We start from the raw sequence: 72089 nt of genomic DNA on the forward strand, positions 1-72089 counted from the left end.
TCATGCGCAGACCACAGAGCGATCACGAACAGTGACCAAGCTGAAATGGCGGTAGGTTGGGACCTTTTGTATATGCTGTCATTCTATTTTACCCAGAGGTAACACACTTGCCTTTCAGCAGTCTGGCCTGCATTGCATTTCCGACCCAACACTAAACTTTCGGATTAATGCTTCGCAAGCACGGTAAGATGTTATATTCCAAAGTGTCCCATCAATCAGATACCAGGTGTCGTGTCTGCTATAATTAGTTGGTGGGCGTTAGATATTCCATGGTGTCTTCCACATTGAGGTGTGAAATTGTGGCTGCACCTTGAACATACCGAGTATTTTAGATTCCAGCCCAAGTCACCTTTAGTCGAACGACAAGCCCGGCCAGCTGGTTCGTGAAAGACTTAGACAAAAAAATACTTCCCCTAGGCCGACCCAAAAGAAGGTCAGAATAATTGGGGACATGAAATAACTATTTGAGATCACCCGATTATCCTACACCCCTCTTTTTATTCTCCTTGTTATATGATATCACAAGTCACATTGCTACTAAAATAGATAATGGATAAAGACGAGTAAATTATGAAGAGATAACATAATGGCAAAATCCATGGGAGCACAAGCACTCGAGGTTCTACGTGAAAACTAGAATGGCACTCGGTAGAAAGCATACCTCTGCCAAGCTGAACAATTTACATTTTGTCTCCCACTGATAGGCCAGATCTGGATCCGACATGAACCAAAATTTAATCTGCTTGTTCTTGCAATTACCCAAGTCGTCCACCAAATTTGGTCATAAGTCCACATCCACAACTTTTTAAAATATCATGCTATATATATTGTTACATCTGAAGCTCCCGTTAATACAGGAATCTCAGCGCCGAGTTAGACTGAGGACATAGACCGAACCATCTTTTATTAGTTATTGTACTGTTCATTAAATTAATTCTAACTTTACTGTTCGTCAAGGAGCTTTAATTGGGCTGAAATAATGGTGGCTCACGCACACGAAACCAGATTGGTGACATAGCCCAGGAGCATTAGGTTAGGACCTAGAAGAAATTAGTAGAAAGCTGATTTTTTGCACAAAGCTTCAGAATACCATGTGGATGCCCACAATATAAAGTCCCACGAGTCCCACCTTGTGGCATTTTCAAAATTCAAGATGGCCGCCGGTTGGATGGAAAATACATAAATATGGATAACTTCTGCCTAGAACCTCATAAAAGTGTACTTTTCGTGGCTAAATATATGTTTTAGCACACTAGGATTTTAATAGCATATATTTCAATGACCTCAGATAATGATATGTAGATATAATCCAAGATGGCTGACAAAATTGCCACTGCTGTAGTGCAAAAAAAAACATCAAAATCATGATAAGTTTCATTTGCTATTATTTTATTTAATGCAAAATGTTTCACATTGTGACCACAAGGCCTGCAAGAGGTAAACAACACATGGGGATTTGACATTTAATTACAATACGACACAAAAGCAGACCAACTCTTTGATCCCAGTCATCCCAACCTGATTCTAGTGTTTTGGACAGTACCGTGTTAACTGAATGTCACTTTTCTTATTCCTGACTTAAACACTGTTATCACCCTCTAAATCAATGTCCCGAGAGTTTTTGCAATTATGGCCATTACAAACAGTACACAAGAGGGTACACTCCAGACCAGACTTGTAGCAAGTGCATCGTTTTCCACACCCCGCCTTGCATCCACAAGATATCATTTTCAGCACTTTCTCAGGGGCAACAGGCCTATCAGTCTCGATTGGAACAAGTAGTGATTTTAATGTTTTTTTGCATTACGGCGGTGGCCATTTTGTCGGCCATCTTGGATTATCTCTGCACATCATTATCTGAGGTCACTGAAAGATATTCTATTAAAATCCTAGTGTGCTAAAACATATATTTAGACATAAAAAGTATACTTTTATGAGGTTCTAGGCTGAAGTTATCGCAATTTATGCATTTTCCGTCTAACCGGCGGACATCTTGAATTTTGAAAATGCCACAAGGTGGGACTCGTGGGACTTTGTACTGTGGGTATCCACATGACATTCTGGAGCTCTGTGCAAAAAATCAGCTTTCTACTAATTTCTTCTAGGCTTCCCCTTCATTTTTGGCTAATGCTCCTGGGCTAACAGGTTTCTTATCTTTTAAAGGCTTTATTTGAAAATAAACAGGTAAGAGGGTAACAAGACGCTATAACCAAAAACGGAATGAACCAAGCGAGTCAAATGGCCACAGAGGTTAAAGGAAATATTCAAACTTATGTGCAATGATGGGAAATCAAACAATTCCTAACCCACTAGGTATCACTGATCACTCTTATGAAACAAAACAATTGCAGGTGAGATCCCTTATTGATGCGCAGGGTGGACGCCTGACTCAAAATAGACCCACTTTGGGGACCAGGTGCGAGACGACAGCTCCCAGGAGCCAAAGCGAGCACGCAGAAGATGGTGTTTGGTGTTGAATGCCAGCAATGATCCACCTCCTCAACCAGGCCTCATAGACCCAATTGTCCTTTAACCCTGTGGAGTGTACTATTAAACCATTACACACATCGAATCCAGGAGGCGGTAATTGCGCGGTAAATTAGCATGCGGTTAGAGCCGATAAATTCGTCTTGTAGACATTTCGGCGCATGCGTGAAGCCGATAGAATCGGCTTGTAGACTCCAGAGGGTTAAGCAAGGCCTTCAGGTGTGCCCTCCATCCTCTTCCTCCACACTCCACTAACACACATCCTCTATCTCCTCCACGCTTAAACCCAAGAGACAAAGGCACACTTAGTTCACTATAAAACTCCATAATCAGTTTGCCTTTTCTCCTTCCACATGAGGCTTTTGTGATCTCCTCTCTGAAAAACAAGGCCTCTTCTTCGTCTCCAGGTTTCTCCTCATCCCTTCTTCCACTAGCGTGGTCTCTCTCGTTCTCCTCCTCTTGTGCGGAGTTTTATCCTCTCCCTGTCCCACCCACCTGTGGGGGCGGCGCCTATAAAAAGAATTGCAGGATGACACTTCCATCTCAACAGCACATGCCACCATGGCTGACACACACTGGCCAGAAAGATGTGTGCCTCTCTCATGAGAAGTTCTTGCCTACTAGTCCCACCTACCACAAGGTGTTTATGCCCACATATTAAAGTCTACACTTACGACGGTCTAACTATAGACCCCCTTGCCCCTTCATGTAACAATATAGTTTTTGACACTATTACTCAATGGTGAAGAATCGGTTAAAAAATCTAAAAATTATTGTATCCGGATCCGTATTCCATCTTCACTACAATCGAATCGATTTGTCCATGTCACACAACCAACATGGACACTAAGTTTCCGCCGAATCCGTTCACAACTTTTTTGAGATATCATGCTACAGTGCCAACAGAAAGTATTCACACCCCTTGACCTTTTTCACATTTTGTTGTGTTACAGCCTGCATTTTAAATGGATTAAATTGAGATTTTTTTGTCACCGATCTACACATAAAACCCCATAATGACAAAGTGAAAATAGGTTTTTAGAAAATTTTACACAATAATTAAAAATGAAATACAGAAATATCTAATTTACATAAGTATTCAGCCCGCCGAGTCAATACTTTGTAGAAGAGCCTTTGGCAGCGATTAAAGCTTCGAGTCTTCGGGGTAGGGGTATGTCTGTATCAGCTTTGCACATCTGGATTTGGGGAGTTTCTCCCATTCTTCCTTGTAGATTTGCTCAAGCTCTGTCCAGTTGGATGGGGAGCGTCGGTGAATAGCAATCTTCCAGTCTTTTGCATAAAATATCGAGGCTCGTGGAAGAGCTAACATTAATCACAAAAAAAAAAACGGACACACTAAACATACATTAAAGGGAGCAGGAGACATGATGGGGAGAGGGAGAGGGAAGCATACAAGTACAACAGCAGAGACAGGGACATCGGGAGATCTGTGGGAGGGGGAGGGAGAGGTACACGTAAAGCAAATGAACACGATTCCATTGAGCTGCGGATGAAAGCCTTGTATGTGGTGAGGAGCTCAGGTGTGCCAAGGAAGGACTTCGCACGATGGAGGATGCCAGGTCGGCGACTGGCTTTGGAGGCCAGCTTGGAAATGCGATTTTCCCAGGAAAGATCCTGGCAGATAGTGAGACCCAAAAGCTTGAGTGACAGAACTTATTGGAGAGGATTGTTCAGAAAGTAAATGGGAGGGTTGTCCAGTCAGTCTTTCCACAGATTCTCAATGGGATTCAAGTCTGGGCTGGCTGGGCCATCCAAGGACCTCCACGTTCTTGTTCTGAAGCTATTCCAGTGTTGTTTTAGCTGTATTCTTGGGGTCATTGTCATGTTGGAATGTAAATCTTCGCCACAGTCTTAAGGTCTTTTGCACTCTGAAGCCTTCCCCAGATCTACTGTACCTCTCCTCACAATTTTATCTCGGAGTTCTTGGGACAGTTCCTTGGACTCCATGGTAGAGTTTCTGCTCTGGCATGCACTGTCAACTGTGGGACCTTATATAGAAAGGTATGTTTCTTTCTAAATTATGTTCAATTAATTTAATTGGAAACAGGTGGAGTCCAATCAGGTTGTGGAGACATCTCAAAGATGATCAAAGGAAATTGGATGCACCTGAGCTCATCTTGGAATGTCATATCAAAGTGGTTGAATACCTATTGACTCAAGACATTTCAGCTTTTCGTTTTTAATTATTTTGGAAAAAATTCTGAAAAAAAAAAATCCACTGACATTATGGGATAATGTGTAGATTAGTTGACCTTTTGACCTCAAAAACAATAGGCTTCTCCCTTATGATCAACTCTACTGTTTGGTGGAGTTTTGTAAATATCGGTTTGAAATTGTGACCTTTAGGCGATTGACATGCAAACAGACAAACAGACAGAATAACGCTCAGACAAACAAATAGACGGTGGTGGAAACAAAACCTCCATCCACCTTCTGTGGCGGAGGTAACAAAAGTGTCAGATGTTTGACATTTCAATCGAGTATCCTTCAACTGGGACTAAGCAGGATACATTTCATCATAATCATCATCATCATCCACCATGTGTCGGTGATGTTGAAGCCTTTTCCTGAACATGTCGACACTGATGCATTGGATACATTTGCCAATCTTTATTATGCCGCTTGAGAGAGAAGCGGTTTGAAAGGGGAATGTTCCATGGGCGATAAGGAGAGTGTTCCATAGGAAGTATTGTTGTAAGCAGAGGGAATTCAGGTGAGAAGAATAAGTATGGTAACACAAGTGGATGGACACAGAATTTTAATTAGAACAGCGCTCACAAGAGCGCGTAGTCTCGCCTCGCACGTTCATTGAACCACCTTCAGAGGCCATTTTCCCACGCAGAGCAGGGATTGGCCTTTTTTGAAGCAATGTTTTATGGCCGGATGCCCTTCCTGCCGCCAACCCTGTTGGTGGCCTCTTGCGACACAGGGCTTTACCAGTGAGCTGGTACTCAATTTGCCGACCTCGGAAGGATGACAGGCTGAGTCAACCCCTCTGGCGTTAATTCAGCGATCGACCGGGATTCGAACCCAGGATCCTAGGATCCCAAGCCAGCACCCTAACCGCTAAGCCAACACCAGGCTGGAGCACGTTCATTCTGAACAAGAACACCGTCGTTAACTGACCACGCTACTATTGTGACCCATTGCTGTTATGGCCCATATACCTGTGCAGTGTACATGCACCATCAAACACAATCCATAGCTTTATTGATTATTCATTTATTATTAGGATATTTAACGACCACCTTTGCTCACATCAAGGCTAAATTGCGTCAAGGTGAATATGAAAAAAATTCAAACTGTATATTCCCCGTGGCTAGTTCATCATATGTATGACGTTTTAGCATTGATCTGTCAAGTGGTTCTGGAGAGGGTTTCTTTTAATGTTTTTATTTGCAATCCAATATGGCCACCAGACCACGTGACCGATGACATCATGAACTTAATTCTTCACTCAAATCGGGTCATAGGTCAGATCGTTTCAGATTTTTCGGATAAGGGTTTTGTCTCAACCAACTATGGATGGAATATCACTTCACCAATGATGTTATCAGGGGGGTTATGGCATATGAACCACCTTTAGAAGCCATGTTTCCCCGCAGAGCAGGGGTTGGCCTTTTTCGGGCACCGTGGTCCCTTTTTTGAAGCAATGTTTTATGGCCGGATGCCCTTCCTGCCGCCAACCCTGTTGGTCGCCTCTTGCGACACGCAGGGAATTACCAGTGAACTGGTGCTCAATTTGCCGTCCTCGGAAGGTAGACAGGCTGAGTCAACCCCCTGGTGTTAATTCAGCGATCGACCGGAATTCTAACCCGGGATCCTAGGATCCCAATCCGGCACCCTAACCGCTAAGCCAACACCCGGCTCGGGTTTATGGCAAATGCGGAGTTTCTTTTTTTTTCGTTGAGCGGTTTTGGAGAAGATGGCTATTTTTTTTCCTTTCATCCAATATGGATGTCAAACCATGTGCCCTTTGATGTCAGAATTATCAATAAAATACTCTTCATGAAAAGTGCTTCATATGTTTAGAGTTTCACATTGACAGGACAAGCGGTTGCAGAGAAAAAACAATTGCACCCATGTTCGAAGGAAGCGGTTCAGTGTGGCATTTAAAAAATGAAATAGGCAAAGCCAAAAACGAACAAAACCCATTAGAATTACCCTTTATAACCCTTTAGAAATACCCTTTAGAAATACTCTTTAGAAATACTCTTTAGAAATACTCTTCAGAAATACTGTTTAGAAATACTCTTTAGAACCCTTTAGAATTAAACGCGGTGCGTAAGAAATGTTCTTCATTTTTGATGGACGGACGCACATAGCCAAATATTGAAGCGAATTCACCGCTTCAAAATTAAAGCAGAAATATATAGACGTGGACTTACACCCCTTTGGGCATTGTAATGATCTCATTCCAATAGTCTAGGAACCTCTTCGGGGCAAGACCAATAATTGTTACATGCGACAGAGTAATAACTCCAGCTGGAAAATAAACAAATCGATCTGCAAACAAGTCCCATGCATTTAGATTTTTGCAAATTTCAATGACCTCCATAATCTTTCTATTTGAATTGTCAAAGAGTTAATTGTATAAATCCTCAAGCATCAACACTATCTTACTAAGAGAGGTACATCTAGTCTTGGCCCATAAACTTCCCACTGCAGGCAAGATTGCTGCTTTCTTGTGCATCATACGCCTGATATATCTGACATTCCTTTTTCTCCACCACTTTGGTAACAAGTACATGTAGGCCAAGATTTGGGTAAAAGGGAAAGGAGAGGTTAAGAATTGCATAAGGTGGTGGGTAAACTTCATACACAAGGGTGAAGCAAGGTAAGTAAAATAAACACATTGTGTAAGCGCATCCTCCCATTTACCTACGCGTCCCGAATGTGCCTGTTATCCTCCGCACCGCCTCACAATTCTGTGTCCTTGATTATTTAGCTTTTCTATTCACTTTGACATTTGTAATAAAAGCCTGAACCTTGTCCTCTTTTCTGTCCCACAACCATGCTGTTGCTGTATTTCCCTCTTCTCTTTCTGCTGTTCCTTTTGTTCTGTGACATTCTGATATGTTCTGTGTTCTAGCTCCTCCAGGAGTCTCGATACGACACAAAAAAAAAAGAAAAAAAAAAGGGGGAGCATAAACCCAGTAAATACTCGAGGAAATATGTCATTAACGTATTTCCTTAGTCATGCAACATGTGATGGATTTTTCCTGCATCTGAGGTTCCTTCTTTGACAACCCACTTCCCTCACTTCCTCCACTGTACGATACATGTACAGTACGTGTGATGCTCAATATGCACGGAAAAGTTGTCGTCACCGTTTCCTATTTGTACTTTGAACTCAGGTTATTGACTTGTAATTTGTCCTCACGCCATGGCAACTTGAAGAGGAGATTACTTTTTATAGCATCGAGGAAACATGTCAACTTTATCTCTTCCGTGCTGCAATCTCCAGCTTGCACAAATATTGTTCATCAATTTTTATTTATGAAAACACATGTCTTCTGTAATACATTTCATGGTGCCAGAAATTCAAATTTATACTTGAACAGCTTTTGTAACGTTTGCTGGTCTCGCCGGGGCCTTATGTGGAGCATTTATATTCACAAAGCATTGATATTTTCCACTCATCCCAACTCTCTTTTCCTCATATGTGGCTACTTCAACTTTCATCATGCCAGCTGGCTGGGTGTGGGTTCCTCTCTCACCAGCCATGGCACTTCAGCAAAGGACTTCTGCGACTCATTGGGACTGACACAATCTGTCAATTCCCCGACCCGGATATCAGTCAACGGAGCATCTTCTCTTCTAGACTTGGTTATGACTAACTTCCCTGCAAAGACGAGGTCTGCTGCTCTTCTTTTACTCCAATCGGTTCTTCTGATCATGTGCTTGTTAAAGTGGACATCTCTCTGGCCATTCTCAGAGAGCCTCCTCAGCGTCGACGAGTCTGGCATTTCACTCAGGCCGACTGGCACGGTCTTCAAGCAGCCATCAATCATCAGCACTGGTCTCCGATCTATACTGCCTCTGACATCGACTCTTCCGGGGAATTCTTCCAAAGTAAACTGCTCTCTCTCATGCACAGATATATCCCATCTTGTCTTCAGTTGTCATACCCTTCCTTCCGTCCATGGTACACGGAATCTTGTGGTGAGGCTGTTGCCCTGAAACAACTTGCCTTTGCCTCTTGGAAGACTAATCCAACTGAAGGCAATCTCAGCTCCTTCCACCAAGCTCGGAACAAGTGTGTGTCTACCCTCAGGAGTGCCAGGAATCACTATCTCTCCACATTCAAGAATGAACTCTCAAACCTGTCTCCTTCCTCCAAATCCTGGTGGCGTCAGGTCAAATCCGTTTCTGGTGTTTGTTCCCCCTCCATCCCCTCCCTTACCTCAAATGGCCACACAGTTGACACTGCACAAGACAAGGCTGAATGCATCAACTCTGTGTTTGCCTCAAAATCTTGTGTCCCAAACCCATCTCTCTCTGTACACACCTTACCCAGTCGAACCCAACTGCTCCTGTTCTCTGTGTCCTTCTCTCCTGACAATGTGGAGAAGTTGGGTATTAAATCGTTCCTCTTCTCCAATGGCTTGATCTCTGATCAATTTGGTTTCAGAACAGGTCACTCTACTTTGGACATGCTGCTTCTGCTGTCTCAACAATGGATGGAGGTCCTCAATGCCAAACAAGAAATCAGAACTGTCTTTCTTGACATGTCATGGGCCTTCGATACGGTCTGGCACCCCGCTCTGCTCACCAAACTCTCCTCCTATGGTATCCATGAAAATTTCCATGCATGGCTTGTGGACTTCCTCTCTGGTCATAGTCAATGTGTGGCTCCAAATGGATTTCTTTCATCTCCCCTTCCTGTTCTGGCTGGAGTTTCCCAAGGCAGTGTTTTGGGCTCTGTGCTTTTTCTGGTCTTCATCAATGATCTCTCCGACTCTCTGGAAAATCCTCTCTATCTCTTTGCTGATGACCCCACTCTCTGCCACTCCATTCCTCATCCCTCAGATCGGCAGTCTGCAGCCTCCTCACTCTCTGGAGACCTGGACAAAATCACAGACTGGTCAAACAAGTGGAACATGTCTTTCAATCCTGACAAATCTCACACTCTTACTATGTCTCTCCGAAAAGACCGACTTGACAACCCTCCCATCTACTTTCTCAACAATCCTCTTCAAGAAGTTCTGTCACTCACGCTTTTGGGTTTCACTATCTGCCATGATCTTTCCTGGGAAAACCACATTTCCAAGTTGGCCTCCAAAGCCAGTCGCCGACTGGGCATCCTCCATCGTGTGAAGTCCTTCCTTGGCACACCTGAGCTCCTCACCAAATACAAGGCTTTCTTCCACAGTTCAATGGAATACTGCCCTCCCCTCTGGGCTGGTGCTCCTGCCTCACACCTAGCTCGGCTTCACGCTGTTGAAACCAAAGCTTTCAGAATCATTGGAATCTCCCACGATGAAGCTGATTGTGAGGGCCTTTCACTCACTCACCGCAGGCAGGTAGGTGGTCTTTCTGTCTTCCACAGACTCCTATCTGGCCTATCTCCCCCAGCTCTATCTGTGCTCTGGCCCCCAAATATTCCTACAGGTCGCACAAGATCTGCCTACAACCCTCTTCTGGTGAAACTGCCAAATTCAAGACTCTCTGCTCACCTTCACTCTTTCATTCCGCTTTTCTCCCGCTGCTGGAGCAAACTCCCTCACTTTGTTCAATCTCACTCCTCCCTCCAGGTCTTTAAAACAGCTGTTCACCACCATCTCTTATCTTCCCCCATCCAAAACCTTGATCTTTTCTACCCCCGCTAATTCACTCCAGATCCACTTTTTTGAAATACCAACTTCTTTCCTCGAAGTCCTAGCAGTGTCTGTGTTTTTTTTTTTTTTTTTTTACCTTTCCCCCCCCCCCCCCCCCACCCTTCCCATGCTCCTCCCCCCAAGCCCTCTCCCTCCCACAGATATCCCGGCCCGATGTCCCTGTTCTCTGCTGCTGTACTTGTGTGCTTGTCTCCCGCTCCCTTTATTGTATGTTTTGTATGTCCGTTTTTTTCTTTTGTATGATTCATGTTAGCTCTTACACGAGCCTCGATCTTGTATCCAAAAAAAAAAATGCAGTTGCAGGAAAGTACAGAAGGCATTGGCATAGTTTGACTTCTGTATTTGGGGGTGGGGGCGTGGGGGCAAGGGCTTAATATTAATAATGGGTCAGACTTCCAAAATTACCGTTTTTTAGTGTAGTTATACGTTATAGTGTGCGTGAAATCACAAATACAGTTTACGTTTATTATTTTTACTCACATTTAAATACGGGATGTTTTTGTCTTGATTGTAAACTACAGAAAAAAATTAAGGAGGGGGCATTGCCCCCCTGCCCCCCAAACTCCGCCGGTGACAGAAGGGTAACTTATCCTAAAGAGGACTACCGGTACCCTAGATTTTAAATTTTTCTTCTTTTTTTTACAGGATCTACGACTCATGGTGGAGCTGCCACACACACGCACATATGGACATACGGACGAATACACGAGACATGACGCAAGACTGTTAGATGAAACAAACAGCCACTGAGCTTAGGTGAAGTGCCATTACTTCCCGGGGCACTCTGGGTACCAGAAACGCCACAACAATGTCTCCGCTTTTCTCACTGCACTCAGCAGGGAATTTCCTTAGGAGCAATGTCCTCCTCTCCATGGCTGCCAACCTATGAGGATTGTCTGTGTTCTTAAACTTTTAAGTGAAGAATGTCAATGAAGGAAGCGGCCGGTACGTCCAGTCCTTAGTATGACTCCACTGGGGTTTGAACCGCTAGTTGCACCACCGAGTCTGGAAAACCAGGGAAAACGATCTGTGATGCTGAGGCTTGTGATTACACCACCGTGCTAATCAATTTGTAATGCTGAGATGACATGTAGCCTAAAGCTTGACCAAAGCCAACACTTCTTGAGAGCGAACGTCTTATAATAGCACCATTCATGATTCAAGGTTACTTTGAGTTTCTTTTGCATTCAAGGTTAACAAAGGTATGACTGGGGTCGGTGGTGATGAGGGGAGCAATTCTGCGAATTTCCGTAAATCTCAATATTATATTGAAAAATAATTATGCTTCCTATGTTGATCTCGCCTGTCTTCAAGAGCAAAAGCATAACTGTATTGATACCAGTCCACAATTTATTTGTATTTTATATTTTGACATTGATCTAAGGCTGGCTCATAGTCGAACTTGTATGCATATCATATTCCGGGGAAGAAAATGTACATGTCATTGTACTCTGTTACAAATTGCAAGGACATTAGTGAACAATGGCCAAACCCAAGTGTTGTTAAATGCGCTTTGAATCTGAGATCTCAGCATAATAATGGGCTAAGTGTTCAGATCACAGCAGCAATTACAGACCCAAATTTAATACGCTGTAATGAATATGGTTGTCTATGCGTGTATAGTTACTTAAATTAGACTGGGTATTATTTTCAGAATGATAATTCAGTTTAAAATCCATAAAAGCCTTGCTCCAAATTATTCACACTTATGATGTCATGCTCCTTTAATTGTGAACACCTGGCTATGTTATATGTTTAATTCTGCACACTTGACGACGTTATATGGTGGAATCTGCACACATGACTATGCTATATGTGCATGGCTACAATACTGGGTACACTTTTACATGGATAAAATAAAATGCCCTCAATTAAAAAAATTGAACTGAATGAAAAGACACCTATGGTTTTATGTTGTAGCAAATAGTCTTGAGCACCTTCAAAAACCCGCTTTTCACATTATATCATGCACTTAGATTTGCGATGGTTGAGTAAACAAGACAAAAATGGCATGTTTTCGAAATATAATGTTACATTCCCACTATGTCAATTTTTATTTCATTGTCTTCAAATAAAAATATGCATTGATGATTAAAATTGTAATTCAATGGAATGTTTGATGTCTGGTATGTCTCCTGGTGTTGTGTTTTTTACATTTTCTAAAATTCCTTGAAATGTGCAATGCGTGGCAAAATACGTGATTCGTGCATAACGCTTGGTGTCCACCAAATTCACAATAATTGTGGTTTCATTTTCAAATCACGAAGGACTCGTGAAATGAACTAGGTGTGTAGGTTAATAAATACCTCAAGAAGAATGCCCTTGATGCTTATTCAATCGATGAATCAGAATTATTTTTCCGCGATAATCGTGTCGTATTTTTTTTCCGTGTCCACCCCGTTATGCACGAATCACATCCCAGCAAAAGTGAAAAGAAACCCGCATCGCTCAAAACTTGATTATGTGTAACGTGGGTCCCGTTTGTTGTGATAGAAAAGCAGTCACTTCTCGCTGGCAGACGACCACCCGTTTACGGATGATGTCAGAACTTGTTTTCGTGTCCGTGTCCTCCGGTGATGCGTTATGCACGAATCCAGCATGCAAAGTGCACTCTCGTTTTCAATTTGGTCAAAACGAAGCATGTATCAGATCTGATGCTTCAAACTCGGATACTCCACTATATACAGAACAACATAATACAACATACTTACTGTTTCTTGAAACTTTATTTTTCCACTCAGATGTAACACTTAGTGAACCCAGAGTTGTAGCCATGCACATATGGTTGATTCTGCACACACGACTATGTTATATGGTTGATTCTGCCCACATGATTATGTTATATGGTTGATTTTACACACATGACTATGTTATATGGTTGATTCTGCCCACATAACTATGTTATATGGTTGATTTTGCACATATGACTATGTTATATGGTTGATTCTGCACACATAACGATGTTATATGGTTGATTCTGCCCACATGATTATGCTATATGGTTGATTCTGCACACATGACTATGTTATATGGTTGATTCTGATAACATGACGATGTTATATGGTTGATTCTGCAAACATAACTATGTCATATGGTTGATTCTGCACACGTGACTATGTTATATGGTTGATTCTGCCCACATGATTATGCTATATGGTTGATTCTGCACACACGATTATGGTATATGATTGATTCTGCACACATGACGATGTTATATGGTTGATTCTGAACACATGACGATGTTGTATGATTGATTCTGCATACATGACTGTGTTATATGGTTGATGCTGAAAACCTGACTATGTTAGATGGTTGATTTTGCTCACACGACTATGTTATATGGTTGATTTTGCACACATGGCTATGTTAGATGGTTGATGCTGCAAACATGGCTATGTTAGATGGTTGATTTTGCTCACATGACTATGTTATATGGTTGATTCTGCACCAATGACTGTTATGTGGTTGATTTTGCACATATGACTATGTTATATGGTTGATTTTGACACACATGACTTTGTTATATGGTTGATTCTGCATACATGACTATGTTATATGGTTGATTCTGCACACATGACCATGGTATATGGTTGATTCTGCACACACGATTATGGTATATGGTTGATTTTGCACATATGACTATGTTATATGGTTGATTTTGCACACATGACTATGTTATATGGTTGATTTTGCACACATGACTATGTTATATGGTTGATTCTGCATACATGGCTATGTTAAATGGTTGATGCTGAAAACATGACTATGTTAGATGGTTGATTTTGCTCACATGGCGATGTTATATGGTTGATTTTGCTCACATGACTATGTTATATGGTTGATTCTGCACCAATGACTGTTATATGGTTGATTTTTCACACACCACTATGTTATATGGTTGATCTTGCACACACACGACTGTTATATGGTTGATTTTGCATGCACAACTATGGTATATGGTTGAATCTGCCCACATGACTATGGTATATGGTTGATTTTGCACACATGACTATGGTATATGGTTGATTTTGCACACACGACTATGTTATATGGTTGATTTTGCACACACGACTATGTTATATGGTTGATTTTGCACACATGACTATGGTATATGGTTGATTTTGCACACACGACAATGTTATATGGTTGATTTTGCACACACGACTATGTTGTATGGTTGATTTTGCACACATGACTATGGTATATGGTTGATTTTGCACACACGACTATGTTATATGGTTGATTTTGCACCCATGACGATGTTATATGGTTGATTCTGCCCACATGACTATGGTATATGGTTGATTTTGCACACACGACTATGTTATACGGTTGATTTTGCACACACGACTATGTTATATGGTTGATTTTGCACACATGACTATGGTATATGGTTGATTTTGCACACACGACAATGTTATATGGTTGATTTTGCACACACGACTATGTTATATGGTTGATTTTGCACACATGACTATGGTATATGGTTGATTTTGCACACACGACTATGTTATATGGTTGATTTTGCACCCATGACGATGTTATATGGTTGATTCTGCCCACATGACTATGGTATATGGTTGATTTTGCACACACGACTATGTTATATGGTTGATTTTGCACACATGACTATGTTATATGGTTGATTTTGCACACACGACTATGTTATATGGTTGATTTTGCACACACGACTATGTTATATGGTTGATTTTGCACACACGACTATGTTATATGGTTGATTTTGCAAACATGACTATGTTATATGGTTGATTCTGCCCACATGACTATGGTATATGGTTGATTTTGCACACACGACTATGTTATATGGTTGATTTGGCCCACATGACGATGTTATATGGTTGATTCTGCCCACATGACTAGAGTATATGGTTGATTCTGCCCACATGACTAGAGTATATGGTTGATTCTGCCCACATGACTCTGTTATATGGTTGATTCTGAAAACATGACTATGGTATATGGTTGATTTTGCACACACGACTATGTTATATGATTGATTTTGCACACATGACAATGTTATATGGTTGATTCTGCACACATGACGATGTTGTATGATTGATTCTGCATACATGACTGTGTTAGATGGTTGATTTTCCACACATGACGATGTTATATGGTTGATTCTGCACACATGACGATGTTGTATGATTGATTCTGCATACATGACTGTGTTAGATGGTTGATTTTGCACACATGACTATGTTATATGGTTGATTTTACACACATGACGATGTTATATGGTTGATTCTGCCCACATGACTATGGTATATGGTTGATTCTGCCCACATGACTATGTTATATGGTTGATTCTGCACACACGACTATGTTATATGGTTGATTCTGCCCACATGACTATGGTATATGGTTGATTTTGCACACACGACTATGTTATATGATTGATTCTGCATACATGACGATGTTATATGGTTGATTCTGCACACATGACGATGTTGTATGATTGATTCTGCATACATGACTGTGTTCGATGGTTGATTTTGCGCACATGGCTATGTTATATGGTTGATTTTGCACCAATGACTGTTATATGGTTGATTTTGCACCCATGACTATGTTATATGGTTGATTTTGCTCACATGGCTATGTTATATGGTTGATTTTGCACACATGGCTATGTTATATGGTTGATTCTGCACCAATGACTGTTATATGGTTGATTTTGCACACATGACTATGTTATATGGTTGATTTTGCACACACGACTGTTATATGGTTGATTTTGTACACATGACTATAGTATATGGTTGATTTTCCCCACATGACGATGTTATATGGTTGATTCTGCCCACATGACTATGGTATATGGTTGATTCTGCCCACATGACTATGTTATATGGTTGATTCTGCAACATGACTATGTTATATGGTTGATTTGGCCCACATGACGATGTTATATGGTTGATTCTGCCCACATGACTAGAGTATATGGTTGATTCTGCCCACATGACTCTGTTATATGGTTGATTCTGAAAACATGACTATGGTATATGGTTGATTTTGCACACACAACTATGTTATATGATTGATTCTGCACACATGACAATGTTATATGGTTGATTCTGCACACATGACGATGTTGTATGATTGATTCTGCATACATGACTGTGTTAGATGGTTGATTTTCCACACATGACTATGTTAGATGGTTGATTTTGCACACATGACTATGTTATATGGTTGATTCTGCACACATGGCTATGTTAAATAGTTGATTTTGCTCACATGACGATGTTAGATGGTTGATTTTGCTCACATGACTATGTTATATGGTTGATTCTGCACCAATGACTGTTATATGGTTGATTTTGCACACACGACTGTTATATGGTTGATTTTGCACACAAGACTATGTTATATGGTTGATTTTGCACACACGACTATGTTATATGGTTGATTTTGCACACATGACTATGTTATATGGTTGATTTTGCACACACGACTATGTTATATGGTTGATTTTGCACACACGACTATGTTATATGGTTGATTTTGCAAACATGACTATGTTATATGGTTGATTCTGCCCACATGACTATGGTATATGGTTGATTTTGCACACACGACTATGTTATATGGTTGATTTGGCCCACATGACGATGTTATATGGTTGATTCTGCCCACATGACTAGAGTATATGGTTGATTCTGCCCACATGACTCTGTTATATGGTTGATTCTGAAAACATGACTATGGTATATGGTTGATTTTGCACACACGACTATGCTATATGATTGATTTTGCACACACGACAATGTTATATGGTTGATTCTGCACACATGACGATGTTGTATGATTGATTCTGCATACATGACTGTGTTAGATGGTTGATTTTCCACACATGACGATGTTATATGGTTGATTCTGCACACATGACGATGTTGTATGATTGATTCTGCATACATGACTGTGTTAGATGGTTGATTTTGCACACATGACTATGTTATATGGTTGATTTTGCACACATGACGATGTTATATGGTTGATTCTGCCCACATGACTATGGTATATGGTTGATTCTGCCCACATGACTATGTTATATGGTTGATTCTGCCCACATGACTATGGTATATGGTTGATTTTGCACACACGACTATGTTATATGATTGATTCTGCATACATGACGATGTTATATGGTTGATTCTGCACACATGACGATGTTGTATGATTGATTCTGCATACATGACTGTGTTCGATGGTTGATTTTGCGCACATGGCTATGTTATATGGTTGATTTTGCACCAATGACTGTTATATGGTTGATTTTGCACACATGACTATGTTATATGGTTGATTTTGCACACACGACTATGTTATATTGTTGATTTTGCACACACGACTATGTTATATCGTTGATTTTGCACACACGACTATGTTATATGGTTGATTTTGCACACACGACTATGTTATATGGTTGATCTTGCACACACGACTATGTTATATGGTTGATTTTGCACACACGACTATGTTATATGGTTGATTTTGCACACACGACTATGTTATATGGTTGATTTTGCACACACGACTATGTTATATGGTTGATTTTGCACACACGACTATGTTATATGGTTGATTTTGCACACACGACTATGTTATATGGTTGATTTTGCACACACGACTATGTTATATGGTTGATTTTGCACACACGACTATGTTATATGGTTGATTTTGCACACACGACTATGTTATATGGTTGATTTTGCACACAAGACTATGTTATATGGTTGATTTTGCACACATGCCTATGTTATATGGTTGATTTTGCACACGTGACGATGTTATATGGTTGATTCTGCCCACATTACTATGGTATATGGTTGATTCTGCCCACATGACTATGTTATATGGTTGATTTTGCACACACGACGATGTTATATGGTTGATTCTGCCCACATTACTATGGTATATGGTTGATTCTGCCCACATTACTATGGTATATGGTTGATTCTGCCCACATGACTATGTTATATGGTTGATTCTGCCCACATGACTATGGTATATGGTTGATTTTGCACACACTAATATGTTATATGATTGATTCTGCACACATGACGATGTTATATGGTTGATTCTGCACACATGACGATGTTGTATGATTGATTCTGCATACATGACTGTGTTAGATGGTTGATTTTGCACACATGACTATGTTAGATGGTTGATTTTGCACACACGACTATGTTATATGGTTGATTTTGCACACATGACTATGTTATATGGTTGATTCTGCACACATGGCTATGTTAAATAGTTGATGCTGAAAACATGACTATGTTAGATGGTTGATTTTGCTCACATGACTATGTTAGATGGTTGATTTTGCTCACATGACTATGTTATATGGTTGATTCTGCACCAATGACTGTTATATGGTTGATTTTGCACACACGACTATGGTATATGGTTGATTTTGCACACACACGACTGTTATATGCTTGATTTTGCACACATGACTATGGTATATGGTTGATTTTGCACACAGGACTATGTTATATGGTTGATTTTGCACACATGACTATGTTATATGGTTGATTCTGCCCACATGACTATGGTATATGGTTGATTTTGCACACACGACTATGGTATATGGTATATGGTTGATTCTGCACACAGGACGATGTTATATGGTTGATTCTGCCCACATGACTATGGTATATGGTTGATTTTGCACACATGACTATGTTATATGGTTGATTTTGCACCCATGACTATGTTATATGATTGATTCTGCACACATGACTGTTATATGGTTGATTTTGCACACATGACTATGTTATATGGTTGATTCTGCACACATGACAATGGTATATGGTTAATTCTGCAAACATGACTGTTATATGGTTGATTCTTCACACATGACTATTGACTATGGTATATGGTTGATTTTGCACACATGACTATGTTATATGGTTGATTTTGCACACATGACTATGTTATATGGTTGATTTTGCACACATGACTATGTTATATGGTTGATTTTGCACACATGCCTATGTTATATGGTTGATTCTGCACACATGACTGTTATATGGTTGATTTTGCACACATGACTACTTATATGGTGGTTTCGACACACATCACGATGTTATGTGGTTGATTCTGAACACAGACGATGTTATATGGTTGATTCTGAACACAGACGATGTTATATGGTTGATTTTGCACACATGCCTATGTTATATGGTTGATTCTGCAAACATGACTGTTATATGGTTGATTTTGCACACATGACTACGTTATATGGTGGATTCGATACACATCACGATGTTATATGGTTGATTCTGAACACAGACGATGTTATATGGTTGATTCTGAACACAGACGATGTTATATGGTTGATTATGCGCACAGACTATGTTATATGGTTGATTGTGCAAACATGTCTGTGTCAAGGTATTTTTTAATTCTCCAAACATATGGTACTTTGCGTACTTTGTACACATGCTAACTTGCAGACACTTCTTATTCAAAAGGAGCTCCTGCATTCGTTGACTCGGTAAGAAAGGGAAGTGCCAATTTGAACTTGATTGATGAGTTGGGCAAGAGGCTAAATTGCCACTAATACGATGGATTGCAATGCTTTGTAATCTTTACACTGTGTACGTGTTCTTCCTCACCAGAAGAACTCGTTCCCTTCCTCTGCTGTGATAGCATCCTTGTTTCCTTGGTTTTACATTAAAGTTTACTTTGTCCAGAGAGTCAAACGCATGCCTAGAGTGTGACTCTGCTTCCCTCCTACTTTATTCTGAACAAAAGTTATTTTTTTTCTATTTTTTAACGGAAACAATCGAAGCCATTCTTTTAAAGCAGCCAGCTGTCATTTCATTATTACTACTAGCCGTGCCTATCCATCGCTTTGCTGAGGGGTTTAATCAAGTACAGCATGTTGCACTTCACAAACATTTTGTTTGTCCATCTGTGAGTCTCAATGAGGATGCAAAATATGGTTAAACACATCAATTTTTTTTAATGAGATGTTGTTGTTGCTGTTGTCATTGTGGCTGTGGTTGTTATTGTTTGTGTGCTCCTTTCATGTACGATTATATATATTTTCAATTACTACATTGTGGTGCTGTGCACACACGACTCGATTGCCAGCCAACGCGTCGATACAAACAAGAGTCTTTATTACAAGCTCGCATATCAGCACTCGGCGGGCTCGAGCTTAGAGCCCGCATATATGTCCCGAGGCCACGCCTTGCCCCCGTGCGTGGCCGATCGGCCGAAAGGCGGGGCATGTATTTCAGTTCCCCGCCTGGACGCTCGCGCCACCCACTGGTGCGCGGAATTATTGACCCTTGTGCCCGCCACATGCGCCCCCCCCCCCCCCAGAATTCCCGCGCACCTGAAGGGTGAGCTTGCGGGGAAGCCGGATGACCCGACCGAAACACCCCCTGGCGATGCGTGCAGGGCTGGGGGGTAGCGGGACGGCGGGGCTAGGGGGTGCCGGGGGTCTGACCGCCGGGGGGCGGCCTCAACGCGGAGGCAGAGCTGCTTGCAGGGGGTGGTCCAGATCGAGGTGGGCCGGCTTGAGGCGGTCCACGGAGATACGATCGGGGCACCGCCGATGTGCACGGTGAAATATTTGTCCCCGGTCTCCAGCACTTGGAAGGGCCCGTCGTACGGGGGCCGTAGCGGTGCCCGGTGGGCGGCGTGCCGGACGAAAACGTACTCCGCTGTGCGAAGCTCCAGGGCGACGGGAGGACCGGCAACCGTGGTGTGCCGTCGGCACCGGGGCGAACCTCCGGGCAGTCTCCTGCAGGGTGGAGCGCTGTTGCGCCGCGGACCAAGGAGCCGTGGAGTAGGGGATAAATTCGCCCAGTACCCGCAGCGGTTGTCCGAAGACCAGCTCCGCCGAGGACGCGCACAGGTTGTCCTTGGGCGCCGTCCTGAGGCCCAGCAGGACCAAGGGGAGCCTGTCGGCCCAGCTGCCATCACGGAGGCTGGCTCGGAGCGCGGCCTTCATCGAGCGATGAAAGCGCTCGCACAGGCCGTTGGCCTGGGGGTGGTAGGCCATGGTGCGGTGCAGTTTGACGCTGAGCCATTGCGCCACCGCGCCCCAGAGCTCCGAGGTGAACTGGGGGCCGCGGTCGGACGAGATGTCCGAGGGGGCACCGAACCGGGCAACCCAAGTGGCGATGAAGGCTTGCGCCACATCAGCCGCAGACGTCGCCGCCAATGGCATGGCCTCCAGCCACCGTGTGGTGCGGTCCACCATGGTGAGGAGGTAGGTGAACCCCCGCGAGGGGGGCAGAGGTCCCACCAAGTCGACGTGGACGTGGTCGAACCGACGCTCGGGCACCGTAAATGGGGCCAACGGGGCCTGAGTGTGGCGGTGGACCTTTGCGCGCTGGCATGCGAGGCACGTCCTGGCCCAGTCGCGGACGTCCTTCCTGAGGCCATGCAAGACGAACTTTGCCGTGACGAGCTTCTGGGAGGCCTTCGTGCCCGGGTGGGACAGGCCGTGGATGGCGTCGAAAACCGGGCGCTGCCATCCAGCGGGCACGATGGGGCGAGGCCGGCCGGTGGTGACGTCGCACAGGAGGGCCGCGCCCGCGATGTCGAACGGCACCTCGGTGACGCGGAGGCCTGTGACGGCGGTCCGCAAGGCCTGGACGCCGGGGTCGGCGGTCTGGTCCTCCGCCATCCGGGCATAGTCGATCCCGAGGTGGACCGCGTGCGCGACGGACCGGGAAAGGCAATCCACCACTGGGTTGTCTTTACCTGTGACATGACGGATGTCCGTCGTGAACTTGGACATGGCAGAGAGGTGACGTTGCTGCCGGGCCGACCATGGCTCGGCGAACTTGGCCATCGCGAACACAAGGGGCTTGTGATCAACGAAAGCCGTGAACGGGCGGCCTTCGAGCAGATGGTGGAAGTGTCGGAGCGCCAGGTGGAGCCCGAGCAGCTCGCGGTCGAAGGAGCTGTAGCGGCATTCGTGCAGGCGAAGCTGCCGGGTAAAAAACGCCAGGGGCTGCGAAGCACCACGCACCCACTGCTCGTGCACAGCGCCCACCACGTAGTCCGACGCGTCGGTGGTGAGGGCGATCGGTGCATTGGGCGCCGGGTGCGCCAGCATGGTGGCGTTGGCCAAGGCCAGCTTTGCACCCACAAACGCCGCGGCCATCGGCTCCGACCAGGCGATGTCACCTTTGCCCGGCTTCCCCCGGAGGGCCTCGTGCAGGGGGCGGAGGAGCTGGCGACGCGGGGCATGAAGCGGTGGTAAAAATTGACCATGCCCAGGAATTCCTGGAGCCCCTTGATCGTGCGGGGGCGCGGAAAACTCTCGACGGCCTCCACCTTGGCCGGTAAAGGGATGGCCCCATGCCTGGTGATGCAGTGCCCCAAGAAGTCGATGTCGGCGACGCCGAAGCGGCACTTTGTGGGGTTGATGATCAGGCCATGCTGGCCCAGGCGTTCGAAAAGCGTGCGGAGGTGGAGCAGGTGCTCCTCCCGGGACGCGCTCGCGACTAGGATGTCGTCCAGGTAGACATAGATGAAAGGTAAGTCATGCAAGACGCTGTCCATGAGCCGCTGGAACACCTGGGCCGCATTCTTCAACCCAAAAGGCATCCACAGGAACTCAAAGAAGCAGAAAGGGGTGATGACGTCCGTCTTTGGGACATCATCCGGTTGTACGGGGACCTGGTGGTAGCCCTGGATGAGGTCCACGTTGGAGAACACGGTCGTGTTTGCCAACCGGGCGGAAAAGTCTTGGATATGCGGGACCGGGTAGCGGTCGGGGGTGGTGGCATCATTGAGCCGGCGGTAGTCACTGCACGGCCGCCATCCGCTGCCGGGCTTCGGCACAATGTGCAGAGGAGAGGCCCAAGCGCTGTTGGAGCGCCGTACGATACCCAGCCGTTCCAGCGTGGTGAACTCAGCTTTCGCCACGGCGAGCTTCGTGGGGTCGAGGCGGCGTGCCGGCGTAGACAGGCGGCTCGACCGTGGGGATATGGTGCTCCACCCCGTGTTTGACGGCCACCGCTGAAAAGGTGGGCCGCGTGACGGCGGGGAAACTGGCGAGGAGGCGGGTAAACTCGTCCGCTGCCGGAAGCGTACAGACTAACCTCGCCGGGACGGAACCTTTCAGCAAGCCGATTGGCAAGCCGCTCGGTGAGCCGCTCAGCGAGCTGCTCAACGAGCCGCTCAGCGAACAAGCGAGCGAGCTGAAGGTTTCGGCCTGGATGAGACGTCTGCGCTTAACGTCGACCAACAGCCCATGCGCACATAGGAGGTCCGCGCCGAGCAGGGCCATTGGCACGCTGGCGGTGACGAACGACCATTGAAAGCACTGCCCTCCGAACCGCAGTGAGAGGCAACGCTTCCCGAATGTGCGGATGGGTGTACCGTTGGCGGCAAGCAAAGCGGGGCCCCGGCCCGCGGCTTGCTTGTCGGACGCGGAGGCAGGGAGGACGCTTACCTGCGCTCCCGTGTCGCAAAGAAAACGGCACCCGGACGAGGTGTCCGTGATGAACAGGAGGCTGCCGGAATAGCCGACGCTCATGGCCGCAAGTGAGCGCCGGCCCAGTCGTTTCCGACCCGTCAAAAGAACACGGCGGGCGGCACGTTTTAGCCTTGCGGCCGAACCTGGCATGGTAGTAGCACCAGGTTTGCGGTGGTGGCCCCCGCGGCGGCCGTGCCCGTGGCGGTGATGGTGGCGGCGGCGGTAGTGGGCGGGGCGTAGCAGCGGCCACGAGGGAAGCAGGGGGCGCTGTAGCATCTACGCCGGGATCCACTACGGCAGCACCATACACCGACCGCGTGTCGCAGGCCGTGAAATACTTGTCGGCCTCTCCAGCCAGGGCGCGGGGTTCTGTTATTTTGGAACCGGCCAGCGCGAGGTGCACCTATACAGGTAGCTGGCGTAGGAAAAGTGCTCGGAATAAGAAATCCGGGCGCTGGTCTCCAAGCAGGGACAGCATGAAATCCATCCGGACGGATGGTCGTGTGTCGCCGAGGGCGGGAGGGTCCAGGAGGCGGTCGGCACGTTCGACCTCCGTGAGCCCGAACGTGGTGAGGAGGAGACGTTTGAGTGCCTCGTACTTGTGGTCGCCCGGCGGGCGCCGAAGGATGGACACGACGCGGGCGGCAGAGCCGGGCCCGAGGGCGGCGACCACATGGTAGTACCTGGTCTCGTCCGCCGTGATGCCCCGGAGTTGGAATTGAGCTCCGGCCTGCACAAACCAAACGTCGGCTTGCGTTTCCCAAAACTCCGGGAGTTTGATTGCGATGGCGTTGGTAGCCATGGCGCGTTCGGGGGTCAGCAACGGCTGAACCAATCGGGGTCACCAGTGTGGTGCTGTGCACACACGACTCGATTGCCAGAGAGGTAGGCCACAACACGTGGATACAAACAAGAGTCTTTATTACAAGCTCGCATATCAGCACTCGGCGGGCTCGAGCTTAGAGCCCGCATATATGTCCCGAGGCCACGCCTTGCCCCCGGGCGTGGCCGATCGGCCGAAAGGCGGGGCATGTATTTCAGTTCCCCGCCTGGACGCTCGCGCCACCCACTGGTGCGCGGAATTATTGACCCTTGTGCCCGCCACAACATATTATTTTGTGTGCTTCTTCTTATTCTGAAGGGTTCCGGCCTGCTGTCATACCGTTGGATCCTAGAAAGACGGGTTTTGTAAAACCTGTTTAATGATTAAAGGGGCCCGAATATTTTTTCCAAGTAAACTGGTTATTAGCTTTCTAAAGGTACAGTTTTTATTACTCTACAACAGGAAAGCCTTTAGAATGAAGTCACACGCACACACACACACACACACACACACACACACACACACACACACACACACACTAACACACACACACAGTAACACACACACACACACACTAACACACACACAGTAACACACACACACATACACACACACACACGCACACACACAGGCACAGAAACCCACACTTCTCCTTTTAGTAATAGATTCCAGCCAGCATTCTACACTGAACGTTGCCCTTCAAATGCTCACATGTAATAGCCATTCTTCTAAGTTCATGAGCAGTCAGGCTCATGAGCTACGGCCTAGGTTTCAGTTAAACTTCATCTTCAGTGTGAATCTGTTCCACAACACTCTGCTTCTGCATCATGGGAACCATTGGTTCTACAAAAATATTGATTAAACAAACTAAAGAGGTCTTTTCACAACCTCTACATACAGTATGTGCATAATAAAACAACAAGAAGACGTCATGCAGAGCACGATACTTGCAAAATCCGCACCTCCCCCCCCCCCCCCAAACGTTTTCCATCGACTCAGCAAATTGTCCATTTCATCAAGATTAAAATTGACGATCTTGATCAAAGCTCGGGTCAACAGGATGAAAAGTGACGATTTTTCAGATGAAAAATGATTTTAGGAGTTTGACCTTGAGTTGACCTTTGACCTTTTGACCTCACAACTAGTTGGTTTCCCAATTCAGTGAGGCACTATACAAATGCTGTTCAATTTTCAAGTCAATTGGACGAAAATTGATGGGTTTTCAGATGAAAATTGATTTTGGAAGTTTGACCTAGACTTGACCTTTGAACTTTTGACCTTAAAATATTATGTTTCCCAATTTATTGACTCGATATGCAAATGCTGTTCAATGTTCAAGTCGATCGGTTGAAAATTGACGGCTTTTCAAATGAAAATTGATGATTTTGAAAATTTGACCTTGAGTTCACCTTTGACCTCTTGATTTCAAAAATAGTTCATTTCCCAATTTAGTGGCTCAATATACAAATTATATTCAATTTGCAAGGCAATTGGATTTAAAATGGTGGTTTTATAAATTTGACCTCCAGATGACCTTTGACCTCAAAATCAATAGGCTCCTCAGTTGTGATGACCTATACAACTTGGTGAAGTTTTGTGACGATCAGTTTAGAATTGTGACCTGTAGGCCGGTGACAAACAGACAGACAGACAGACAGACAGACAGACAGACAGGCAGACTAACTAACAAACAAACAAACAGAACCACAAACGCAACCAACCAATATACTTGAAAAATCTTCGATTTTGCAAGTAACAAACTGAAAAATTGCTTTGTGTATAACATTAATTACATCCCCCCCTTTTTCGTCATATACAGACTTGGCATTTAATATGGAATTTTTTTTTTTTCTTGACTTGTGTTTACTTTCTGAACTCGGTATATCAATCTGGTGAGTTTCTTTTACGCTTCGGTGATTTCTTTGTTAAAAGAACCATGTCACTGATTGTCTGTCGCAGCAAGAAGTCAATAACAGGCTAATATCACAGGTGGCGTGACAAAATGTACGGACAGGTACATTTGACGATTGGCTTCACAATCGGGTATATAAGGGTTGTTGCCTTCTGTATTAGTGGAAAACAACTGCTGCACATCTACAAAAGTTATTGCCGCTTCCCCTGGAGATGGTCCGTCAACTCGACAATGCTGTTTGTCATTTAGTGGTGGCTTTACGAAATTCCGGCATGAACCAGCGTGCTATTGCTCGGCAGTATGGCATCACTCAAGGTCAGGTGTCAAAGATCCTGAAACGAAATCCTCAGAGGGGTGTCCCTACTCCAATACCGAGGTCAGGACATCCCCACAAAACCACAAGGAGGGATGATCGCCAGCTGCACCGGTTAGTCCGCAATGGCCGTACCATGTCAGCAAATCGGCTTAGGGCTGAGTGGCAGCAACTGACAAATGTGCCTGTATCCAGAAGGCTAGTCAACCAACGACTGGTTCAAGCAGGCTATCGTGCCAGGCGTCCCTTGAGAAAGCCACGCCTGACCAGACAACATCACCAGCGCCGATTGCAGTGGGCCAGAGAGCACCATCAATGGCAGCCAGGACACTGGAATCACGTGATCTTCAGTGACTAGTTTAGATTTCTGGTCTATCGTCAATATGGCCGCGTCCGAGTGCGCAGACAAGTGCATGAAGCCTACAACAAAGATTGTATAGTGCCAAGAGTCCAAGCTGGAGGTGGTGGGGTGACCGTTTGGGCTGCTTTTCATGCAGGGCGCAAAACTGACCTGGTTGTTCTGAATGGAAACCTGAACCAGTTCAAGTACAGGGCCATTCTGGAAGAAACATTGCTTCCATTTGCTCATGCAGCCTTTCGAGGAAATTTTGGCTTCCAAGATGACAATGCACGGCCTCATCATGCTCGCATGATCCAACACTTTCTTGCTGACCGTGGTGTAGAGTATATGGAGTGGCCTGCCATGTCCCCGGATATGAATCCGATAGAGAACTTGTGGGCAGAATTAACGCGTCAAATCGACCACTTGGACCAACAGCTGACCTCTGTGCGTGAATTGCAGCAGGCTATTGTCACTGCATGGCAAGCGATTCCTGTCCAAACCTTGGCAAATCTCGTGAACAGCATGCCTCAACGTGTGCGTGCTCTCCTGAATGCTCCTGGGCATTACACTAAGTACTGAACTGTAATATTACTGTCCGTAATCCCAGTCGTAATTTAACTTTTGTTTTTGTTAAAAAAATTTTTGGCTAATGTGCAAAATAAAGAGATACTTCTGGAAAACGTACAGAAGTTTAACACAGTACTGTCCATGAATTGAGTTCGATATTAGTTTACATCACTTTCAAGGATCAATTTATTTGTTTCGAAATGTCAAATGTGGTTTTTGTTTCTTCTAAAGGTCACATTAACAAAATCTAGAATAATTTCAACATAATTCCAATGAACTTTTGGTTCTAAGACATCTTGAAAAGTAAAGCCTAGGTCACACATAGGCAGATTTGTCGGCGACTACTGGCGACTGAAAAAATCGCCACCACCCGCCGACAATCGTAATGAAACCGTAATGGACGGTCGCCTGTAGTCGTGGTTATCCTCCCCAGGTCGGCTGCAGTCGGCAAGAGCCGCAAAGGGGCCAAATATTTTTTTTAATGTTTAAAAACGGCGCGCTCAGTCGCAATCGAAAAAAATCCGCCATGCTGTCATGATGGAACCGCCATGCTGTCGTCGGTATCCGTAATAAGAGCGTAAAGCGGCCGCAACCCGTCGCTCATAGTCTTCCGCAATCGCCCCACCAGCTAGCACGGCAGAGATGCGAATGCCATACGGCCTTCCTGCGGCATATTCCCGACTATGGGCCGACACTGTTGCGGCTGCATATCGACTACAGAAGAACTGTCACGTCTCCCCTGCGGCTATGGGAGACTGACGACGACAGCAGTAGGACTAGTGGCGGCCGAGTTACGGCCATTGGCGACAGAGATACGACTGCCTGGCGACTGCATTACGACATACCACGATTCCATGGCAAGACAGGATGGTGTGAGGGTCTCCGTGGAGTGAGGTCCTGTGGTGCCGACAAGGATATGGCTTTATTGTTTGGACTTGGGACTTTTGGGAACTTTATTTTTGGGACTTTGGTCCTTTGGAAACTTTATTTATGGGACTTGGGACCAGTGGAAATAATTTGTTGGACTTTATTTCCATTCTCTCTCCCTGCAGAAAAGTTTGATTATTACATTACAATGATACATCTTTATTAACTTTCTTATTGTACATCAAACATCTTTATGCTTCATGTCATACATCATTGAAATGAATAAAGTGAAATGTAAAATAGAGAAATAAAGATTTTAAAAGTTGTGTGAATCGTCTCCAATCGCCGGCGGTCTTATTGCAGTCTTGCGGATGTCGGAGTAAACCGCCACCCGGCCCCAATGCAGTCGCCGCGATCCGCCATCGGTCGTAATCTAGCCGCCAGACTGTCGCCACGCTGCCGCCGTGCATCCGCAATGCAGTCGTCGTCGATCTTCAACAGTCGCCATCCCACTCGGGGCGTCGTCGCAATGCAGTCGCAATGTGGCCGCCTGCAGTCGCCATACTGCCGCCTGACCATATTTGACCGCCCGAAATCGCCAGTAGTCGCCGAAAAATCTTGATCGCCGGCAGTCGCCAGTAGTCGCCAAAATATCCGCCTATGTGTGACTTAGGCATAAGTTCACCCCCACAAAAAAAATATTCCATATTAAATGCCAAGTCTGTATTTTCCAATATATTTACCAATATATATATATATATATATATATATATATATATATATATATACACATACATACATGCACAGCAAAAGCATATACTTCCACTGACCCAATCTGGTCAGCAGTTTGCAGTACGAGCAGGTGCTTGTTTGGCAAGCTGAAAACGTTCTCCAAGTCTTTCATTGTGCAGAGGCATATCCCTTTCTCTGAAGTTCTTATCCGAGTCGCTTTCAGAAGCTTGGTGAGCCATTTGAAGTAACAATCCTTATCGTGGACAAATAATAAAATTTATTTTGCCATGAACTCTTCAGCTTCCTGAGGTTTCTGCCATGTGCACTAACCATCTTGGGGTTCATTTTGAAAGTGCCGTATTGGAGAAATTGTTGTTGTTGTAGTAGTAGTAGTAGTAGTAGTAGTAGTAGTAGTAGTAGTAGTAGATGATGATTTGTATTTATATTAACAAAGTGCAGATATATTTTGATAAAATACATGAATATCTAGCTCTAGCTGGACAAAGGTCAAAATGCAGATATCGACCTTCATATTTTTTTGATTAGATGCAAAAGCCTAATTTGTTTTAATATCCAATTGAGTCTGACGTTTGTAAATGAATAGCATTGTATGCGCAACGTTTCTTATTAATATTTGGCAGAGCAAATTATTGGCAACCTGACGATGTGATTTAATTCCCAGCAGACATGAAACTAAGCGCGAGCATTACTAATGAGGACAAGACATTCGTTTGTGATGTTCGAAGTAACTGAATCAGTTCAGGAATGAAAAGAAGTCTTTCGGGCTTAATGGTGCGAGTAACGAATTAAGTGAAATGTTGCTTGTTATAAATCAGAGATATATTGTAATTCTAACTTCATAAGAAGTTATTATTATTCATTTGATTGCTTACTATGAAATATGTAATGAGCTGTGCACTGAGCATTCTTTCTTCTGAGCAGTCTTCAGCAAAATGACCCATCTTGGAGGCAATTCAAACCTATACTTTAATATTCAATAATGCACTTGTTATCAATTATTCTGAAACAGGACCCTCAGAGCAATTATCTCCTTAATAATTTGATTCTCATGAGACGTTACTTCAACTTTGGTCAGAGCTGATGAGTTGAATCAACAGCGTACGTTCCCGGTTTGTATAACCCACTGGTCACCAGCATGCATGATGTGACGAGTTATGGGTAGTCGGGTGTAGTCAATGCAAGGAACTTCCATAGAGCAAGTGTATTTTATTATTGATAGAATTTCCCGGCTGAGAAAGAGAGATTTTATTCATATAAACCAATCGTTTGGATGAGTCGTCGATTAAAATGAGGTGTCATAATTTGATTAGGGCTTTAAGGAAGCACAGCTGGTATCAGCAGTGCACTTACCTTTGAGTTGGAGTCTGAGTTTGGTTTCTCCCCCGGTTATCAACTGTCGGAATGGTACTTTTGCAGGCAATGTTGTATTAATCGATCTCATTATCATATACAAATATATATAGAGTGCATTCAGAAAGTATTCAGACCCCTTCACTTTTTTCACATTTTGTTATGTTGCAGCCTATGCTGAAATCGTTTAAATTCATTTTTTCCCTCATCGATCTACACTCAATACCCCATAATGACGAAGAGAAAAGAGGATTTTAGAAAGTTTTGCAAATTTATTAAAAAGAAAAAACTGAAATATCACATTGACATAAGTATTCATACCCTTTGCTATGACACTTGTAATTTAGCTCAGGTGCCTCCCATTTCTCTTGATCATCTTTGAGATGTTTCTACACCTTGATTGGAGTCCACCTGTGGTAAATTCAATTGATTGGACATGATTTGGAAAGGCACACACCTGTCTAAATAAGGTCTCACAGCTGACAATGCATATCAGAGCAAAAACCAAGCCATGAGGTCGAAGGAACTGCCTGCAGAGCTCAGAGACAGGATTGTGTCGAGGCACAGATCTGGGGAAGCCTACAAAAAAATTTCTGCTGCATTGAAGGTTCCCAAGAGCACAATGGCCTCCATAATTCTTAAATGGAAGAAGTTTGGAACAACCAGGACTCTTCCGAGAGCTGGCCGCCCGGCCAAACTGAGCAATCGGGGGAGAAGGGCCTTTGTAAGAGAGGTGACGAAGAACCCGATGGTCACTCTGGCTGAGCTCCAGCGATACTGTGTGGAGATGGGAGAAACTTCCAGAAGGACAACCATCACTGCAACACCCCACCGATCTGGGCTTTATGGCAGAATGGCCAGACGGAAGCCTCTCCTCAATGAAAGACACATGAAAGCCCGCTTGGAGTTTGCAAAAAAAGCACCTAAAGGACTCTCAGACTATGAGAAACAAGATTCTGTGGGATGAATCAAGATGTACTTACTTTTTCCACATGCGAAATTTGCATTTATGTTTATTTAAATTATACAATGGTCTTCAAAATGTTAATGTTTCATGATATTTGTTATATTATATCACATTTATCTATCAATATTGTTGAAATGAAGATCAAATAGCTGTATGTTGAAATATGTTGAAAAAGTCAAAACTTTACATGGGGTGTACTTACTTTTTCACGTGACTGTATGTATATATATATATATATATATATATATATATATATATATATATATATATATATATATATACCGTCTTTGTTTGGTGCTGTGGATCCTGGATGCGGAGGTGTTGTTGTTGTTGTTGTAGTCTGCGTTCGCCCTGGCTGGGGGTGGGGGTATGTACGCATCCAGGTGTATTTGCTGCATGTGGATGTGTATGTGCCCCTGCTGGCCCACCTTCGCTGACGGTATCGAGGTTGAAGGGCCGAAACGGGGTGATGCTGAGGATCTCGACTGAGGACCCGGTCAGTGCGGCGCACTTGTGACTAGGTATGTTTTGAACTTATATATATATATATATATATATATATATATATATATATATATATATATATATATACAGTAATACCCCAGCCTACGTCGTTAATTGGTTCCATAAGCCATGACGTAACTCGGTTTTTGACGTAAACCGGGCGTAATGTCTTAAAAATGCCTTAAAATGAAGACAAACACTGTAATTCGTAAAACTAGAGTAAACAACTGGAGGAGGTTGCGGCTTCACCCTGAATCTTTGCCGCTCCCCGGTGGGAGTCCCTCCGTTGTTTTTTATCGGTCGGGTCTTCTCCTCGAACGGGGTGACCGCCACGGACGTGTCGACCGTGAGCTGGCTTGTGTGCCGAGTGGCTCCGCAGCCCGCTTCACCACGGCGTGCTTTACCCATTGTGTCCGAGCAGTTTCACCGGTGGTCGTGTCGTGTCGTCTGTGACGAACGAACGAGCTCAGGGTTCCGTGAACCCGGCCGCCCCGGGGATCGACGCTCGCCTCCAAGTCGTAGGCGTGCCCCGTCTTTCCTCAAGCAGCCGAAGTTGCTTGCTTCTTTACTTTTGGACGATGCGATATACGCAAAAACGACGACGTACAGGCAGGCATTTGCAAATCCATGCACATGTGCACATGCACACGTCGATCGGTTCTTTACAAGGATATGCATCAAGGGTATCTACTTGGTATACCTACTACAAAAGTGCAGCCGCACAGCTCAGGGTTCCTGCACACTCCCCTCAACAAAGGATATGGGTCCATGGGTGGGGAGGAAAGACAAAGCAGAGGTTAGCATGGGAAAGGGTGCAAGGGTACACGTCAAAACAAAGTAATGCAACATGAGGGGCGCGGGCGAGCGAGCGGAGAAAGCTCGTCCCTAGCCGTTCGTCACCCCCCATGTCAACCTACACTACCCTTGCCCCTCCCCGTATTTACACTTTACAAATTCCGTTTCTACCGTCTTGTCTCTTCTATCCCCCTTTATGCCAAATTCGTTTCCAATCCCTCCCAAGAAGGAAGAGATGGAATAAACACAATGTCTCACCCACGTCATGATGCGTCTTTCATTCCAAATTATCTGCAAAACCTGGTGTGGAGTCCTGCACCTTGGTGAGTGGATGTGGATGGTGCGAAGAGATTTCATCCTAACTATCCTTCTAATTGACATTAACTCTTCAAACTACCCGGGGTCTTGCCCTGCCAATCAATTGGCCTCTTTACACTATGTGGTTCTAAAAACCAATTCCCATTGACCCACCCTGTGGTGCCCTACCAAATTTGGGGTCTCACTCCCCCCTTTTTTCTATCTGTGCCTTTGCACAATTTCGGGGCTGGGTCGTGTGGCTCTACCAGCAGGTCCTACTTGCCTGCGCACCTCCGCCACTGAAGTCGCCACCCGAGCTTGCCTAGCTCCTTCAACTACCCTAACTCGGGGAAGGCCCTCCAGGCTCTCTCACCCCTCTGATGCTCTCTCTGGCATTGGGCTACCCGGGTCCTCTCTTGGGATCCTCGGGCCCCACTGAACTCTACACTGAACGCTACCTGGCTCCCAGAGCCTACCTGCGGCTTCACCTGGCCGACAGACTACCAGTGGCAGAGTGCCCATTTAACCATACTCACTAATTAAGCCCACACGCTAAGCCATTCCACTCACTCATGCACCCCTCAAAGCAACAACTTGCTACTCCCTGCACCACAGATGTCAATTTCCAAACAATTTACCTACTCCCTCTACCTAACTTTAAACTACCCTCGCCGGGTATTTGTGAAGGGGTCCATCCTCCCCCATCCACTCCTTCGCACCATGCACTCCACACCACTCAATCCACACTACTCACTCCACACACCATTTATTCCCACATACCAAGTATTCTCTCCAATTATCCACTTGCACCCCATGAAAGTCAATCACTCAACACCATTACACATGTCCTCAATACACCACTCATACACTTTCTCTGGTCATCCCAGACCATTGCCTCATTTCACCAAGTTCAACGATAACCGAGGACGACGCCGACCACCCCAGAGCTGCCTGATCGTCGAGGTTACGGAGCTATTCGGAGATGCCTGGTTGTCGATGATACCTTTGGCTACGGCTTCCCCTTCACTCCCACCTTTTGTTCATATGTGTGTTGTACCATTGCCCAAACAGTGATGACTCCATCTACATCTCGCTGTCTGATAATATGGACCAACTTCTATCGACCCATCCCAACTCTCTCTTCCTCATATGTGGTGATTTCAATTGTCACCATGCCAGTTGGCTTGGTGTGGGTACCTCTCTCACCAGCCATGGCTCTTCAGCAAAGGACTTCTGTGACTCACTGGGACTGACACAATCTGTCAATTTCCCGACCCAGATCTCAGTCAACGGAGCATCTTATCTTTTGGACTTGGTTATGACTAACTTCCCTGAAAATGTCTGCTGCTCTTCTTCTGCTCCAATTGGCTCATCTGATAATGTGCTTGTTAAAGTGTACATCTCTCTGACCATTCTCAGAGAGCCTCCTCAGCGTCGATGAGCCTGGCATTTCAATCAGGCCAACTGGCATGGTCTTCAAGCAGCCATCAATCATCTGGAATGGTCTCCCATCTCTACCGCCTCTGACATCAATTCATCCTGGGAATTCTTCCAAAGTAAATTGCTCTCTCTCATGCACAGATTTATCCCATCTCGTCTTCAGTTGTCATACCCTTCCTCCCATCCATGGTACACGGAATCTTGTGGTGAGGCTATTGCCCAGAAACAACTTGCTTTCGTCTCCTGGAAAGCAAATCCAACGGAAGGAAATCTCATTTCCTTTCACAAAGCCCGAAACAAGTGTGTGTCCACCCTCAGGAGAGCCAGGAAACAATATCTCTCTGTTCTCAGGACTGAACTCTCTTATCTGTCTCCCTCTTCCAAATCCTGGTGGCGTCTGGTCAAATCTGTTTCTGGTGTTTGTTCCCCCTCCATCCCCTCCCTCACCTCAAATGGCCACACGGCTGACTCCGCACGTGAAAAAGCTGAATGCCTCAACTCTGTGTTTGCCTCTAAATATTGTGTCCCAAACCCATCCCTCTCTGTACCCACCGTACCCAGTCGTACCCAGCTGCTCCTGGACTCTGTGTCCTTTCCTCCTGACAAGGTGGAAAAGTTTCTGTCAACCCTCGACTCTGATTCTGCAACTGGACCTGACGGCATCAGCCCACGGGTCCTAAAATCCTGTTCTTCCGCTCTTTCACTCCCTCTCTCTGTTCTCTTCACCCTGTCTTTTGCTCAAGGTCATCTGCCATCTGCTTGGAAATCTGCCAACATCACCGCTTTGCACAAAAAAGGTGCAAAAACAGATCCCAGCAACTACAGACCAATCAGCCTTCTCCCAATTATCAGCAAAGTCATGGAATCCATCATTGCTTCAGATATGAAATCTTTCTTCTTCTCCAATGGCTTGATCTCTGATCATCAATTTAGTTTCAGACCTGGTCACTCTACTCTGGACATGCTGCTTCTGCTTTCTCAACAATGGATGGAGGTCCTCAATGCCAAACAGGAAATTTGAGCTGTCTCCCTTGACATATCACGTGCCTTCGATACGGTCTGGCACCCCGCTCTGCTCACCAAACTCTCCTCTTTTGGTGTCCATGGAAATCTCCACGCATGGCTGGTGGACTTCCTCTCTAGTCGTAGTCAACGTAGTGGCCCTGAATGGGTTTCTCTCATCTCCACTTCCTGTTCAGGCTAGAGTTCCCCAAGGCAGTGTTCTGGGCCCTGTGCTTTTTCTGGTCTTCATCAATGATCTCTCTGACTCTCTTGAAAATCCTCTCTATCTCTTTGCTGATCACTCTACTCTCTGTCGCTCCATTCTTCATCCCTCAGATCGGCAGTCTGCAGCCTCCTCACTCTCTGCAGACCTGGACAAAATCACAGACTGGGCAAACAAGTGGAACATGTCTTTCAATCCTGACAAATCTCACACTCTTATGATGTCTCTCCGAAAAGACCGACTGGACAACCCTCCCATCCACTTTCTGAATAATCCTCTCCAAGAAGTTCTGTCACTCAAGCTTTTGGGTCTCACTATCTGCCATGATCTTTCCTGGGAAAACCACATTTCAAATCTGGCCTCCAAAGCCAGTCGCCGACTGGGCATCCTCCGTCGTGCGAAGTCCTTCCTTGGCACACCTGAGCTCCTCACCACATACAAGGCTTTCATCCGCAGCTCAATGGAATACTGCTCTACTCTCTGGGCTGGTGCTCCTGCCTCACACATAGCTCGTCTTCACACTGTTGAAATCAAAGCGTTCAGAATCATTGGAATCTCCCGCGATGAAGCTAACTCCAAGGGGCTCTCACTCACTCACCGCAGGCAGGTTGGTGGTCTTTCCGTCTTCTACCGACTCCTCTCTGGCCTTGCCTCCCCCCCCCCCCCCAGCTCTCTCTGGGCTCTGTCCCACAAATATTCCTATAGGTCACACAAGATCTGCCTGCAACCCTCTTATGGTTAAACTGCCAAAATCACGACTCTCTGCTCACCTTCACTCCTTCATTCTTCTTTTCTCCCGCCTCTGGAACAAACTCCCTCACTCTCTTCAATCCCACTCCACCCTCCAGGTCTTTAAAACAGCTGTTCACCACCATCTCTTATCTTCCCCCATCCAAAACCTTGATCTTTTCTACCCCTGCTAATTTCACCCCAATTCCACTTTTTTGAAATACCAACTTCTGCCCTGGAAGTCCTTGGTGTCCTTGTGTTTTATACTTCTCCCACCCCCCCCCCTTCCCACACCTCCTCCCCCCAAGCCCTCTCCCTCCCGTTTGTGTGCTTCCCCTTCTCTCCCCATCTTGTCTTACGCTCCCTCTTTTTATATATTTTGTTTGTCTGGTTGATTTGTTTGTGAAGTAAATGTTAGCTCTTTCACGAGCCTCGATTCAGTATACAAAAAAAACAAAAAACAAAAAAAACTTTCTCCGGTCAGCCCAGACCATTGCCTCATTTCACCAAGTTCAACGATAACCAGATTCTCACACACACAACCATTCTCGACCAATGCCTCATTTCACCAAACCCAAGAGGCACCCACAATTACACACACACAGCATCATCTAACAAACTACTTCCCTCTAATACTTGTGCTTTGCCTGTCTTCCCTTATACTAAGCACTTCCCTCGTCATTAACATCCTTCTAATCTGACTACGTCCCCTCTACCTGTATCAATGTATCTACTTAAATCTCGGTCTCCTATTGTCATCCTTCTAAATCCCTAACAATATCCTAGCCCGCCCTCAGCTAGTTCACACTACCGAACCCCATAAATCTACTGCTCCTTTGCCCCAATCTGAGGGATGGTAGAGCTACCATCCCGCTACATCGGACACTATCTCCCACTATCACCCCCCCCCCCCCTCAGTCCTCTCGCACTATGAGCCCCCGTCATTGGAGGTACTGGGTCCTGCCTATATATATATACAAACGTATACTGTATGTCCGAGCCGGCATCGTCATATTTCGCCTTTGCCACGTCACGTTGGTTGTTTTACACAGTAAAGGAACCTTTACACAGTGAAGGAATAATCACAAAAATACCAGCGAAAGGCAAAGCAAGCACGCAACCGCAGCACAGGACAAAATGCATATGGCGTCGCCTTTGTTTTGAATGAGAATCAGCAGCTACGCGTATGTATACTGTACGTACATTATTAAAATATTTTTAATGTGCTTGTTATTGTATTTTAAATTGTTTCGATCGTTAAAACATCAACGTTAAAACAACGATCAATGATCGTTAAAACGTTAAAACATCCAATTGTTTAAATTGTTTAATTTTTTTCACGTCCGTAGGAGTGACGTAAAGTCGCACATAATGACGTTCGCTGAACTGAAATTTACTCTAGAAGAGTGGCGTAAAGTCGGATTTGACATAGGTCGAAATGGCGTAAAACGGGGTATGACTGTATATATATATATATGTATATATATATATATATATATATGTATATATATATATATATATATTGTTGCGGATATGAGAACTGTATATTTTTTTGATTGTGTGAATTGTTATTATTGTTTATTCTGCGCCCCCCTGCCTCCGGAGCTGTGTAAAGGTGAAAGGGCATCCCATAATTAGTCCACAAGCATACACGTCAGCCAAATAATAGAATACCCCTGTTTGATAGTTATCTCTTATTCTGTGTTTTAGAGTAAGGCTGTGTCTCCCATTAATTGAAGTACTCCATTGCACCAGTGAAAGAGAATAGATCCCCTTTCATTCCCATCCCCAAAATCCCCATTTCTTTCACATCCCCTTTCGTCATTGCCGAGCCTCGATTGCCAATTACCTCCCCTCCAAAACCGCCATTGACCACGAGGCAGGGTCGGAGAAGAAAGGCGTGTCTCCACCTCGTCATAGAGGTGAGGAGTGAGCCAGAGGGTCGCATGACCAACCAGGGCCGAGGTGAGCACACCGATGGGCGTGTCCTGAAGGCCGGCGGCTTGATCGCTGGAGGCGCTATAAAAGGCGAGCACGCAAGAAGCAAGAGAGTGAGTCGTCAGTTGGTCGTCAGTGGAGGGTCAGTGGTTGCGTTGGTTGCGGTAAAGAAGTCGGTGGTGAGAAGTGGTGGCGTCGAGTGGTCAGTGGTTACGTTGGTTGCGTTGAGTTGTCGGTGGTGAGGAGACACCAGGGCCAAGAGAGAGAAGGTTCAAGGTCAAGTACCAGCAGTTGCGCCAGAGACGGCAGACGCGCCCTGAGGTGAGCCAGGGAAGCAGCTTTGGCTCCACAAGCAGCGTTGACTCCACCAGGCAGCTCCAACCCGTTACCCCGCGGGGACCAGATAGCGGTGGCATCGGTGGCCGTCGAGGTCCAGCCGACGTCCCGTGCGGGATCAAGCCCGAACCATCTGCCCCAGCTGAACCTTCCCATTCCTCCTTCCAGCATTCATTCCTTTCCTCCACCCTTCTTGTGTACGTGAGTTTGTTCTGTGTGTCTTGTCCCTGGGTATTTAATTAAGTCTGGATAAGCTAGTATTTGCACTGTGTCACCTGCGTCTTATGTGTTGTAAATAAACGTGACTGCTTGCTTTTTGCTTTTGTGTGTAAATAGTAAATAAATTCAGTAGTATTTCCAAACCTTTCTTTGCCTTCGTCTTCCTCTTTGCATTCGTCGTTTTAGTCTTTTCCCTCATTGAGCAGCCGCGGTGCGATCCGGCCAACGTTTGGGTGGAATCGGGTTCTAATCGGGGAATAACTGTTCGGTCGCGGAGCCTTCGCTCGGCAAAGTAACATCTAAACCGCGATCAGTAACAATTGGTTGTCAGGAGTTGGGATTCGGACCTGGGACTAAATTTGTTAGGCCCAAATTTTGGAACACCAATTGTGTTATTAAGTAACAATTGGTGTCGGGAAGTGGGATTGGACCCGAAGCGCGCTTAACGCGCTCAAAATTACAAGCTGCCGAAATTGTGTTTTAAAGAAATAAAACCCGAATTTTGAAATCGCGCCATGGCTGGTCAAGGCGATCGAATGCCGGTGGGTGAGCTAGAGGAGGGGTTAGGAGTAACCCAGGATCAAATGGAGGGGAGCAATGAGGAGGCGGTTGAGGGAGTTTCAGACGCACAAAATGGCGTCCTCGCGCACGTGGGTGTAGCGGCACCAAATTTTGCCGCGCCCTTTGTACCAACGGTGGAAGACATGCAATTATTTATGGCTGAAATGGAGGCCCTTTTGGACAGGAACAGTGAGCGATTGTTAAAAAAAATGGATGCTCATGGTGAGCGAATGGAACAATGGGGAAACCAAATTGAAGCAACAACGAACGGAATGAGGGCCAATAGGGAGGAAAGGGAGCAGAGGAACAGAGACCGCAAGTTGGGCGAAAGGGTCCCAGGGGTGCACGAGGAGTTAACGCGGGTCGAGAAGCGCCGGTTGAGCGAAGCGGAGAAAAGCACGGGTACAATGACCGGGGTAGAAATTGCGACCCGGGGTTTGGAAAAGCCGGCGACCGATGAGGTAGAGGGAATTTTATTAAAGCCAACGGTTGTCGAGGTGAGTAAAGAAAAAGCGGAGGTGGGTATTGAAATTGAAGAGATGACGGAGGTAGCCCAGGAATTGCAGGGAGAAATGGAAAATGTACAAAGTCCCTGCTCAAATCATGATGATGTACTCGCTAATCCAAATGGAAGTTTGCAGGTTTTGGTGCAGGGAGGAAGAAGAACCCCGAAGATGAGACGTGCTGTTGTGTATTGTGCGGGGAGATTTTGTAAGAGGATGTTTAGCGACAAAAGAATTGTCGCTTGGGATCGAGGAGGCATCCGGGCGTTGGTGAAGGGTCCCGTGTGAGTGGAAATGGCACGCGTGGGAGGAAAAAGTGTGCGTCGGCGAGTGGGTGTGTTATAAAGTGTGGGAGTGAAACCGAGTGCGAGCGAGAATGCACGTCGGGGTGTACGGAGTGTACGTGCGAGGGTGAGAGTGACACGAGGAGTGAGTTGGTGGTGGAGCGGGTGCGAGAATGCACGCTTGGAATGGTCGAGGGTGTGCGAGGAAGCACACCTGGGTTGGTGGTAGCGCGAGTGTGGGAGAGCCCATGTGAGCGCGTTCGTGGGTGGATGCCAGAGTGCACGCCCATGGTGAGTGTTACGGAGGACGTAACGGAGGAGAGGTGTGGACCGAAGTGTGCGCAAGAGCGTGCGCGAGAGGTGTGGTGTGTAACAGAGAGAGCGTTGGTGGAATGTACGGACGGCGTTGGAACGCCGGGTTTTGTGAGGGTGAAAGGGGTAGCGTATGCGTGTGAGCATGCAAGTGAAGCATCGACGGTAGCCGGGTTAGTGGTTAGGGCGACGGATAGCCGATGCGAGCACTCGGGGCGCGGGGTGCTTTGTTGGGTGCGAGGCCCGGCACGGATCGATGCTGCGTCGCTTCTCTTCGAAGCGTCGTTGCCGATTCGGGCTTGGCCCCGCACGGTCGAGTCCGGGCCTTGGCGGGCGAGGCGACCGGTCCGGTTCAAGGGCGAGTGGGAGGAAGCGGTACGGTGCCCCCTCGTGGGGACGGGGTTCCGACCGGGGGAGATTGAGCCATCGGGCCCGGGACCGCAAGGTGCCGCGCCGAGATGGTGCGTGGAACCTCGGTCCAACCAAACCACCTCCCTTGAATCGAAAGCCGGACGGATTCAACCTGCAGGCGACCAAACCACCCGAATTCATTGCTCGGCTTTACAAAGCCGAGTTTAATGATGTCACGACGCACCGAGGCTAGGGTATAGCGGACTGTGATGATGATAGTAGTGATTTGATACGAAATTTATAATAGTGGGTAGAATTGGCAGTAAATGGCAAATTTTTGAATTGGTTGGAATTTGGACGAGCGAAATTGATAGTAGGACCTCCCCGATGTGGTGGGATGGCAAATCCACCATCCCTCACAGGGTGGGGCAAATGCGCAATAGATTATGGGGTGTATGGCAGTGAAAACTAGCCCGGGTGGGTTAGGATATGGTTTGTAGGGATCTAGCGAAGATGACATTAGGTAACGTTAAGGTTAGTTAGTGACTGATACCTGTAGTGGGGACGCAGGTAGATTAGCGTGGATGATAATGACGTGGGAGCGCAATAGTTTAAAGGGACGACTGGGAAGCGCAAGTTTCAGAGGGGAGTAGTTAGCTGAGATGATGCCGTGTGTGTGAGGATTGAACAGGTGTGATTGAACAGGTGTGATTGCACAGGTGTGCAACTGAACAGGTGTGTGGAGCAGTGTATGAGTGAGTGATGGTGATGTGTGTTGTGTTGACCAACTGGTCCAGGAAGAGGAGGAGGGTGCAGGTGGCACCAGGTATGATTGCACAGGTGTGCAACGACAGGTGAAGGGAGGACAGGTGTATGGAATAAATGGTATGGAGTATTGGAATGGATGGTCGTGGAGTGAGTATGGTGGAAATTGTGGAGTGGAGTGGATGGTGCGAAGGTGTGAATGGGGGAAGAGTGGACCCCCATCATGGATACCCGGGGCGGGTAGTGTAAGTGTTAGGTAAAGGGTATAGGTAAATTGTGGTTGGATATTGGCATCTGTGGTGCGAGTGGAAGAATGATGTTTGGATGGGTGCATTAGTGTTGTGGAAATGGCTGGGCGTGTAGCCTGTTAGTGTGTGTAGTTGGTTGGGCGCTCCACCACTGTGAGGATGTCGGCCAGGTGAGGCCGCAGGTGGGCTCTGGGAGCCGGTAGTAGTTGTTGTGGATGGGGCCCGAGGATCCGGAGGACGGACCCGGGTAGCCCGGGTAGCCCGTAGTGCCAGAGGGCACCGAGTGGGGTGACAGAGCCAGGAGGGGCTTTCCCCAGTTAGTTAGGTTAGGGTGAGGAGCTAGGCAAGCTCGGGTGGCAACTACAGTGGTGGAGGTGTGCAGGTGGGTAGACCTGCTGGGAGAGCTACACGTCGCAGCCCAGAAATTGTGCGAGGGCACCGGGAGATGAATCGGGGGAGTGAGACCCCAAATTGAGAAGCACCACAGTTTGGTCAATGGGAATTGGTTTTTAGAACCCATAGTGTAAGTTGGCCAATGGATTGGCAGGGAAAGACCCCGGGTAGTGTAAAGTGTGTTAATGTCATTTAGAAAGTAGTTAGGATGAAGTCTCCTCGCACCATCTGCATCCACTCACCTGAGGTGACAGGTACTCCACACCATGCCATGTTTTGATTATTTTTTATGATGCAAATGTTTGGATTGTGAGACGCATCATGACGTGGCTGTGACATTGTGCTTTGATGTTCCATCTCTGCCTCCTTATGAGGATTGATGATGAATTTGGTGATGGCAAATTTTGAAGTAGAGGGATTGTGGCGACGAATTTGGTATAGAGGAAATATGGGGAGACGTGACAGCAGCGACGGATTGGTAATGTGTAGATTTTGTACATATGGGGTAAGGGCAAGGGTAGTGTAGGTGACAGGGGGGTGACATACGGTAGGGACGAGCTTTCTCACTTCGCCCTCCGTACGCATTTCGCCTTGCATTGCCTTATTGATGTGTACCCTTGTGACCTTACCCCTCGCTCATTTGTCTTTCCCCTTTTGTCTCCCACATGACCTGTGCGCCATTGGGCGCCGAGGGGAGCGTGCGTGCGTCGGCCATTGTGCGCCCGAAATTCCCAGAACCAGCTGTCTGCATCGATGCACCACATTATGGACCACATGCCTGTGGCCGAGCACCACTTATGGACCCCATGGGTTGGGGCATGGCCCCTCTGCTGGAACCGGCCATGAGGGCCCGAAATCTTGCTGGCGGACCTTGGCCACAGGGCACCGATGCCCCACAGGTGAACCACACGTAGTCGGCCCTGTGGGCCATAAATAAAGAAAATAAAAAGGACACATTGGGCACACTTTATTGCAAATAGGCCGCCAGAAAGAAAATGAAAGAATGACAACATCTGGAAGAACAAATAATAATAACCAGCAGAGGGAGCCGAAGAGCAAGAGATCACCTGCAGGGTTAGGGGTTGTTGATTTATTTTTTATTGTTGAACACTGATGAACTATGGTGACTGCACCGATTGGTGCTTGAGGGTGTGTATTGGTGCGTTTTTAGGTGCTTTCATGGTGCATTGATGCAGAGCAGACTGTCTCCCCCCCCCAGAAAGAACAATCACAGGTCCTGGGTTAGTTTTGTAAATAAAAATAGCGTCATTGTAAATAATGCTTCCCACCGTCAGTGTGTAGTTTGAAGACCATTCCGCAATTCGGTTAACTGTGGGCGTAAGTCTGTTAGGCAGGGTGCAATGGAGCAGCGGGACACATTTATTTATGTTTTAAAACTGTCGCACTCAGGGTCAGGTTAAAAGTAGAGGGAACTACACCTACGTGTCACACTAAATAAAAGTTGTAGGCCCGGGACGTGCCTAAGAGGAGGAGGGTGCAGTGTTGCGGATATGAGAACTGTATATTTTTTTGATTGTGTGAATTATTATTATTGTGTATTCTGCGCCCCCCCTACCTCCGGAGCTGTGTAAAGGTGAAAGGGCATCCCATAATTAGTCCACAAGCATACACGTCAGCCAAATAATAGAATACCCCTGTTTGATAGTTATCTCTTATTCTGTGTTTTAGAGTAAGGCTGTGTCTCCCATTAATTGAAGTACTCCATTGCACCAGTGAAAGAGAATAGATCCCCTTTCATTCCCATCCCCAAAATCCCCATTTCTTTCACATCCCCTTTCGTCATTGCCGAGCCTCGATTGCCAATTACCTCCCCTCCAAAACCGCCATTGACCACGAGGCAGGGTCGGAGAAGAAAGGCGTGTCTCCACCTCGTCATAGAGGGGAGGAGTGAGCCAGAGGGTCGCATGACCAACAAGGGCCGAGGTGAGCACACCGATGGGCGTGTCCTGAAGGCCGGCGGCTTGATCGCTGGAGGCGCTATAAAAGGCGCGCACGCAAGAAGCAAGAGAGTGAGTCGTCAGTTGGTCATCAGTGGAGGGTCAGTGGTTGCGTTGGTTGCGGTAAAGAAGTCGGTGGTGAGAAGTGGTGGCGTCGAGTGGTCAGTGGTTACGTTGGTTGCGTTGAGTTGTCGGTGGTGAGGAGACACCAGGGCCAAGAGAGAGAAGGTTCAAGGTCAAGTACCAGCAGTTGCGCCAGAGACGGCAGACGCGCCCTGAGGTGAGCCAGGGAAGCAGCTTTGGCTCCACAAGCAGCGTTGACTCCACCAGGCAGCTCCAACCCGTTACCCCGCGGGGACCAGATAGCGGTGGCATCGGTGGCCGTCGAGGTCCAGCCGACGTCCCGTGCGGGATCAAGCCCGAACCATCTGCCCCAGCTGAACCTTCCCATTCCTCCTTCCAGCATTCATTCCTTTCCTCCACCCTTCTTGTGTACGTGAGTTTGTTCTGTGTGTCTTGTCCCTGGGTATTTAATTAAGTCTGGATAAGCTAGTATTTGCACTGTGTCACCTGCGTCTTATGTGTTGTAAATAAACGTGACTGCTTGCTTTTTGCTTATGTGTGTAAATAGTATATAAATTCAGTAGTATTTCCAAACCTTTCTTTGCCTTCGTCTTCCTCTTTGCATTCGTCGTTTTAGTCTTTTCCCTCATTGAACAGCCGCGGTGCAATCCGGCCAACGTTTGGGTGGAATCGGGTTCTAATCGGGGAATAACTGTTCAGTCGCGGAGCCTTCGCTCGGCAAAGTAACATCTAAACCGCGATCAGTAACAATATATATATATATATATATATATATATATATATATTGTTGCGGATATGGGATTTGGCCTCCATCCATATCCGCTTGTAAATATTCCCCTATTTCCCCAATACTCCCCAACTATCTCCAATCCCCCATTCCCTAGTCCCATTGCCTGTAAATGACACTCTGTAGAACCGACCTTCCCCTTTTTCCCCCATTAAATGTCGTGCCCAGGTCCACCGCATCTCACGTAGACAACTTTCGGACATCTTGCTAGTTATTCTTAGTCTATGTCAGTTAAGGACTCGTTTCCATTAATTCTGACTCTTCGTTGCACCAGAATGTGATTGTATGGCACCAGTAGTGAGTTTAGGACCTCCCCATACCTCCTCCCATCATTCCCCATGAAACAACAACAACAGCGCGCGGGGAGTGTGCGTCCTCACTCCGGCTTGGTTAGCCGCCATTGCCCAGGTGCTCCGGCGGGGTTACCACGAAGGGGCTGACTGTCGGCCCCTCGTCAAGGGCGGAGCCCGGTAACCCCCAGCACCCAATAAGAAGCAACGGGCCGATTCCATCTGGGGCGGAGCTAACGAGCCGAGGGCGTGTCACTCCCCGCTGGATATACGCAGCCACTTACCGGACGTGACGTGAGATGCGCCCCGAGCTTGAAGTGAAGAGAACCAGACGCCACCTCCGAGCGCTGAGAGACCTCCCTGCATCTTTTGGGCCGCGCTATCCTGTCCCTGAGCACAAGGTGCACCTTGTGCTGCCCACCGACTACCTGCCCTTCCTTGCCATCAATCCCCGTGTGCGTCAGTCTTGTCCTGTTTATCTGTGGTCTGTCGGGGTTACTATAAGACCGTGATTAAGTGCCTACCTTCCTATGCTGTCTCTCTTGTCCTTGTAATCTAACGTTCCGAAATATTATAACCTCCTCCGGAGGTCTTGAGAACTGTACCCCTGGTGTCGTGTCATTTTAACCCAGCCGTTGTGTCCTTTCCTCAATTGATTTAGCGTAGCGCGACTCGGCCAACGTTCGAGTATAATCGGGTAAACTGTGCAGACGCGGTCATACCAAACCGCTCGGTAAACCAACATCCACAACCGCGTCTGTAACATTTGGTGTCGAGGAGTTGGATTCGGACCTGGGACTAAATTTGTTAGGCCCAAATTTTGGAACACCAATTGTACCATTAGGGTAACATTTGGTGTCGGGAAGTGGGATTCCATCCGGAGCGCGTTTCACGCGCTCGAAATTATAACAGCGAAATTTAATTGTGTTTTACAAAGAAAATAAAAACCCGAATTTTGAAAGTCGCGCTATGGCAGACCAAGACGGCTGGGTTCCGGTAGAGGAGAGTGAGGCAGGGTCGATCCAGGACCAAATTGAGGGACATGAGGAGAGCGAAGCAGTGAGGGTAGCAGACGCACAAAACGGCGTCGTCACGCACGAGGTTGCGGGCGCGCAAAATGGCGCCTCGCACATAGCTACGGCGGCCGCACCCGCTGCACAAGTGGGAGGGATGGCCCAAATGCAGGCCCTCATGGAGCAATTTATGGCGCAAATGCAGGCATCCCTCAAACTGCAGAGTGAGCAATTAGGGGTAATGGGAAACGAAATGGGGGTAATGAGGGACGAAGCGAGGGGTACCGGTGAGGGATTAGACAATAGATTAGGGGAAATACAGGACGGGTTAATGGGGGTAGAAAACAGAATGGCCGCTCAAGAGAATCAAATGGAAGGGATGCAAAAGGGGTTAGAGGGGTTAGAAAACAGGATGGAAGGCAAATTGAGGGACATGAGGGACCAAGCGGAAAGGGAAGTTAAACAAATGGGGCAGCAGATAGAGGGGGTCAGAATGGGGGTAGAAACTAAACTGGATGCTCACGGGGAGGAAATGGAGCAGATGAGGGTGGCATCTGGGCAGGAGATGCAAGTGATGGGAGAAGAGATCAGAAGAGGTGTGAGTGAGGAGGTCGGAGGAGTGCGCGAGGAGGTGAGGCACTGTAAGGAGCGCATGGAGAAGGAGGTGAGAAAGGGGACTGTAAAATTGCAAGGTGGTATAGAGGAGTTGACGCAGGAGGTGGAACAGCTGACGGAGGGACAAAAAGGACTAACGGAGCAGGTTCAAAGGAACACTGCGGTATTAGGAGGTTTAAAAGCGACACAGAAAGAACTAAAAGATGACTTGATAGCGACGAAGAGGGAATGTCAGATGGTACGTGAGGGACTGATAACGAGGTTGGACGAGGTGATAGAGGTAATGGAGACGAAGGACCGGCAGGTGAGGACGCACATGGAAACGGTCAAGGTAGCCTTAGAGGACGAGATAGAGGAGACGCACCGGGGAATAAAAGAGGTGAAGCAGAAATTAGAAGAAGTGGAAGAAGGGGTGAGCGAAATTAAGAAGCGACGGAGAGAGGATAAGAAAGAGATAAAAGAGGAGGTAAAAGAATTGGTCCAAAGTCTGTGTTTGGATCGTGATGATGTGCTCATTAACCGGATGAGGGATTCGCAGGTGATGGAGGAGAAGCGAAGAGGAAGAGGACCCGGTGTAAGTGGTGACCAATATGGTCGTGCGTATGATGCGCCAGGGGATTTAAGAAGCTTGGGGGTCGAGATGGACCCGGGTGTTCGTGAGAGGCCGTTGGTGAAGGGTGCGACAGGTCTGGTGTGCGAAAAAGGAGGTGTGCGAGAAAGTCCGACTCTGGGGTGTGTGAGGAAAAAGTGCGTGCCAAGGAGTGAGGGTGCTGGCGAGAGTGAGTCGGTTGTAGCGCGTGTGCGAGGGAGCACATGGAAGCGCGGTGTGGTAAGTGTTACAGAGGGTGTGACGGGAGAGTGTGCGCAAGAGTGTGCGCGAGAAAGGTGTGTGACGGACAGGTGCATGGGGAAAGAGTGCGCTGTCAAAGGCAAGGAAGAATGCACGCCGGTGGTGAGTGTTACAGAGGGTGTGACGGGAGAGTGTGCGCGAGAAAGGTGTGTAACGGACAGGTGCATGAGGAAAGAGTGCGCTGTCGGGAGTAAGGGTGAGTGCGTTGTCAAGAGTGGTGGTGAGAGTAGTGAGAGTGACAAGGAGCGTGAGTTGGTTGTGACAGGGGAGAAAGGAAGCACACCTGGAATGGTAGAGCGTGAGTGGGAATGCATGCTGGAATTGGTAGTGAGGCACGTGGTTGGGTGTGCGAGTGAGGGCACACCTGTGATTGTCACAGAGGAGGTGACCGAGGAAGGGGCGCGAAGAGGTGTGTTGGTAAGGTGTGCGAGTGACGAATGTGTGCCAAGGTGTTCGGTGGTCAGGTGTGTGACCAAGTCTGTGAGTGGAATGAGAGTACCTGGGTGTGTAAGGAAAGGTACGAGGAGCATGGAGACGGCTGGATGTATGAGCACGAAAGGGGTAGCGTATGCGTGTAAGAATCCAGGTGAAGCATCGACGGTAACCAGGTTAGAGGTTAGGTCGACTTTTAGCCGAAGCGGGCCCTCGGTGCGTGCCGGGCTTCGCGTGCCGCGAGAACCCGCGGGGATCCGAGCCACGGCGGGTTCGAAAGGACCGCCGTGCGCGATCCACGCTGGGCCTCGCTTTGAACGGCCGCGTCTGTGCTCCACTAGGCGGAGCTGGCAGCCCGATAGGAAGGGTCGTCATAGCGACCACTTTTTGTTGAGGCATTCCGGCAGGTCGAGATCGGGCCATGGGATGGCTCCACGCCGAGGTGGTGCGTGGGATCTCGGCCCGGGCAAGCCCCCGTCCCTGCCACGAGTGCGGGACGTGTCCAGCCGCTGGCACCAAACAACCCGCATTCATGGCTTGGCTTTACGAAGCCGGGCTTTGGACAGGAATTGGCGCACCGAGAGGCATTAGTGAGTAGACTGTGTGACGAGGATAGTGTTTTGGCCCCAAAATTAGAGAAAAACAAAATTTGATGATTGGCAAAGGATTGGCAGTAATGATTGGCAGATGATGGGTAGTGATTGGCAAATTTTTGATTTGTTGAAATTTGATGTGCAAAATTGGTAGTGAGAGACCCCTGATGTGGTGGGATGGCAAATCCACCATCCCTCACAGAAGTGGGGCAAATGCGCTATAGCTTAGGGGGTGTATGGCAGTGAAAACTAGCCCGGGTGGGTTAGGATATTGATAGGGCCCTAGAAGATGACATTAGGTAATGTTAAGGTTAGATAGTGACTGATACCTGTAGTGGGGACGCAGGTAGATTAGAGTGGATGATAATGACGAGGGAGCGCAATAGTTTAAAGGGACGACTGGGAAGCGCAAGTTTCAGAGGGGAGTAGTTAGATGAGATGATGCTGTGTGAGAACTGGACAGGTGTGTGGAGCAGTGTATGAGTAGTGAGTGTTGTGAATCAGCGCGAATGCGCTTGGGGAGAGAAGGGTGCAGGCGGCACCAAGAGTGAGAGCACAGGTGTGTGCAATACATGGAGCAGAGAATGAGTGGTGTGGAGAGAGTTGGTGTAAGTGGTACGGAGTGGTGTGCATGATGCGAAGGTGTGGATGGGGAAAGAGTGGACCCCTTTCACGAGTACCCGGGGCGGGTAGTGTAAGTGTTAGGTAGAGGGTATAGGTAAATTGTGGTTGGATATTGGCATTTGTGGTGCGGTTGCAGAATGGTATTGCGGATGGGTGCATTAGTGTTGTGGAAATGGCTGGGCGTGTAGCCTGTTAGTGTGTGTAGTTGGTTGGGCACTCCACCACTGTGAGGATGTCGGCCAGGTGAGGCCGCAGGTGGGCTCTGGGAGCCGGTAGAGTTGTGGATGGGGCCCGAGGATCCGGAGGACGGACCCGGGTAGCCCAGTGCCAGAGAGGGCACCGAGTGGGGAGAGCGCCAGAGGGCCTTCCCCAGGTAGTTAGGTTAGGGTAAGGAGCAGGTAAGCTCGGAGGCAACTGCAGTGGTGGAGGTGTGCAGGTGGGTAGACCGGCTAGGAGAGCTACACGTCGCAGCCCAGAAATTGTGCGAGGGCACCGAGAGATGAATCGGGGGAGTGAGACCCCAAATTGAAAAGCACCACAGTTTGGTCAATGGGAATTGGTTTTTAGAACCCATAGTGTAAGAGGGCCAAAGGTTTGGCAGGAGAAAGACCCCGGGTAATGTAAAGTTGTTAAAGTCATTTAGGAAATAGTTAGGATTGATGAACCTGTCGCACCATACGCAGCCACTTACCTGTGGTGATGATGACTCCACACCTGTGTTTTCTTTGTTCTGTGTGCAGGAAAGGAGAATTGCTGTTGGATTTGTGAGACGCATCACGACGTGGATGAGACATTGGGGTGATTCCATCTCTCCCTCCTTAGGAGGGACTGATGATGAATTGGTGATGGCAAATTATGATGTTGAGTTGGAGATGGCAAATTTTGATGAGAGTTTAAAATAGCAAATTTGATTGGTTAGGAGGGAGAGAAGACGAATTTGGTATATGGGAGGAACGGGGAAGACAGTAGGGACGTTTGTTGATTTGTAAAGTAGATGTTTATGGGTAGTGTTGTGTTTTGTGGATACAGTAAGGGGTAAGGGAGGGGCCATGTAGGTTACCTGGTGGGGGGGGGGGGGCGTACGGTAGGAACGTACCTGTCTCACCTGGTTCCCATGTGCCCCCAGTGTGCATTACCTTACATTGCGTGCACTTTTGCGCCCTTACCACCTTACTCACTTGTCTGCTTCTTTTGTCTCCCACCTCCGAGGATCTGGCTTTGGGGCAGAGAGAGAGGAGAGAGAGGTGCTGGCTCCGCAGTTGTGGGCCTGCACTTTCGCTGCTTGCTGCCGGGATCGATACACCGTATGGACCGCAATGTTTGTGGCCGCCCACCATGGACCGCAGTCTTTTGCGGTCAAGCACCACCCGTTGATGGAACTATTGGTCAACATGGCACCTATGCCATCCAGGTGAACCACTTTTAGTTGGCCCCCTGACGGCCACAATTTAGAAATGGACGCGGTTGGCGCCTTTCTTTATTTTTTAAAGAAGCCAGAACACCAAGTGTGCTTCAAGAAGGCAAGACCAGCGGCAGAACATCGGCCGGCTGCGACACCACCGGTGACGTTGAGCACTTTATTGGTGCACCGGATGGTGCTGACTGTACATGATGGGGTGGTGCTTTTGGTGCTTGGATGGGGTGCTCTGCACATTATTAAAGGCCGTAAGGCCACAGAGCACTCGTGGGTTGGTGTATCGATGCTGGCATGCGTGCTCTCTCGATGCATAACATCTGCATGTGTTCCTCCAAAAACAGGTCCTGGATCGTAGTGTAAATATCAGCGTAGTCTTGTGTAAATAATGCTCCCTACCGGCTGTATGTTTAGTTTGCGAATTCTTTCCGTGATTCGGTTATCCTGTGGGTGTGTTTCTGTGAGGAGAAGGGTGCAACGTCGCAGGGGGACATATTTACTCATTTGTGAATATCTGTAAAACTGTCGCACTCAGGGTAGAGTTAATAGTAGAGGGAACAACATCTGAGTGCCACACTAAAGTAGGTAAAAATTTATCGGGTCGGGACGCCCCGAGGGTAGAGAAGGGTGCAATGTTGCAGATATGGGATTTGGCCTCCATCCATATCCGCTTGTAAATATTCCCCTATTTCCCCAATACTCCCCAACTATCCCCAATCCCCCATTCCCTAGTCCCATTGCCTGTAAATGACACTCTGTAGAACCGACCTCCCCTTTTTCCCCCATTAAATGTCGTGCCCAGGTCCACCGCATCTCACGTAGATAACTTTCGGACATCTTGCTAGTTATTCTTAGTCTATGTCAGTTAAGGACTCGTTTCCATTAATTCTGACTCTTCGTTGCACCAGAATGTGATTGTATGGCACCAGTAGTGAGTTTAGGACCTCCCCATACCTCCTCCCATCTTCCCCATGAAACAACAACAACAGCGCGCGGGGAGTGTGCGTCCTCACTCCGGCTTGGTTAGCCGCCATTGCCCAGGTGCTCCGGCGGGGTTACCACGAAGGGGCTGACTGTCGGCCCCTCGTCAAGGGCGGAGCCCGGTAACCCCCAGCACCCAATAAGAAGCAACGGGCCGATTCCATCTGGGGCGGAGCTAATGAGCCGAGGGCGTGTCACTCCCCGCTGGATATACGCAGCCACTTACCGGACGTGACGTGAGATGCGCCCCGAGCTTGAAGTGAAGAGAACCAGACGCCACCTCCGAGCGCTGAGAGACCTCCCTGCATCTTTTGGGCCACGCTATCCTGTCCCTGAGCACAAGGTGCACCTTGTGCTGTCCACCGACTACCTGCCCTTCCTTGCCATCAATCCCCGTGTGAGTCAGTCTTGTCCTGTTTATCTGTGGTCTGTCGGGGTTACTATAAGACCGTGATTAAGTGCCTACCTTCCTATGCTGTCTCTCTTGTCCTTGTAATCTAACGTTCCGAAATATTATAACCTCCTCCGGAGGTCTTGAGAACTGTACCCCTGGTGTCGTGTCATTTTAACCCAGCCGTTGTGTCCTTTCCTCAATTGATTTAGCGTAGCGCGACTCGGCCAACGTTCGAGTATAATCGGGTAAACTGTGCAGACGCGGTCATACCAAACCGCTCGGTAAACCAACATCCACAACCGCGTCTGTAACAATATATATATATATATATATATATATATATATATATATATATATATATATAACTGTAAGAAATAGTAGAAACTCCAAAGTACGAGCAGGGCGTCTCATTTGTATTGAATAAATAATCGTTAGATTAAATAAGACACGGACGTAGCTTCAGGACGTCGATCTTTAAGCTTGTCGATTGTCGACAAGCTTTCGACCAACAAAGGTCTTCTTCTGAGTCAGCCCCAAGTTCAACGGAAGTCATATATATATATATATTGTATATATATATATATATATATATACACAAAGAATTAAGTTAAGCACCCCCCCCCCCGTTTTTTTACAACCTCGCACATTACAAGTTTGTTGTCGTCAAAACAGTGTAATATACCCATGATATTGCTATATTTTCTGGAGAAGTGATATTATGGTCACATAAAAACATAACAATCATGCCGTTTTCAATATTTTATTCTGAATAATTTAAGGTGAAATTTTTTGGGAATTTTAGCCATATTTTCACCTCAATTTAAGTATGGAGCTATAGGTCCATCACGGACAGTGTGGATGACGTTTATGTTTTCTAACGTACAGTCATTGTTCTGAGAAGACCTCTAGCGATCTTTGCGTCAATAACGTGTGTAGGACCCACGTGATCGGATCACTGACTCAACCCTACGTCTCATAGACCCTGTAAGCCGTCGTATGCGTTGCTGTGGCAGGTTGTTCCATTCCCGATGTAATGCACGTTCCAATTCATCCAGATTGGCTATTGGAGGGACCATCTTCGCAATTTGTCGTCCCAACATGTCCCAAACGTGCTCGAGGGGGTTCAGGTCAGGACTGTACGCAGGCCAGGGGATGGTTGTCACAGCACCTTGCTCCAGCAAGGCTCGGACGCGTCTCGCACGGTGAGGCCTGGCGTTGTCATCCATGAAGATGGGTCTGCTGGCGAGGGTGTGGTCATCGAAGTGCGGGATTACGGTGGTATTCAGGATTTCCTCGGCATATCGCTCTCCGTTGAGGTTACCTCGCACAGTTATCAGGTCCAATTTACAGTCATGGGAGAAGCATCCCCAGACCATAATCGAGCCACCACCAAAGGGTACCGTTGGTTGAATGTTTTTAGGTGCATACGCGGTGTTTTTGTGGCGCCACACCCGAACACGCCCATCTGTCACGTACAGCAAGAACCGGCTTTCATCCGACCAATGAACTCGCCTCCAAGACCGGATGTTCCATCCACGTCGCGCTAGGCACCATGCCAAACGCTCCCTCTGATGTCGTTCGAGTAGCCTTGGACGCTTGATCACTCGTCTTGACCTTAAACCGGCCGATTTCAGGCGGTTCCTCACGGTACGGTGACATAGCCTTCTGTTGGGCAGCCAGTTGTCCTTCAGGAAATGGCTCGAGGCGAAGGGATATCGTCGCACCAGTCTCAAAAGCGCTCTATCTTGGCGGACTGTTGTCACGCGAGGTCTTCCAGACCTTGGGAGGTCCTTCACCGCATCCGTTTCCTGGTGTTTCTGCACCAACCGACTGATCACCGAATGGTGGTAACCAAACGTTCGAGCTACAGCTTTTCTGGACATTCCGGACTCGATCATGCCTATTATCCGCCATCTTTCTCCATCCGACAACCGTCTACGAGCCACCATTACGAGAAAATGACCATGTAACCCCCACACGAGCTCAGGCGTGACTTGCAATAACCCGTGATGATAGTGCATTTACAGAAAATCACGACCACGTGGATGATAACACGTGCTGCACGAGCGATGGGCGTCACAGATGCGTGCACTCATCTGCATTTCATCAATGGATAATTGCTAATGTCATACCAATCATTATTTGATCTCACATACCTTAGAATATATGCCAATGTATACATATACACAAAGAATATATATTAGGGGGTGCTTAACTTAATTCTTTGTGTAGGGGTGCTTAACTTAATTCTTTGTGTATATATATATATATATATATATATATATATATATATATATATATATTTATATATACTAGGACGTGCCCGTACGTGGGTGCCCGTTCGGAAAAACATTCCAAACCGCGTGGCAGTAACGACCACAGAACCCCCCCCTCTATTTACATGAAATGGTTTGGTCCATTCGCAAAGCCAAAGCGAACGACCACAGAACCCCCCCCTCTATTTACATGAATGGTTTGGTCCATTCGCAAAGCCAAAGCGAACGGCGAATGGCTAAATCGCCATAGCTCGGTAACTACTTCTCCGATTAATATGAAACCTTGAAAAGGCACATCCTCAGGTCCCCAGCAATATACCTGGCAAGTTTCAAGTATATCGGACCCGTGGTTGTCGAGAAACAGCGGTCACAGACAAACACACACACACACACACACACACACACACACACACACACACACACAGACACACACACACACACAGAGATTACTGGAATTATAGATAGATATTTATATATATATATATATATATATATATATATACATATTATATATATATATATATATATATATATATTGTTACGGATCCGGGGGACGGCACTCCCGTTAGCAAGGGGGGGTTAGTCCCCTTGTCCTGTTAAGCTGGCCATCCGCCGGTCCTGGAAGTATGACGTCACTTCCGGTCGGTGGTGAGTAGGGTTGTAAGCCCAATCTGTCTTACTACCTAATTACCACCACCGGCCGTAAGCGAGGAGATACACCCACCCGGGCCGCAGCGTGAATGGATGCGCCGAGCGAAGCGAGCTGCGACTCGGGCCGTTAACAAGAGACTAAACCCGACTCCGAGCGTTGGCGGAATCGTGCCACAGGTACTCAATTGGAAAGGGACTAAAGCGATCGGGGGAAGAAGAAACCAAAGTAAAGGAAGAACAGATATTTATTAATTATGTACACGAAACCCGAAAAGGAAGTGAAAGAAGGTCGAATGTTCAAGCAGAGGAAATAAAAGGACACAGGGTAACCTTATACAGTCTTATATTACCATACGCCCTGACAGAACACACAGACTCACACGAATAGGGAATGGCAAGAAGGAATGGCTGGAAGGGGGAGAAGGTCCAAGCAGATGGCAGGGCAGGAAGGTCCGGGCAGATAGCACAGCGTCGAGGTCCGCTCCAGGTCGCGCTCCGGTCCACGCTCCAGGCTTGAGGCGAAACCCGGCGGCAGCTGCACATATCGGTTTCACGCGGTCGGACAATGCGAAGATATTGCGGTATTGTCGTCATCAACGGACCCACTCTCCTGCCTTACGATTCAGCTGTATCTTCTGGTACCTCGTATCTCGGACCTTCGCACTCATCTCTCATAGCAGTCCCTCACAGCCGCTTTTATTGGGCGTTCTTGTATCCAGCCGCCAGCTTCTAGGACACGCCTACCGGTCGGCTCACCTCGGCCCTGGTTGGCCGGCGAGGGTTCGCTGGCTCCACCTCTTGAGGAGACATTGACAGGCCACGCCTCGTTCCTGGCGCTCAAACCCACTCCTCCCCTTTTTCCTCCAGATTACCGCGTGCGTAATGGCGGCTTGGGGCCAGCAACCAAACCAAGACAAAGGGCAGCGAACGCTGCCATACCGCTACTGCACTTTGAAGAGAGAGATGATTGGGGATAATTGAAGGGGCCTATCTTATTTGATTGATGCAACGCAGATTCAACTATTGGGAACAGATCCTTAACTAAAACACATAATAATGAGATAACTACAGAGAGGTCCTATGGTGTTCTACGTGTTGTACATGGACTAACTAGGGTGCGATCTTTAACATTAGCCAACCTTGGGAGTATTTACAGGGGATTATTTATAAGGGAACATTTACTAAAATTTACAAAGTGAAGGTTCTAAAAACCGTAACAATATATATATATATATATATATACACACATATATATATATATATATATATATATATATATATATATATATATATATATATATATATATATATAAAAATATATATATATACATGCACACACACACACACACACACAAACACAGTCATGGCCAAAAATATTGGCACCCTTGCGCTTTTTTCAAATATCTCACAATTTTCTCTAAAAATAAGTTAAAATTGACAAAACTATTTGGTCTCCACAATTCTTTATTTCACTGTTAATATTACAGAACCTTTGTTTTTGATTCAAAACTTAATATGTCCTTTTAATTCAGAAAATAAAAAGAAATGGCATTGACAAGATTATTGACATCCTCGACTTAATATTTGGCAGCACCCACAGCTTTTGGACAAATTAACTGCAGTGAAGCGCTTTCTATAGCCATGAATGAGCTTGCTACACCTTTCTCCTGGCAGTTTGGCCCACTCTTGTTTTGCAAACTGCTCCAGTTCTCCCAGATTTGAAGAGTGCCTTCTCCCAAATGCTGTTTTCAGATCTCCTGTGGAAGAATGTATGCTTTAATTCTCCATTTTGTCGTGGTTTACATGAAGCATTTATTTCCTTCAGAAGAGGGAGAAAACCATCTCGGCATGACTTTAATGACATGAGGTATACACGGATATGTAATACACATCAGCAGTTACAGGACGAAGTCATCCAGTTCATTATTCTCCCAGAATCCTTGTACACAAATAATTACCCTGCCCTCGCGAAGCAAAAGCGGGGTTAAGCATTCAGCTACGTACGTACGTGTCTGCAGTAGTTAGTGTGTGCCGTGTCTGCATTTAAAAAATTTATTTTCTCTGCAATTCTTGGTCCGATTGAGATGAAATTTGCACCATCGGAGGGACTCCTCCTGTGGAATATTTTAATGATTATTATGACGTCATAGGTCACGTGGTACAGGTGCCATCTTGGAAAAAATTCGCACCTCTATATCTCTGAAACCACTCAATGGAAAAAATGGAGACCTCGCTCATTGTCACCGACTCCCCATGGGGAATAAGATATGTCAATGATGATGTCATCGGTGCCTTCGTTATTGCGTCATAATTCGACAAATACAACACTTATCCATCCGATCATTATTAATTTTTTTCAGCAAAATTTTCACCATAGGAGCACCTCTTCCTTTAGAATATTTTAATGATAATCATGACGTCATAGGTCATGTGCTGCAGGCGCCATCTTGGAAAAACCGAAAAACGTTGCACCTCTATATCTCCAAAACCCATCTATGGAAAAAATTGAAACGTGGCTCATCGTAAATAACTCCATATGGAGAATAGGTGTTGCTAACGATGACGTCATTGGTGCCATAATTATGACGTCATAATTCGACAGGGACAACGCTAAGTCTGATCAGTTTGAAATTTATTGAGCATGATCTCTGCAACAATTATATTAGAGAATATAAATTTATGATGTAATCGCTCACGTGATCTGACAGCCATATTTTATCAAAAAAAAAGAAAGAAACGTTCAAAAGCATAAGAGTTGGCTCACACCAAGTTGACTGCGCAGGGTAAGTATTCTATGAATACCATCTAGTTTATGTCGTCTTCAGTTGTTTATCTGAAGGTTGTGTGAGTTTGAAGTTGCAAGGCTGGAGGTTGGGAGGAGGAGGGTGGAGGCAGCAAGGGGGGCATTGTGGAGATATCAACACTGACATCACACATCACACAGTCCGTGATAATCTTGTCGTATTTTTTTTCGTGTCCACCCCGTTATGCACGAATCACATCCCAGCAAAAGTGAAAAGAAACCCGTTATGCACTAATCACATCCCAGCAAAAAATAATACCCAGTGTAATTTAAGTAACTATACATGCAAAGACAACCATATTCATTACAGCGTATTAAATTTGGGTCTGTAATTGCTGCTGTGATCTGAACACTTAGCCCATTATTATGCTGAGATCTCAGATTCAAAGCGCATTTAACAACACTTGGGTTTGGCCATTGTTCACTAATGTCCTTGCAATTTGTAACAGAGTACAATGACATGTACATTTTCTTCCCCGGAATATGATATGCATACAAGTTCGACTATGAGCCAGCCTTAGATCAATGTAAAAATAAAAAATACAAATAAATTGTGGACTGGTATCAATACAGTTATGCTTTTGCTCTTGAAGACAGGCTAGATCAACATAAGAAACATAATTATTTTTCAATATAATATTGAGATTTACGGAAATTCACAGAATTGCTCCTCTCATCACCACCGACCCCAGTCATACCTATGTTAACCTTGAATGCAAAAGAAACTCAAAGTAACCTTGAATCATGAATGGTGCTATTATAAGACGTTCACTCTCAAGAAGTGTTGGCTTTGGTCAAGCTTTAGGCTACATGTCATCTCAGCATTACAAATTGTTTAGCACGGTGGTGTAATCACAAGTCTCAGCACAAGTCTCAGCATCACAGATGGTTTAACCTGGTTTTCCAGACTCGGTGGTGCAACTAGCGGTTCAAACCCCAGTGGAGTCATACTAAGGACTGGACGTACCGGCTGCTTCCTTCCTTGACATTCTTCACTTAAAAAGTTTAAGAACACAGACAATCCCCATAGGTTGGCATCCATGGAGAGGAGGACATTGCTCCGAAGGAAATTCCCTGCTGATTATATTATAGATATTAATTATAAACATGCAGTTCTCCCTCCATAATCCTCGGCCAATTTGCCTGACATCAAATGGAGACAGCCTTGAGTTTCCCGAATTACTGCCGCCTGGCATGAGAGCATAGTTAATTTTTTATGACTCCCTCATACTTCTTGCAGCAAGTTTGGCTTTTATTAAGTCTGGCTGCAAATTATTTTTAAGCTCGGTTTTATTTAAAACCGATCTGGACACAAGCTTAGAACAATAGTTAAGATTAAATTTACCCACACTCCCCACAGGTGTTCAATGGGATTTATATCTGGACTCATTGCTGGCCACTTCAGAACAGTCCAGCGTTTTGTCTTGAACCATTCCTGGGTGCTTTCTGAAGTGTGTTTGGGGTCATTGTCCTGTTGCAAGACCCATGACCTTTGGCGGAGACCCAGCTTACTGACACTGGTTTGAATATTGCGCTCCAAAATGCCTTGGTTGTCTCCTGATTTCATGATGGCAGAACAGCTGTTAGTATCATGGCAGGGTTGGGAACCACCAGGGTGATTCCTTCAATTAACTTATTTACAGCCCGTAGATCCTGCAGGAAGCACCACGTCGCCTTTCCAGGCTTCCTGACTGGGAGGATTGGAGTATTACATGGGCTCTGTACCTGAACCAGAATTCCCTGTTGAAACAGCAAGGCAACCACAGGTGCATTTCCCTCGGCCGCCTCAGGTCTAATTGGGTATTGCCGCACCCTGGGGAATTCTGGTTCAGGTACAGAGCCCATCTAATACTCCAATCCTCCCAGTCAGGAAGACTGGAAAGGCCCTGTGCTTCCCACTGATACCCGAATTGGCTCCGCCTGATGGATCCTCCCTACATCATTAGCATGTGTTGTGCATTGTTGGGGGGGGGGGGGGGGGGGAGGGGTACCTGGTCCAGATATTCCCATTTATCATCCGGGATTCTGAATTTACCCTCGGGGGCTCGTGGTGGCAAGGCTACTTGTTAAAATATCCCCGTCACTTTGGGCCAGCATATTTCCCAACAGTAGCCCTCCCTGTCTCCAAGGCGGGTGATGGGTATGCCATCACCTGATAGGTTCTGATGTCCCACAAGCCGCTTCAAGTGGACTATCGTTGGCCCTATATCCTCAGGGTTGCATCCCTTCGCGTTAGTCACCGATATGTGCAGGGTGGAAGTTTCCCTTATTTGGACTAAATCCCGCTGGGCGTCGGTTAGGTCTACCTCGATGGCAATACCTTCCTTTCCAATCCAGATTTTTCCCATCTTCAAATCAGATCGCTGGCCCAAGGCCGTTTCCACCCTGAGCTTATAGCTCTCGTCTTTCCCGTCCTCATCAGTGCAATGGCAGTGCAATGTGCAATGCAAAGGGTTATTAGTATATGTATATATAAAAGGCAGTGCAATGTAAAGGGTCAAAAATCTCGTTTGGGCTAATGTCCTTATTCTTCATCCATTTTGTTATCTCTTCCCCTCTCGCCCCTAGCTGAACTCTACGTTCTACAATGTCTCTAATTCCTGGCGTGTTGATTCTCCACCAATACACTTTCGGGGGCCGGTTGCATGAACAGTGAAACACGGCCAAAACCTCTCCTCTGTTCTCGTGAGGCATCTCTAGATATACTCCTGTGGGAGAACACCGAACAACACATCCTAGTCTACAAAGTAAATCCCGTCCCAGCAAATTCACCGGGGTACTAGTTGCTAAGAAAAACGCGTGTTGTTCCTCTAATGGGCCGCATTGGACCATCCTTTTTTCTCAGAAGGGAATTCTCTCACTAACCCCCGAAAACCCCACTAGCCACTATTCTATCGTGTGCGTCGGAAATGGGTGTGTCGGGCATCGCATCCAGCCGAATGGTCGAGCGAGTGGCCCCGGTGTCTACTAAAAATGGCATTGGCCTACCATTTATCCTCAGATTGTAGATCGGCTCATCTGATGGGATTAGTGTCAATAGAGGTAAGACCGGGGTGTTCTCGCTGTCCTGTCAATTCTGAGGTCTCTTGTCGCGAGGCGGTTCCCATTTTCCCTTCCTCTGGCCCTGCTGATTTTGGGGCAGTCTCTCTTCCAGTGGCCTTCCTGGCGGCATAGGAAGCATACATTTCCCGGGATGCGTCCCGCTCCTCGCCTGTTTTCCCTGTTTCCCTGTTTCAGTCTCTCTCTCCCTCCTCACCCACCCCTCACTTCCTCCCACTCTGCTCTTCTCCACCCTCTCCCTTTCTTTCCCTCTCTTTCTCTCTCCCTGTCCTGTTTCTCTCGTGCTCTCTCTCTCTCTCACCCCATGCTGGCCATTGGTGCGCTGGTTGTACTGTCATGGCATCTGCTTGTGGAGGCCTGTGAGTGCTCTGTGTTGTTGCTCCCCCCCCCCCCCTCCCTCCCGTTCGCCCCTCTGTGTCCTTGTGTCTGGTTGTGGAGTTTTCCCCATGTTTCCCTTATATGTTGAGACGGGAGAGAGAGCCGGAGAGCACAGTGATTACTGTTAAGGGTTCATCGTTTTTGGGCATCACCCTATCGGTTATTGCTTTTTCATTCTAAACCTTTATTTCCATTTTTTTCTTTCGTTTATCTTTCTTTCAGTTTGTTTTGTTGCCCCCCCCCCCCCCCTTTCCCAAAGTTAGGGAAATCCAGGCGGGTTGTTTACTTCCCTTTCCCGGAGTTTGGGTAGGGAATATTACATATTCACACTCCCCGAGTCGGGGAGGGGTTGTAAGTGCAGCTGTTCCAGCATGGCAGCAGCACTGTCTTGATTTATGGCTTTTCAGAGCCTGACCCATAAGAATGGGTTATTTTGTGTACCTCCGGAACGTGAGGTTGGTGTCGAGGACGTTGTTCTCGCGGCCGGTCGTGTTGTTGGGAGCGACAAGGTTGTTGCCGCTTCGCGGATGAACAAGCGGATTGTTATTTTTTTGTCTGACACGGATTGTGATCCCTCCAATTGTTGAACAGGGTTTGACAATCGATCCAGATTTATTTGTTACTAGCCGAAACCCATGGAACATCCACGGAAGGGAGGATGTGGTGTATGGATAGAGTGTACCATTATGGATGGCATAGGGGATTTGCTTGTCCGAGTAAGAGTTAGGAAGAAAGGTGAGAATGAAGAGTGCGTATATGCACAACGATCGCCGACACCGGCACAAATGCATGCTCTGGATTGTCCACTCAGTGGACGGCTTGCTTTCGCCTTCGCCTGTCCAATCAGCGGACGGCTTGCTTCGCCTTCACCCAGCAGACGCCAATACGATGGCGTCGTAATATGGCGTCGTATCGGCAGTTAATCGGATGCTTTTGGGTCCCAACGTCGGCTAATTCAGATTTTTCGAGTATGTCTGTACGTGATAAACAAAGAGCGCGGTTCGTAGATCGTAAATCCATTAGTGCCTTGAGCATCGGGTCACTGGGTGCGGCGTAAAAGGGATAACAAAGTCGAGTCCTTACGCTATTATTATATAGATTATTATAGAGATAGCTCTTAAAGGTCCACAGCCATGGAATCTCACTTAAAATGCATTTGATGTCATCTAAATGTCTTTTTATGGTGAATTCAAATATGGCATTGATTTTTTGTTATATTCACTCTGAAACATTAAAAATGAAAGAAAACCGAACCACTTGGGAACGCCCCTAAAAATTCTGCCCCATACCTCAAAGCCGATGACGTAATCCATGTGACGTCACTTCCAGAATGCAGCTCGCTCGCAAGCATGCTCCACGTGCATTTGCTTGATACAAAACAAACACTTATTTTAACTCCGATTTACAATTCCGTTTCCACTTTTAGTGAGAAGTAGGGGTCTGTGCAACCATTCATTAACTTTATTTGGTGCAAATCGGATAATTTTTAGCCGAGTTACCTCAGATCGCGAGTTATTTATATATTAATTCACACATAGTTGAGTACGTGCAGGCCGCTCCACGGAGCGACCTTGCGGGCTTGTTTTAACTCCGATTTACATTCTGTTTCCACTTTTAGTGAGAAGTAGGGGTCTGTGCAACCATTCATAAACTTTATTTGGTGCAAATCGGATAATATTTAGCCGAGTTACCTCAGACCGCGAGTTGTTATTTATATAATTCACACATAGTTGAGTACGTGCAGGCCGCTCCACGGAGCGACCTTGCGGGCTTGTTTTAACTCCGATTTACATTCTATTTCCACTTTTAGTGAGAAGTAGGGGTCTGTGCAACCATTCATGAACTTTATTTGGTGCAAATCGGAAAATTTTTAGCCGAGTTACCTCAGACCGCGAGTTGTTATTTATATAATTCACACATAGTTGAGTACGTGCAGGCCGCTCCACGGAGCGACCTTGCGGGCTTGTTTTAACTCCGATTTACATTCTATTTCCACTTTTAGTGAGAAGTAGGGGTCTGTACAACCATTCATGAACTTTATTTGGTGCAAATCGGATAATTTTTAGCCGAGTTACCTCAGACCGTGAGTTGTTATTTATATAATTCACACATAGTTGAATACGATCCGAGAATCGCAACGTCACTCCATTTAACTTTATTAAAATGACGATAAAGACGTTTCCTTATATATCCTAATTTAAAATGTTCAAAGGAATAAAAAGACCATTTGGTTCACACCACCCATGTTCACACCACTCGACTGTCCAATCAGCGGACGGCTCGCATCGCCTTCGCCTAGCAGACGCCAATACGATGGCATCGTAATATGGTGTCGTATCGGCCGTTAATCGGATGCTTTTGGGTCCCAAAGTCGGCGAATTCAGATTTTTCGAGTATGTCTGTACGTGATAAACAAAGAGCGTGGTTCGTAGATGGTAAATCCATTAGTGCCGTGGGCATCGGGTCACAGGGTGCGGCGTAAAAGGGATAACAAAGTCGTGTCCTTACGCTATTATTATTTGTTATGGTTTCCCCACTTGATAGCCCAGCAATAAAAGTCATGATATCCAATTGCCCCCCATTTGTATCCGACGATGTATTAATTAAAGAGTTATTCCGATATAGTACCATCGTATCCCGTGTCTCCATGATTCCTTTCGGGTCATGGAACAACGATTTAAGACACGTGGTCTCATTCCGGCGTCGAGTGTTTATGATTTTAAAAGATTCCCAGAAGGATTTTAACCTCATAGTAAAATGAAAACATCAACAGAATGAATATACAGTTTACGTGTCCACCAACGTTTTAAAATGTTTTTGTTGCGGACAATTCCGGCATGTTAAGCATGACTGTCCCCGGAAAGAGAACTCTCCTCAAGTACAACACCCCCCTCCGTACAGGGAATAAGCAAGACCTCCACCTTCCGGCTACTGATTCAAACCCTTCCGCCACTGACCCAAGTCTTCCCATCACCACCCCACGCCTTCCCGCCACCGATCCAAACGTTCCCACTTCCGATCCAAATGTTCCCACCACCAATCCAAGTCTTCCTACCACCGATCCAAGTCTTCCGATCACCGATTCAAACATCCCCGCCATAAACCCCTCCCCTCCCTTTGAAACGGGGGACATTCCCCCAACTGCAGGAACTAGTTGCAGCCATCCCTTGTCAATAATAGATCTCACCCCCAAGGCCACAGCGCTAAATCACAGCTTTCCTCCTGCTACAACTGATCCTATCTCTCCCTCCAAGGTAGCCATTGGAAATCCTCCCCCTATGATTACGTCCTCCCTCCCCTCTCCCCCCAATCCCCTGCAAACTCTCCCCACTAACCAGGATGAGTTTCAATTAGCCTGCCCAAAAGGAAAAAGACATTTGCAAGCAACAGATGAAAACGGTTACTCTTTAAAAGACCCACAACTGAAAACCGACAGCCCCTCCCCCCCTGCCCCAGTTTTGTCCCTCGTCAAGGATAATCGTTTCTCTGTATTGGAGGACATTGAAGTGGATGAATTCTCGCCCTTGCCTACTGACCCAGAAACTGATATGGCTGAGCCGCAAAAATTACTACCCTCCTCCTCCCCCTCCCCCCCCCTCTCCCGAAGATGGCTGATTCCTCTGCCTCCTCCTCCCCTCCCTCTATGGACTATGTCCCATCCGATAATGTGGAGAGTTGTGATGATGTTGAGGAAGGAAATGATGAAAACCAGTATGACACAACATCTGAGCCATCTGATATAGATGACTCTGTTAGTGAATGTAGTGGCTTTAAAGAAGAAGGAACCCCTCCAATCCCTCCCTCTGAGATAAAAGGGTTTCTTAAGGACACATTCCGTAAAAGGAATGTTGTCATAGGAACCTTTTTTCCAGAGTTACCTGATTTTATACATCCGCAAAATTGATGATAAAACGGCCCAATTATTTTAATTTCAGCTCTTGCAGCGACATATCACGTGCCTTTGATACGGTCTGGCACCCCGCTCTGCTCATCAAACTCTCCTCCTTTGGTATCCATGGAAATCTCCACGCATGGCTGGCGGACTTCCTCTCTAGTCGCAGTCAACGTGTGGCCCTGAATGGGTTTCTCTCATCTCCTCTTCCTGTTCAGGCTGGAGTTCCCCAAGGCAGTGTTCTGGGCCCTGTGCTTTTTCTGGTCTTCATCAATGATCTCTCTGACTCTCTTGAAAATCCTCTCTATCTCTTTGCTGATGACTCCACTCTCTGCCGCTCCATTTCTCATCCCTCAGATCGGCAGTCTGCAGCCTCCTCACTCTCTGCAGACCTGGACAAAATCACTGACTGGGCAAACAAGTGGAACACGTCTTTCAATCCTGACAAATCTCACACTCTTACGATGTCTCTCCGAAAAGACCGACTGGACAACCCTCCCATCCAATTTCTGAATAGTCCTCTCCAAGAAGTTCTGTCACTCAAGCTTTTGGGTCTCACTATCTGCCATGATCTTTCCTGGGAAAACCACATTTATAATCTGGCCTCCAAAGCCAGTCACCGACTGGGCATCCTCCGTCGTGCGAAGTCCTTCCTTGGCACACCTGAGCTCCTCACCACATACAAGGCTTTCATCCGCAGCTCAATGGAATACTGCTCTCCCCTCTGGGCTGGTGCTCCTGCCTCACACCTAGCTCGCCTTCACGCTGTTGAAACCAAAGCTTTCAGAATCATTGGAATCTCCCGTGATGAAGCTACCTCCAAGGGCCTTTCACTTACTCATCGCAGGCAGGTTGGTGGTCTTTCTGTCTTCTACCGACTCCTCTCCAGCCTTGCTCCTCCAGCTCTCTCTCTGGGCTCTGTCCCACAAATATTCCTAAAGGTCACACAAGATCTGCCTGCAACCCTCTTATGGTTGTGGAAGTGTAACTCAGTGTAACTCATTGGTTGGAACTGGTAACGAACCAAGGTACGACCAGGTGGTCGTAAGAATGTCAGGAATGCATCTCGCCCTGTCGAAGCTGGGAGTCCTGTTGTGTAGCTTTAGCATGGCCCCGGGCTAACACACATTCCCAAGCCTTCACTATTGACTTGGGACATCGGGATGCAAAGAGGGTGAAGGAACTCCCCAGCAGGGGGCCGAGCATGCATGACCTCGGGGCATTTGCGGAGAAGGGATTAGCGCGACAAGGCCCATATAAACCAGAGCAAACTGAGTCAGGATCACTTGCCATCAGAAGTCCTGCCCGATGGGATGAACGAGTACGGCGTTGCGGAGGAATATCGGCTGAGAAAGAGGGACTATGCGGATAAGAGTTATCTGGTCCATTGAGTTAACGGTAGTCATTAGTATTTGAAACAAGGGAACTAGCAGTTAATAAAGTTGTGATCTTTTGTAAAACCTGTTTCCGATCATTGGAGTCTTGAGTCCGAAATCACTTCCACGACAATTTGGCGAGCCAGATAGGGGTCAAATTGGACACAACATCTGAGAAGGTAAGAGTTATTCTTTGTTATTCTTGTCCAAAATATGATCTACGAACCTGCGTTTAGTTCTTGTACAATGTACATACATGGTGGAGGAGGTGGTGTGGGGCTTGATTTGTCTGTGATAATGTCATTTGTCATTACCCAATCGGAAAAGGAGTGTAAACGTATTTTTGTCACGACTGTCCGAGGTAAAAAGTCACGGATGGAACGTTTTAAATGATTCTATTATTCGTGTGTTTGCGAGGATGCGTACGTTATACGCTGGGTGTTAAGAGCCTTACTCTGGCCTGCAGGCAAATCGGCTCATGAAGTGCACCATGAGGCGATTTGTTTGCCGGTTCGGTAAGGTCTGTACACGTGTACAATCGTGTACACCCGTTTTAAATAAATAAATAATTTTTTTTTTTTTCAGTTTTCCCGCCGTGTCTAAAACTCGTTTGATCAACGTATAAATTAATGACAGACAACGCCATCTCATGCCGGTCCAGAAATATTATGAAAGATGGTGGTTGGATGAAAATTGCATACCGACACTCCCTCACTGTCCCTCATTGTCCCTCATGTCCATTCCGGCTACCTGTCTCTTGCTCCCGCTCCTTCCCCCTCCCTTTAATTCCCATTGGCGGACGCTTTGCGAGGAGCAAAGCGTTTGTGTGAACCCTCAACCTCAACCTAAGTTGAAGTTGTTACTGCAGGGTTATTGTTTTTTTGTGTATTTTCTCTGCGCCCCATGCTCGCAGATTTGGTTGGTACAAATATTTTATTGAAAGGTGAAAGATTTATCTGCGATTAAGCTTCAAAAAAAAAAAAAAAAAATTGATCTGCTTGGTGTTAGTTTAAGGGCTGTTCCAAATTTATCCTGGTTAAACACCAAAATCTGTATCAAATTTTGTCCAGGTCCATCACTAAGCTTTTGAGACAGAAAGAGAGAGAGAGACAGACAGACAGAGAGAGACAGACAGAGAGAGACATAGACAGACAGATAGATAGACAGAAAGAGAGAGAGACAGACAGACAGAGAGATAGACAGAGAGAGATAGACAGAGAGAGAGACAGACAGACAGAGAGATAGACAGAAAGAGAGACAGACAGACAGAGAGAGATAGACAGAGAGAGATAGACAGAGAGAGATAGACAGAGAGAGATAGACAGACAGAGACATAGACAGACAGAGAGAGAGACAGACAGAGAGAGACATAGACAGACAGAGAGAGACATACAGACAGAGAGAGACAGACAGAGAGAGACATAGACAGACAGAGAGAGACAGACAGAGAGAAACATAGACAGACAGAGAGATAGACAGACAGAGAGAGACAGACAGAGAGAGACATAGACAGACAGAGAGATAGACAGACAGAGAGAACCACAGACAGAGAGAGACATAGACAGACAGAGAGATAGACAGACAGAGAGAGATAACAGAGAGAGAGAGACAGACAGACAGAGAGAGAGACAGACAGAGAGAACCACAGACAGAGAGAGACATAGACAGACAGAGAGATAGACAGACAGAGAGAGACAGACAGAGAGAGACATAGACAGACAGAGAGATAGACAGAGAGAGAGAACCACAGACAGAGAGAGACATAGACAGACAGAGAGATAGACAGACAGAGAGAGACAGACAGAGAGAGACATAGACAGACAGAGAGATAGACAGACAGAGAGAACCACAGACAGAGAGAGACATAGACAGACAGAGAGAGACAGACAGAGAGAGACATAGACAGACAGACAGACATAGACATAGACAGTCTCTCCACAGACAGAGAGAGAGAGATAGACAGAAAGAGAGAGATAGACAGAGAGAGAGAGACAGAGAGAGAGAGACAGACAGAGAGAGACATAGACAGACAGAAAGAGAGACAGACAGAGAGAGAACATTTTTGGGAACGTTTTGGGAACATTCAAATGTTGGGTTTTGCTAACGTTTCCACAACGTCGCCACAACGTTTCACTTTCGTTGTTGCAACGTTTTGCTCCAACGTTTTGGGAACATTCAAATGTTGGGTTTTGCTAACGTTTCCACAACGTCGCCACAACGTTTCACTTTCGTTGTTGCAACGTTTTGCTCCAACGTTTTGGGAACATTCAAATGTTGGGTTTTGCTAACGTTTCCACAACGTCGCTACAACGTTTCACTTTCGTTGTTGCAACGTTTTGCTCCAACGTTTTGGGGACACTCAAATGTTAAGTAAATCGGATAAGAATTCACGAGTTATTTAATTATTAGCGATTAATGAAGTACTTATTTAATTAATTACATTTCTTATTACATTACAGTAATTACATTACAGTAATTACCTGAGGTAATTACAGTAATTACAGTAATCATTACAGTAATTACAGTAATCTTATTACAGTAATTACATTACATTAACTCAGGCACCTTTTGAGTAAGGAAGCTGATATTTGGACATGACACTGACCAAGTGATGTGGCTGTCAAGGAAAATTTTGATTTATTGATTAATCATTTAATAAATTAAATCGTTGATTTATAAATGACTTATTTAATTAAAATTCCTCAGAGATACATCTTCGGATGAAATACTTGCAGATTGGTTATGCTATGAGCCAATTGATTAAGGAAAATATTTTGTGATGGCCATATTGGAGTTCGTGGCAACTCAGTTAGTGCCACTGCACCTTTAAAATGCATCCCTGCGTTCATTTTTCGATCGATTGAGTTGAAAATTTGAACAATCGGATCTGGACTGGCGTTGCTAACAACTCTAGCATGCACCCGTCCAATCAGGATGGAGCGGTATGGTCACCGGATCATCACTGCCCGCAGTTTTAATTAGTTTTACTTTTTCTCTTGGTCATATAATTTTTGAAGACATGCATGTCATGATATAGGAAATGTTTGTTCTGTTGAATGGAAGAAATGTTGTTTATTTGTGTGGGTGTGTATTTTTGTGTATTTTGGATATATTTTCACGGCTAATTCCAGTTAACATCCTGAAAAAAAAAATATATATATATTTGCTCGTTTTCTGGCCGAGTCGAAATTGCGTTGAGTTCCTATGGCATGCACCATTAAAAGCGCTGTGTAATGGTTGAGCTCCCTTTATTTCGTTTTGGTCATGCGGATGAGCAGACAAAGTGACGAATGCTGCGGCTGGAGCAGTAGAAGCGATGTTTCTTTTTTAATTGAAACGATGTAATTTAATTAAAAGTGGGAGGGGGCAACACCACGCATACCTCTTTTAAGGTGTGTATAAACCCTGGAATATTTCAGCAATCAATACAATGCTGAAACGATGTAAGTTAATTAAACGTGGGAGGGGGCAACACCACGCATACCTCTTTTAAGGTGTGTATAAACCCTGGAATATTTCAGCAATCAATACAATGCTGAAATGATGTAAGTTAATTAAACGTGGGAGGGGGCAACACCACGCATACCTCTTTTAAGGTGTGTATAAACCCTGGAATATTTCAGCAATCAATACAATGCTGAAACGATGTAATTTAATTAAACGTGGGAGGGGGCAACACCACAAAGCATACCTCTTTTAAGGTGTGTATAAACCCTGGAATATTTCAGCAATCAATACGATGCTGAAATGATGTAATTTACTGTGTAAGATGGTCGCCCTTGGTTTTGTTTGGGTTTTGTTGTTTATTTTTGTGGGTGTGTATTTTTGTGTATTTTGTATATATTTTCACGGCTAATTCCAGTTAACATCCTGCAAAATTTGCTCGTTTTTCTGGCCGAGTCGAAATTGCGTTGAGTTCCTATGGCATGCGCCATTAAAAGCGCTGTGTAATGGTTGAGCTCCCTTTATTTCGTTTTGGTCACGCGGATGAGCAGACAAAATGATGAATGCTGCGGCTGGAGCAGTCGAAGCGATTTTTTAATTGTTCAATGATTATTCGATATTGTTATGACTTATTGTCAATAGGTATACTAAGTGGCCAGGAGGTAGCCTGTTGCTATGTACAGTTTTATTCTATTGTTGATTATACCACATAGCTGTGGTGATAAAGGAAATGTTCGTTTTTAAATAGATGATTATGATAGGACCATGACTATAAAATCATGATGATTATTATGAATGATATCATAGGGTTCAAATGCAGAATGATTGCACGAACTTGGAAAAGAACTTTCAAGCCCTATGGGATAAATTGGGTATTACAAGCGATGGAGTTTCAAAATTTAGCATGATTGAAGGAATTTTACAGTCTTATTTCAGGAGTTTTACGAAATTTATATTGCCAAGAGATTTGGGTACTATTAAAAGAAAAATGATGAGATATTTTTCCCAAAGAACTTTAATATCTGCCATCCATTTTGGCGGTCTCACGAATGAAGGATGAGTTGCCTTTAGTGGTTGCAAAGAAAATTTGTGGAGACCAGGCAAAATGGAAAAATAGGTCAGATATGACCCTAGGACAGAACAGTGATTCGTCAATTGACTTGAGGTATGAACCAGAGGTGACGACCGATGAGCTTCGATCTCAGTCAATAGATGGACCTGTCCTGACATCATTGGGGAAAGGGCTTATGCAAGGAGTCATCCAAAATGATTAATTTGATTTATTGATGAATATTGATAAATTAATTGAAATTGAATAATTGAATTGAACTGAATAAATTTAATTGAATAAATTTAACTGAATAAATTGAACTGAATAAATTGTATTGAATATATTGATTGTTTGATTGATGAAAATGCGGTCTCAAGAAAGAAGCTTTGATATCTTTGTGAGATATTATCAATGTGAAGACAACCTTGGAAAATTGAGCAAGGTGGTGAGTTTATATATAGATATATATGTGCGGTTACCATTGTGTGATTTC

Source organism: Myxine glutinosa, chromosome 11, assembly GCF_964187855.1.
Source record: "Myxine glutinosa chromosome 11, kmMyxGlut1.1, whole genome shotgun sequence".
NCBI classification, from domain to species: Eukaryota; Metazoa; Chordata; class Myxini; order Myxiniformes; family Myxinidae; genus Myxine; species Myxine glutinosa.